Source organism: Magnolia sinica, chromosome 2, assembly GCF_029962835.1.
Source record: "Magnolia sinica isolate HGM2019 chromosome 2, MsV1, whole genome shotgun sequence".
NCBI classification, from domain to species: domain Eukaryota; kingdom Viridiplantae; phylum Streptophyta; class Magnoliopsida; order Magnoliales; family Magnoliaceae; genus Magnolia; species Magnolia sinica.
In genome coordinates, this window is record NC_080574.1 from 36,623,552 (window position 1) to 36,694,609 (window position 71,058).

Below are 71,058 nucleotides of genomic sequence, written 5' to 3' on the forward strand. Positions count from 1 at the left end.
TGACCCACGTGATGTTTGGGGTAAGTCCAATCCATGGAGGGAATGATCCAGAATCTCCAGACCTTGTACATTTTCACAGTGGATCTTAAAAGTTATCCAGGTTGGCTACACCATAGGAAATGGTGTAAAAGCATGCCTAAATCTATAAATTCACTTGGTGTGTGTTACTTTTAGCTTGGAATGTCATTCTTTTTTAGGAATCCATTCATCCTTGTGCAGAATGTCAGATCAGTGGATTGGATGGAATATACACATGACGGTAGGCCTCACACTCAATTTGGATAATTTTAATCGTGTGGACCCACTTGAGATTTTATTTGAATTAAGTTACCGGAATAACAACCCGCTGGGTGTATAATTTCCTAATGCCCATCTCCACTGTCACAGTCCCACCCCGAGCCACAACCCAAAGTAGGTTAACTTCACCCACAATAGGCTGCTAACAAGCTGGGCAATGCCATGCAATCTGGGCCGTTCGTTTGCCCCATTAAGGAGGATGCACGGCAAAAATGCCCTTGAAATCCAAAACAGGCCCCGCAAATCCAGGTTTAGGCTGGGCTGATGGACTTAGAAAAAAACCCAAGTCCAATTGTTTATTAATCAAGCTTAAATGTTTGGCCCATGCCCATCCAAAAGTGGGCCAAGCCCAAAAGCCCAACAATCCAACCCGACCATTAACAGCCCTAATAACAACTCTCACAAGTGAAAATCAAGTTACTCTCATCTGGAGAACTACACATTCCAAATTAATTTACAACTGATGGGATGACCCAATGTAAGGGTGTGGCCCACCTTTTGAATGGTTCTATTGTTGTCCAAAAGCAATATGTCAGCTGGAAAAAGAAACAAGCCATTTGAAACTTTACATATGAGATTGTATATGAGCATAGTTCAAAATTAGAAAACATAAGTACATCCTGTAATAAAGAAATAGTTTTTGGCACTTGCAACCCTCAGTTTTTTTCGCCATACAATTAGAAGAAAAAAAGCCTGAATAATATTAAATAAATTCTTTTCTTTTCTTTTTTTCATACACAGTTATAGTAGGACATCTGATTAACTTCCATCAGATTTAACTATTATATAAGAAAATTGTTTATTAAATTTGAGTATAAACCATATGAAATAATATTTTCTTCTTAAATTTATAATTAAAGATACGGAAAATTCTAATTTTATACAAGATATAAACTTCAATCTAATAAGACAATGTGATATAGATGGTTAATGTTAGATCATCCCTAACATTGATCTAACCTGTCCAAATAGTGGATTAAAGCTATTCAAATGTGGTCAATAACTCTCTGAGGTGTTCACATGGGGCAAAATGAAAATCTCTTATTTCTATGAAATCAAAGGTAAAAGTGTTATTTCATATATTCAATAACAGTCTCTTTTAATAAGCACCTCTAACATAAGTTAAGCATACCATGCTTTATGACTGCATACAAAAAGAGATCAGAGTTAACTGGTGATAATTTATAAAATAAAAAATTTAAAAAAAGAAAGAAATTATTTTATTGCAAAAAGATGTCTTAAATCTTGTTTTTCATCACACTGTTCGGCCAATCGAAAGGCCTGCTCGCAGGACAAATCCCCAGCATATTTTATTTTGAAACAAAAGATGTAAAACGGATGCAATGAATTTAAGAAAAATCTTTAATACTATAGATAAGACATAGTATGGATCAAGCTGATATTTGTTTTTCCCTTCATCCAGGCTTATGTGCCCTTACTAACAAATTGGATGGCGAATAAACACTATGGAAACATTAAGGTGCGCTCTAAGAAGCTTTTAATGATAGGACATTCAATCACCCCCGTATCCTACTGTATGGTCCACCTGATAATTGGATCTGCTTCATTTTTGGGATAATGCCCTAAAATGATCTGAAAAACAGATGGACGGCATGGATACAAAATACATACATCAAGGTGGGCCACACAGTAAGGGCCGCACCGTTTGTGTGAGTTGGGGGTCTCACCTAATCCACACCCATCCGTCTGATGCAAGCCGCGTGCGTAAGATCCAAGCGATTCATCACTTAGGCCCACTAGGAACATGCTTTGGTTCAAAAGTCTGGCCGGTGAACTCATCAGTTAAGTGCACATGTGTGGGTTAAATACATCCCACTCAAAATTTCTCTTAGTATGATCATTTCGTTCTCATATATGTCTGGCCCACTTAATTAGTGGACAGCCCTAATTATGGGCCAAGGCATGTCTATTAAGGGCACAGCCCGTCATAAGGACCCAATCTTGCACACGTTTGGCATTTTCGCATGTGTGGCATACTGTCAATTAGTATGTTTATGCAATTAGTTGTAGAGCCTGAAACAAGAGAATGGGCCCAACTCATGGGCCTCAACCCACTTGATCGAAATCTGGGCCAGCCAAGCCCAGTTACAAATTTCCTTCAAGGGTAATGATACATTAGAGCTGGTGGACCACAGAAATGTGGTAGAACCCTCTCTCCACTGTACACGTGGCAAACCAACTTCTCAATCACCACCATCCATCTAGTGGATCCTACCGGATATGGGTCAATCTTTAAAAATCACACACATCAAACAATCCTATCCACGATATTATAGACTTAAACGCAGTGAATATCAACCGTTAAAAACTTTTCCATTTAGTTTCCTTTTGATTCGTACTGATCCGATGGATAGTATCATCCTACAGATATCTTTTTCAAACCATTTTCCATCCACAGTTATATTGATTAGATGGACGGTTACGATTGAGCGGAAGCAGGGGCTCCACTGAATTCCGGCTCTGCCATCTCATTTTCCATCCAGTCAAACCTTGCGGCGACTTTAGATCGGGTCAGCCAGCAACTCTTGGAATTACAAAACTGCCCCTACTATGAACTGTTGCTGAAACGAACGGTCGAGATGAAACCATGCTAACGTAGGATCTTAACGTCATTACAAGTCATTAAGGCCTCTATCCTTTTCTAAAGAAAAGGGAATTCAATGCTTTGCAGTCCCAACTCCCAAGATGATTAGAATAAATCATGCAACGGAAAAGTAAAATCTTACAAGAGCTTTGCTAGCCACACACGTGTCCAGTACAGCTCATTTACATCCACACATGTACCGGCATGGCAAGTAGGTCCCATTTCCTATCCATCCATCAGAATCAATGGACAACCAATGGTCTTACTCACTGATTACTGCACTCAAGAAAGTGAAACTTTGTAGGCGAATTCTCTCAATACGAAGACTGATATAAGTATCAAGTGGGCCACGTGTATGCAAAAGAAATGGACGGTCAGAAGAGGTCCACCAATGATCCCCATGAATGTATGGTTGTGCGTCGGACCTTGCCTGGACTTGGATCTGACGCACGTGTGTTTATTACCACGTGTGAGGCAGCATGCTGCGGGCCCTGCATGAAAATTCTATATGGTATCCTCTTACCGGACGCGGTTTGGCTGGTGACCCGGACAAAAGTTCTGTGGGCCCCACCATGATGTGTGTGTTTTATCCACGTTCTCCATTGCTTTTTCTATATAATTTCAGGGCATGATCCAAAAAATGAGCCAGATCCAATGCTAAATTAGACCACACCACAGGAAACAGTGGGGATTGAATGCTTACAGTTGAAAACTTCTTGGGGCCACAAAAGTTTTGGATCAAGCCTATATTTGTATTTTCCTTTCATCCAGGTCTTTGTGACCTCATGAACAGGTTGGATGACAAATAAACATCAATGTAAGCCCTAAGAAGGTATCAACGTTGGACATCATTCTCCCACTGTTTCCTGTAGTGTGGTCCGCTTGAGCTTTGGATCTGTCTCATTTTTGGGGTCATACCTTAAAATTATCTGAAAAAATGGATGGCCGGCATAGATAAAATACATACATCATAGCGGTGGCCACGGAACTTTGACACCAGCTAGCTGGCTGGTGATCAGGTCATCAGCTAAACCGACATGTTGGAGATCTGAACCACTGCGCTGTTGGGCCTTGACATTGATGGGTGATGGAGATCCAAGATTAATAAACAGACAGAACCAGGAAATTCAAACTAATACAGCAAGGGAATGATGAGGGAAAGGAATTGAGAAAAATCCCTTAATTCAAAACCCACCCAAGAAGGACAAGAGGCATGGAGACAAGCTCTATCAATTGTCTCTCTTCTGCACTTTGATTAAAAAATTAAAATAATAAATTATTATTATTATTATTTTATATATATATATATATATATATATATATAATTTTCTAATCAATATGTTAATCCTCAAATAAATTCAATTATCCTAACAAATTATCTAATTTCTTAATTAATTTCACAAAAAATAAAAATAAAAATAAAAAACACCCTTTTTTAAAAAAATATTTTTTTATAGATTTTTTTTATTACACACGCACACACACCACCACACACTCACACCCTAGTGGGATTTCACCACCTATGGATACTCGAACCCTTGACCGGGTGTTGAAACTCCTGAGAGTCTAACACCCAAGCAAGAGTAAGGATCCCATTCCTAAATATGACCAGGTGACTTCACAAAAAACACCCTTAATCTTAAAATCTAAATATGACACTAATCACATTCCATGTCCCAAAAATCAAAGGACTATGTTAGCTATGTCATTGCAAATGGAAATATGAGAGTTGTGGAGAGCTGTGGTCCAAATTCTATCATCGCTCATTGTCCTTCTACAGGGTAGCCCACCAATGGTCTATTTGAACACGTGTCACCCAAAAGAGTGTTGGGGATTTGTACTGCGGAATCATACAGATCTAGATTTAGGATAGCAATCCAATAACATCAAGCAATCATAAGAGAACACAAAGTTTTAACGTGGAAAACTCTTACAGGAAAAAAACTACGACACAAAGCGACAAAAATCTACTATGAAAAGAAATTACAAGAGAGAGGACTTACCCGATTCAAACAATCTCGAATTTCACCCTTACTACACCCTTTGATAACCCTGGAACCCTTTAGGAACCCTTGAAAAACTTTTAGAAAGCTTTAGAATACTTTAGAATAGCTCTAGGGACCCCTATTTATAGTTTAGGAAACTACACTTATGCACTTAGTCCGGAAAAGTCCGAAAATTACTTCAAATTTACGCAGTCCGCGCAGGATCTGCGTAACCTCGACTAGTCGAGCGAACCCCTCGACTGGTTGAGCCATCCCTTCGACTGGTCGAGCCACCGGACACCAAAAATAATAGCACGCTAGACTTTGAGTCGAGCCCAGATTAAAGGCATCTAACAACAATCTCCACCATGCCTTCAATCTTCAACTATGTAGCTTATTGACCTCTTCTCTTATCTGTGTATCACATCATAGCTTCAATCAACGCTTCTCGTGCACACTCCGTCCTTCTTTTACGCCATCGCCAAGCCCAGAGAAGTTACACAGAACTTGAACTTCTCTGTAGGAATGACCTTGGTGAGCATGTCTGCTGGATTCATGTTGGTGTGAATCTTTTCTAGTGTGACGCCTCCTTCCTCAAGCACCTGTCGAATAAAGTAGTGACGAACATCAATGTGTTTAGTACGTGAGTGACAAACAAATTTTTTAGCCAAATTGATAGCGCTCTCGCTATCACAATTAACCGGCACGACCTCCTACTGAAGTCCCAATTGATTTATCATGCCTCTTAAACGCTTCCGTCACTACCATATATTCTGCTTCGGTCATGGAAAGAGCCACCACGGACTGAAGTTTTGACATCTAACTAATTGCTTCACCTGCTAGTACAAACGAGTATCCTGAAGTAGACTTTTTAGAATCTATACTGCCTGCGTAGTCAGAATCCACATACCTTACCAACTTTGTCCCTGTCTTTTCAAAAGTTAAGACGTAGTTTTTCGTACCTCGAATGTATCGAAGTAGCCATTTCATCACTTCCCAATGTTGCTTACTGGGGTTTGACATGTATCTGCTCACAACACCGATAGCCTGTGAAATATCTGGTCTCATATAGACCATGATACACATTAAACTGCCAACTGCATTCGAATAGGGCACATAAGACAACTTATTTTTCCTCATTGGATTTAGGACATTGTTCTGAGAAAAGCTTAAAGTGAGCCACGTGGGGAACACTCACCGGCTTTATCTGATCCATCTCATACTTGATCAATACTTTTTCAAGGTATTCTGTCTGTGATAACCAAAGCCTGCTCCTCTTCCTGTCTCTATAAATATCTATATTGAGAACCCTCTTTATAGCCCCCGAATCTTTCATCTCAAATGTCTCTGATAACTGAGTCTTCAGTACGTTGATTTCAGACATATCATGATAGGCGATCAACATATCATCAATATATAGTACTAAGATGATGAATTTTTCATCACTCAGTGTCTTGTAATAGACACAGTGATCGTATTCACTCCGAGTAAATTTCTGACTTACCATGAAAGAATCAAATTTTTTATACCACTGCCTAGGCGACTGTTTCAGGCCACACAACGACCTCATTAACTTGCAAACTTTTTTGCCTGCCCATTTAACTTCGTAGCCCTCTGATTGCTTCATGTAGATCTGCTCTTCTAATTTCCTGTGTAGGAATGCAATCTTCACATTCATCTGTTCCAGCTTAAAATCGTATTGGGCAACTAGCGCCAACACGAATCTGATAGATACTTGCTTAACCACTGGCGCGAATATCTCTGTAAAGTCGATTCCTTCTCTCTGAGTATAACCCTTCGCTACCAACCTTGCTTTGTATTTATCCTGTTTCCTTTTGAATAACCACTTGCATCTGATCGCTTTTCGGCCTACAGGAAGCTCCACCAGCTCCCATATGTGATTTTTGTGCAATGAGTTCATCTCATCGTCCATAGCCATCTTCCACTTTTCTGCATCAGGGTCATCAAGAGCCTCCTGAATAGTAGACGGGTCTCCCTCATCTGTAATGAGGGAATATGCAATATTAAAGTCGTCCCTGTATCTTGCCGGTAACATGCGATCACGCGGTGGATTCCTTCTCACATGTGGCTGCTCCACCTGATCATGCACCTCTGTTTTCGCATCTGTCTCTGCCTTAGTATTATCTATGTCAATCTGGACGTCTACGATCACCCTTTCTGGTTCTTCTTGATCCTTTTGATCATTTTTGCAAAATAGGGAGCTTTCATCGAATCTGACGTTATGGCTAGTGATGACCTTGTGTGTGACCTTGTCGAATAACCTGTAACCTTTCATACCAATGTCGTAGCCAACAAAGATATACTTTTTAGCCCTATGGTCTAGCTTTTCTCTCTCAACTGACAGTACATACGAGTAAGCCTCACAACCAAATATGCGTAGATATGAGTAGTCGATTTTCTAACCACTTCATACTTCCTCTAGGATTTTACATTCAATTGCTATTGAAGAAGACCGGTTCACCAAATAACAAGTCATGTTAACGGCCCCAGTCCATAAGTCCTTGCCCAACGCAGAATTGCTTAACATGCATCTGGCCCTCTCCAGGAGAGTCCGATTCATTCGCTCAACCACACCATTTTGCTCGGGCTTGCAGCGCACTGTGTTGTGCCTGATGATCCCTTCATTCTTGCAATAATAATTAAATTCAGTGGAAGTAAATTCTCCACCATTGTCAGTCCTTAAAACCTTTATTTTTTACCCTAACTGTTTTTCCACCATTACCTTTCATTGCTGGATACGGTGAAAACTTCAGATTTACGTTTCATGAAGTAAACCCAAACTTTCCTGGAGTAATCGTCAATGAATAAAATAAACCATGATAACCCCCCAATGGAAACTTCTGGCGATGACCCCCATACGTCAGAGTGCACATAATCAAGCATTCCCTTACAAACATATTTTTCAGATTTAAAAGACAGTCTAGATTGTTTACCATATATACAATGCTCGCATATATCTAAATCTGAATTTTTAAAAGCTCGAATCAAACATTGATCAGAAAGTACCTTCATGCCTTGCTCGCTTATGTGGTCCAGACGAGCATGCCACATACGTAGAGACGTGGAGTCTACAATAGCTGTTGCCGCTCCACCTGCCAAAGTGCTCATAATTAACCTGTAAAGGTTCCCGTGCCTCTGCGCTCTCATAACCATGAATGCCCCTTTTGAAACTTCAAGGACACCATCAATACCAGTGAACTTGCATCCTATTGCCTCGAGTGCACCGAGAGAAATCAGACTTTTCTTCATATCAGGAACGTGCCTGACGTCAGTCAATGTACGCTCCATCCTATCAAACATCTTGATGCTCACCGTGCCAATAGCCACAACATTACAGGCATTGTTATTGCCCATAAAAACCTTTCCCCCATCGCATTCCTTGTAACTGGCGAACCAACTTCGATGAGGAGTCATGTGATATGATGCTCTTGTGTCTAATATCTACTCATCTGCATAATTGTCGTGAACATGTTCGATCATGGACACAGACAGAACTTCACCACTACTTGTCTCTTCATAAGATGTAACAACATTGGCCTCCTTAGAAGAATCCGCTGAATTTTCTTTCTTCGCTTTAGGATTTCTACAATCCTTCTTCATGTGTCCAGACAACTCACAATTCCAACACTTTAATTTTTCTTTGCCCTTGTCTTTGGATTTGGATCTAGGCCTTAAGGATCTTGTACCTTGTTCAGAATCTCTGCCCCTCGTAATCTTATCAGGGAGCCTGTAACGACCTTGGAATTTTGTGCTAATCTTTCCTTAAGTAGTTGTTTTTGGGGTAATTAGCGCTCTACTTGATTGCTTGTGAAATTCGCATCAATCACTTTAAATTGTATCTGCATGGCTCTAATCGTGTAGATTAGTGAGCGCTACGTTACTCCGAAATCTGGGATCCATCGCTAAATCCAGTTGTTCTGGGGAATTTTTGAAAGATCTGGATCGGATCTGGACCGCGCGTCGAAAGTCCGATGGCGATGATCTTAGGCTGTTGCGGTCACCGAGTTGGGCTTGGTCTTCACCTCGAAAATCAAGTCGATCTGATGTTCTAGGTCGATTTGGTTGAGTTCGGAGTGAAGAGTGTGAGAACGGTTGGAATTTAATAAGCTTTTTATGAAATGAGTCGTGTCGCTGCGACGATTTTAAGCATTCGACCGTTGGATTCTGGACCCAATTTCACCCTCCGATCAGGATGGTTGGCCCAGACATATCCTAGTGCTTGTGGACTTGATCGAGTTTGGTGACAGTTGAATTGAGTGTGGTCCGCCACGGTTGATCTGAAGAGCCGGTCGTACGAAAACTCGGCTGACCTAGATCCATGGTCGAGTGAGCTTAAGTCCGACCTTTCATGGTTATAGGCCCACCAAGTGCTTCGTTGGATCGAGAAAGGCGTACTTTGGTTATAACCTAAGTATACCTTGACCATAGGGTTATTTCCATCATTTTAAGGCCTATATATAGTCCTTAAACCCTAGCTCTCATTTCCATACGAATTTTCTCTAACCCTAGCTTGGAAAGAGAGTGGAAAAGAGAGAGGAAGTGGGAGAGATTGGTTGGTGAATCACCTTGATTCTTCCTTGTTCTTCTTCACCTTTGAACCTTCACTTTGAATCGTTACTTTGACGGTTCTGAGTTCCTTTGGGGTAAGTTAACCTAACCCTAACCTGTGTTAGAGCTTAGACTAGACTTGGTGTTGTTGTATCTCATTTCTATCCTTATTTTAGGGTATTATTGAGATGTTGACGAAGACAACTCTTCTAAATCATTTCGGCGATTCTTTCTTTGCTTAAGGTGAGGACTTTAAGTGTATAGGTTATTGTTTTCAAGGCTTTCAATACAAGTTAGTGATTTATTCTTGTTATTGATTAGATTTAACATGTCAAATTTTATTTTTACATTGCTTTCCGATATGCATGTGCTATAATGAGATTTGTGTGTTCTAAGTGTATTTATAAAGTACCGTATACGTATAAAATACGCACTTATGTTTGCCATGATTTTTGGTCATGTATGTATGCTAGATGCATGTATGACAACTCTTTGGGAAAAGGAATTGTCTAAGTGCACGTATTTCAACATGCGTCATGTATGTTGTTCCATGAATGCTAAGTGTTTGTAGAAATGCATGAATGATCTACGTGTAACTGATTACACTAAATGCAGGCGTTGAGAAGTGGTTCTCAATACTCCTATCGATGCGCATGATTTCCTTTATGCAATTTACATTCCAAGTTATTTAAATTCAAGCATTCCTATGCTTACATTTATGTTAAGTTGATATTCTTCAGATGTGTATGCACCATGATTTGAGTGGTTGTTCCATTACTGTTTTACATTCCATATGAATATCTGTCGTAGTGTACGATGTTTGGGACTATGCCTTAGTCCAGGAAATCGGTAATTGACCCTATGGTCATGGTTGAGATTGCTTTCGCCACGTGAGACGCATTAGACGAACCCGAGTCGTATTAGAGTTGGCGGCAGTGGTTTGGCCACGCGGAGTGTTTGCGCACTCTATGTCGTTCAATTCAACGTGCGCTTGTGCTAGTCGAGTTCGTCAAGTAACCCGATTGTCCGATGTATGTTAACCATGTATGGACGCTACTGCTTGAATCTAGGGTACCGAACTTACCAGTGAAATCCTAATAACCATGGTACCTGATCCGCTAAGACTCATGAGCTGGACATGGTGGTATGGGACACCGTGGTCGAGCTGTCGGCCTACGCTGGGGTGACGAGCCTCCCCGTAGTGACCAGTGAGCAACTAAACTCGTGAGCCGATTATGGTGGTATGGGACACTATATTCGTGCTGTCGGCCTACATTGATTGGTGACGAGCCCTTTGTAGTGACCTCGAGCATACCTGGATACCGCAAGGAGGTGACGAGCCGATCTGTGGTAGTAAGGGCATGAAATGAGTGCATTGATAGGTGACGAGCCCTTTGCAACGACCTAAACTATATGATCATATGCAATGTCTAGGATAGACGACCCTAGTATGGATCACTGTTTGGATGGTGATATGAGGAAGGTATCTTTTCTTCCCTATCCTTGTGTATTTATTGGACTAATAACAACTTTTTAATCATATCCATTCTACGATTTTGCTTGTGCTTTGTAGATGTGGCTCTCTTTGAGGCGATGTCATGCGTAACGTAAGATGAAGACGCCGAGGGTGTACGTGTGAGGGCACGCATCATATTGCATTCATACGCACTAATAAGAGTACTTAGGATTTATTTAATTGTCTGCTTTATCATTACTGTTTGATTGAATCGATAACATGTTAACTTTTGCGGTATTATTCCACGAGTTGATCACTCACTCCCACGTTTACGGCGGTGTTACACACCCACCGACTCTGTCTTAGGCCCCGATGTTGCAGATGTGGATGCGACGTCGAGGCAGAGCGGGAGCTGGATACGACGAGGCTGCCTTCTCCTATATGCGGTTTTAGGCGGGTTCTAGCGAGCCTCGGTCAGTGGGATCTATGGGATGATTATTTTGGGAACTGAAATGATGTAACTTGTACTTATAATTTTGATAAATAACACTTTTACACGATCTGGTTGTATATGTAATTCAGAGGACTTACACTTGTACACATATTTTACTATAAGTCTTCCGCTTGCTTTATTCACTTACCCTTGAATCATATCTGCGTTTTGGCTTAATCTATCCCATGTTTATGCACTAATACAGTCAACATACATCTCTCATTAATTATGTTGCATAAGTGATGTTTTGGAACTCGGGAGCCGAGTTATGCTCGACCCCCGAATTTCAGGGCGTTACAAGTTGGTATCAAGCATGATCTGGATTAAACCGGACCCGGGTTATGGTCACACACCGCACGTTGTCGCCACTATAGTGTAATTGGGTGCGGGTCTATCATCGCTTTGTGTTTGTGCTCAGTAGTTTCTATCGGCGAAAGTTTCCTGAAAACCTTCGTCGAGATCGAGTCTGTACTCTTACCTGATCACACACAGCGACCCGAAACCTTTCCTAGACCCTTTAATAATGAGTGTAGATGGTCTATCTTCCCAGTATTCATTTTTAAACCTTCCAGAAATCGCCGGTTGAACCAGATTTCTGTCAGAATGACCCGATAGGCTACTACACAAGGGGCCAATCGGGGCATTTTCTGTGGGACCCAGGGGGGACCACATCATTTGGACCAAGGAGGACCAGGAGGACCTCGCCAAATCGGCGAGGCATCGCCGATATGTCCAGAGACCGGCGATGCCATCGCCGGGCAGGCCAGGCGGGCCGGGCCGACGCGGGCCGATCGTCCCTAGGCTCAATGTGGCCCACCCCTCCACGGTTTTCATTTTAAAACCCTTCCTTCCATCTATTTCCTTCACAACACCCACCTCCAAGCTTTCCTTTTCTTCCAAAACCTCTCCAAACTCTCTCAAATCTCTCCCAAATCTTCATCTTCCTTCCATTTTCGTGCAAACCCATCACCCCATTCTCAAATCTTCTATTCCATTGCTGATTTCTCCATCTTTCCCTCTCATTTGAGCCCTTTCATTCCCTTTTTGGCTCATAGTTGTGTGGAAGCTTCACCATCTTCCTATTTCTCTCTTTCTCTCATTTCTCATGGCCCTCTTTGAGATTGTGACGGCCATCTTTTCCATTTCTTCCCTTCTTTCCTTGATGGGGAAGAAGAGAGCGCCCGTGGATGAAGCCGGGCCGAGCCGCCCAACCCGTGCACGGAGGCCGAGAGGTGCCGCCGCTAGCACGTCCGCCACGCGCGAGTTCCAGACGAAGCGGGACCTCGATCCTCGAGCTCCTGTCAGTAGGACCTTGTTGGCGGAATTGTCGCATGGAGTCTATGAGGGGCGTAGAGTCCTTTTTGAGGCTCATGTTGATCCGCGGCTCTTTGGTGAGTTCTTCTTGTTGGAGCGCCTAGAAGGGGCTGGTTGGGGTCCCTTGTTCGAAGGCGAGTATCGCGCGAATGCTAGCACTGTTCGGGCCTTCTATGCCAACATTCTGGAGCCTTCGCTGGATCCTCTGCAGTTCAAGATTTCCTGTGGTAGCGGTCGAGTTGGAATTGTCAATGTTGCTTTGATATCCCGCCTCCTGAGAGTGCCACTTGGGGAAGTGCATGCCAGCGAGAAGAATGTGGACAGTGTGCGCGAGAGGGATCGTCGCACCCGATCCTTATGTGGTCGTCTGGTTGAATGGCAACCAAATAGGAGTCTTCTGGCTTCTTTCATGACGGACGACTTCCGTTTGCTTCACCATATTTTTACGTTCAATGTATATCCAAGGTGGAGCAACCGCAGCGAGTGTATGTGCCTGATGGTGGATTTTCTGTGTCAGGTGGGGCAGGAAGCGAAGTTGTGTGTGCCGACGTACGTCCTACACCAGATTATTCACATCGCTCGTTCGAGTAGAAGGACCGAGTCGCTTCCCTTTGGCCGCCTCATTTGCAAGATTGCACATGAGTTTGGCTATAGGCTTGGAGCTGAGAAGCCGGTTCTTGTTCGTTATATCAATCTAAGGACACTTAAGCTGATGGAGGTTGGTTCTGGTCGGCTTGCCTCTGAGGGTGAGGCCGGGTCTGAGAGTGGTGATGATGAGAGTTATGCTGAAGGCGGTGCGGAGTCTGGGGAAGAAGCAGAGCAAGACGAGGAAGAGATTGAGGCACAGGATTCGAGTGATCGCTCTCCTCCTGTGGTGCCAGAGCAGGGCGCAGAGCAGGTTGCCAGAGATGCCCGTCTTACACGGCTTGAAGAGGGGCAAGCTGCTTTACGCCAGGAGATGGTTGATCTTCGAGGCTTGGTTAAGCACAAGTTCAAGAAGATGTCCCGGACTTTGAAATCTATCCTGTGTTGCTTGCAGGATAAGGGTGCTCCGCCTCCATCTCCTAATTCCGACGAGTAGCATCGTCGTGGCCGTCTTTGCTTTGTTTGGTGTTTCTTTCTATGTGTAGCCGTTGTTAGCTTGTAGTTGGAGTTGTTGTAGTGTTGTAGCTGTTAGTGGTTGTAGTTGTAGTTGTTGTGGTTGTTTGAAGTGTTAGATGTTGTTGTTTTCATGCTTTCCTAGTCGTGATTCATGTATTGCTGCACTACTTGTATTGCGACGATTTTGGTTAATGGAATGCATGTTGTTTGTTTTTGGAGTTGTGCTGTGTTGTTGTTGTGTGGATGGATTATGTGACTTAGAATCTGACAGGTTGCATCCTTTGATTTAATGTAGGGATGCCTCTTAAGGGTTCGAAGACTTCGGCCGTCTCTCTTTTGCTTGTTGGGGTTCCTCCCTTGAGCGATAGCGAGTCAGATCCACAGGCGGTCCATCTCGTGTTGGTGTTGGGTCGACACCTATGGCTCCTCCGGTCACACCCTCGGTTCTGAGCCGAGCCATGCACCTTCTTATGCTTCACCGTCTGATATGTTTGAAGAGATGATGTTGTTGATGCAGCGGCAGCAGATTCAGCAACAGCAGCAGCAGGAGGAGTTCCTCTCCTCCATGGCCGGCATCTTTGCTCAGTCGGTAGGCGACTCCAACTGTTTCACCTATGCCTCCATCCGGGAGTGCCGGTGCCAGTGTTAGTGCCGGCACATTCGAGCGATTCCGGCGCTTGCGACCTCCTACTTTTGCGGGTTCTCATGGGACCCGAGGAGGCCGAGTATTGGATTGATCGCATCTCTAAGATGCCGAGGCCGTTGCACTGCTCTGAGGTCGAGCAAGTTGAGCTTGCCACCTTCATGTTTGAGAAGGAGGCCGGTTTGTGGTGGGACGGTGTGCTTCGCACTGTTGGAGGACTTCGTGTGGTCGTGGCGGGCGTTTGAGGCGCGCTTCCACGAGAAGTATTTCCGGTTATGTCGACATGAGAAGGAGAGTGAGTTCCTTCGCCTCAGTAGAGAGGGTTGTCGGTTACGGAGTATGAGAACCGGTTTCGAGTTGGGCGGTATGTTCCTTTGATCTGGGCGATCAACCGATGAGGATGCGGCATTTTTCCGAGGGCCTGCGACCCGATATCCATACGAAGATTTCTTTGTGCGCATTTCTTCATATGCGGAGCTAGTGAGCATGTCCTTGCGAGCGAAGCGGACGGAGATAAAGCGTCCCGCATGCGAGCACCGATGCCTCCTAGGCCGAGACCGAATTTCCCGGGTGCACCTTTCCTTGGCAAGAGGCCGCGTGTTGATTCTCCTCCTAGGCGTTCAGCGCCGCCGCTCAGCAGATGAGAGCTGATCTGAGATGTTCTTATTGTGGGAAGGTTGGGCACTTGGACCGTTTATGCTTTTCCTATGCGAGCCGGTGGTTTTACTCCACCGCAGAGGGTTAGCCGTCCGATGCCTCGGTTATTTCTCCTCCTCCTCTTCGATCGGCGCCCAGCTCATCCATCCTTGAGACTGCAGTCCTGGTTTCAGGCCACCTCGGCGGCCCATGGTTCCTCCACCGAATCGTCAGCGCAAGCTCGTGTTCATGCGCTTTCGGCTGAAGCGCTATGTCTGACTTGGTGCCGAGGTCCTTTAAGGTGACAGCGCATATAGAAGGTATTCCCGTTTCTGTGCTAGTGGATACAGGGTCCACTACTTCTCTTATTTCTTATGCGGCGGTTAGGCGTTTGGGTTTGAGATCTGTTCCTATGCAAGGAGTGACGCTTACTACCGCTACGGGGATGTCCTCTGCCTCGGGCAAGCGTTGTATGGATTGTTTGGTCGATCTGGGAAGTGGATCGATCCGTGTTGATTTGCTAGTCGCACCGCTTTATCACTACGATGTTCTTATGCGTATGGATTGGCTCACGAGGATGCGAGCCGAGATTGATTGTGAAGCGAGATCGGTGACGATCCATGGACCGAGGGCGAGATTGTTACTTTCCCGGTTCAGTCAATTACCCTATTCGTATTGATTTTTATTCTTCTCTGTTGGAGAGTTCCGAGTCGGCGTTGGTTAGTACGCCGTTAATCAGAGTTTGAAGATGTGTTTGAGTCGATTCTGGATTACCTCCTCGGCGTGAGATTGATTTGCTATCGATCTTATGCAGTGCGGCGCCCATTTCTTTACCCACCTATCGGATGCCTCCGAGTGAAATGGAGGAGTTGAGGAAGCAGATAGATGGTTTGCTAGAATTGGGTTTTATTCGGCCCAGTGTGTCTCCTTGGGGAGCACTGTTTTGTTTGTGAAGAAGAAGGATGGTTCCTTGCGATTGTGTATTGATTATCGCAGTTTGAATTTGGTAACTGTGAAGAATAAGTACCCCTTGCCCAGGATTGATGATCTGTTTGATCAGTTGAAGGGGGAGGTACTTCTCGAAGGTTGATCTGCGATCGAGGTATCATCAGTTGCGCGTCAAGGATGGGGACGTGCAGAAGACCGCTTTTAGGACCGGCTTCGGTCATTATGAGTTCCTTGTGATGTCGTTCGATCTGCGGACGCACCGGCCGTGTTCATGGATCGAATGAACAGGGATTTCGACCATTTCTGTTTCGATTCGTCATTGTATTTATTGATGACATCTTGATTTATTCGGCGAGCGGCGAGCACGAGGAGCACTTAAGAGCGGTTTTGGGTACTCTTAGGGAGCATCGAGCTTTTCGCACAATTCAAGAAGTGTGATTTGGAAAGAGGAAGTCAAGTTCTTGGGACATGTGGTGTCCAAGGAAGGTATAGCCGTCGACCTTGCCAAGGTAGGTGCAGTGCAGGACTCGACAAACATTCTTGAGGTGAGGAGTTTTCTTGGCCTTGCAGGATATTATCGACGCTTTATTCGGACTTCTCGAAGATTGCCGGACCGTTGTCGCAGGTGACACGGAAAGATTTGAAGTTTGCTTGGAGTGAGCGGGCGGAGTTAGCTTTTCATGAAGGACAAGTTGACGTCCGTCCCTGTGCTAGTATTGCCAGAGCAAGGGGTTAAGTATATTATATATACGGACGCCTCTCGTGTTGGCTTGGGTTGTGTCCTTATGCAGAAGGACAGGGTGATTGCTTATACTTCACGTCAGTTAAGGAAACACGAAGCGAATTACCCTACGCACGACCTGGAATTGGCAGCTGTCATATTCGCATTAAAGCTTTGGAGACATTACCTCTATGGTGAGGAGTTTGAGCTCTTTTGCGACCACAAGAGCCTTAAGTATATCTTCACGCAGCGTGATTTGAATATGAGGCGGAGCAGATGGATGGAAACATTGAAGGACTTCAAGTTCGATGTTTCTTACCATCCCTGGTAAGGCGAACCTTGTGGCGAGATGCGTTGAGTCGCAAGAAGGCTTTGGAGTTTGCGGCTCCGCTAATGATAGCAGTGGGAGATGTTGGAGTTCGTGCGCGATTTTGAGCGAAGCTTACGGTGGTTGAGCCGTATGAGGTTATCGCACACATTCGTGTACGGCCCGTTATCGACGAGAGGATCGTTGCGGCTCAGGGGGAGATGATGAGCTTTTGGTGAAGATGAGGCGGCGGGTTGGTACGGATGAGAGCTCCGACCGGAGTGTTAGTTCTGATGGGAGCCTACGTTTTCGTGGCCGGTTATGTGTTCTTGACACCCTGACTTGAGGCGTGAGGTTCTCGAGTTAGCCCATAGTTCTAAGCTTGCGATGCATCTAGGTAGCACGAAGATGTATCGGGATATGAAGAGGTCTTATTGGTGGGACAATATGAAGGTCCAGATTGCTGAATTTGTTTCTCGTTGTCTCACGTGCCAGGTCAAGGCAGAGCATCGCCGACCTCCTGGGCTATTGCAGCCCATGCCCATAGCTGAATGGAAGTGGGATTTCATCTCTATGGATTTTATTTATGGGTTGCGAGGACGAGAAAGGGATTTGACTCTATTTGGGTGATCGTCGATCGATTAACGAAGTCGGCGCATTTCTTACCGATCGAGTCACTTACTCTGCAGACGAGTTGGCTAGGTTGTATATCAAGGAGATAGTGCGTCTACATGGAGTTCCCCTGGAGATTGTGTCTGATAGAGACACGCGTTTTACATCTATCTTCTGGACTCGTATCCAGGAAGCGATTGGGTGTGAAACTGAAGTTCAGCACCGCGTTTCATCCGCAAACAGATGGGCCGACGGAGCGCGTGAATCAAGTCCTGGAGGATATGTTGCGAGCTTGTGTTTTGGATTTCAAAGACAGTTGGGATGATTGTCTTCGAGTATGCCGAGTTCGCGTATAATAATAGTTTCCAGGCGAGTATCGGCATGGCTCCCTTCGAGGCGTTGTATGGTCGCCGTGCAGAGCACCCATTGTTGGGCGGAAATTGGTGAGCGTAGTTTGCTTGGCCCGAAGTTGGTGCAGGTGACTTCCGAGAAGGTTGACATCATTCGGCGTCGACTTCTGACAGCGCAGAGCAGAAGAGTTATGTTGATACGAGGCGTCGACCGCTTGAGTTCGTAGTGGGAGATCATGTTTTTCAAGGTCTCTCCTATGAAGGGAGTTTTGCGGTTCGGTAAGAAGGAAAACTGACGCGAGATTTATTGGTCCATTTCAAGTTCGGATCGAGTGGGAGCGGTAGCTTACCGCCTTGCTTTGCCCACACCTCTTGCGGGCGTGCATAACGTATTTCACGTTTCTATGCTGAAGAAGTACGTTCCGATCCTTCGCATATTATCAGTTGGGAGCAAGTGCAGTTAAGTGAGGATGCCACTTATGTACTGCGACCGACGCGTATTCTCTGGATAGAAAGGAGCAGGTACTGCGTAGTAAGGTTATCCCTCTCGTGAAGGTGTTATGGTCGCATCATGGCGTAGAAGAGGCTACTTGGGAATCTGAAGCTGAGGTAAGACCTACCCTCTGATCCTCGAGGATTATATGAAGGTATGAATTTCGAGGATGAAATTTTCTTTAAGGGGGTAGATTGTAACGACCTTGGAATTTTGTGCTAATCTTTCCTTAAGTAGTTGTTTTTGGGGTAATTAGCGCTTTACTTGATTGCTTGTGAAATTCGCATCAATCACTTTAAATTGTATCTGCATGGCTCTAAACGTGTAGATTAGTGAGCGCTACATTACTCCGAAACCTAGGATCCATCGCTAAATCCAGTTGTTCTGGGGAATTTTTGGAAGATCTGGATCGGATCTGGACCGCGCGTCGAAAGTCCGATGGCGATGATCTTAGGCTGTTGCGGTCATCGAGTTGGGCTTGGTTTCACCTCGAAAATCAAGTCGATCTGATGTTCTAGGTCGATTTGGTTGAGTTCGGAGTGAAGAGTGTGAGAACGGTTGGAATTTAATAAGCTTTTTATGAAATGCGAGTCGTGTCGCTTGCGCGACGATTTTAAGCATTCTGACCGTTGGATTCGACCCAATTTCACCCTCGAATAGGATGGTTGGCCCGGGCATATCCTAGTGCTTGTGGACTGATCGAGTTTCCGTGACCGTTGAATTGAGTGTGGTCGCCACGGCTGATTCGAAGAGCCAGTCGGTAGAAAACTCAGGCTGACCTAGATCCATGGTCGGTGAGCTTAAGTCCGACCTTTCGTGGTTATAGGCCCACCGAAGTGCTTCGTTGGATCGAGAAAGGCGTACTTTGGTTATAACCTAAGTATACCTTGACCACTGGGTTATTTCCATCATTTTAAGGCCTATATATATTCCTTAAACCCTAGCTCTCATTTCCATACTAATTTTCTCTAACCATAGCTTTGAAAGAGAGTGGAAAGAGAGAGGAAGTGAGAGAGATTGGTTGGTGAATCACCTTGATTCTTCCTTGTTCTTCTTCACCTTTGAACCTTCACTTTGAATCGTTCCTCTGACGAGTTCCTTTGGGGTAAGTTAACCTAACCCTAACCTGTGTTAGAGCTTAGATTAGACTTGGTGTTGTTGTATCTCATTTATATCCTTATTTTAGGGTATTCTTGCGCCGTTGACGAAGACAACTCGTCTAAATCAGTTCGGCGGTTCTTTCTTTGCTTAAGGTGCGGACTTTAAGTGTATAGGTTATGGTTTTCAAGGCTTTCAATCCCAGTTAGTGATTTATTCTTATTATGGATGAGATTTCACATGTCAAATGTTATGTTTACATTGCTTTCTGATATGCATGTGCTATATTGAGATTTGTGTATTCTAAGTGTATTTATAAAGTACCGTATACGTATAAAATACGCACTTATGTTTGCCATGATTTTTGGTCATGTATGTATGCTAGATGCATGTATGACAACTCCTTGGGAAAAGGAATTGTCTAAGTGCACGTATTTCAACATGCGTCATGTATGTTGTTCCATGAATGCTAAGTGTTTGTAGAAATGCATGAATGATCTACGTGTAACTGATTACACTAAATGCAGGCGTTGAGAAGTGATTCTCAATACTCCTATGGATGCGCATGATTTCCTTATGCATTTACATTCCAAGTTATTTAAATTCAAGCATTCTATGCTTACATTTATGTTAAGTTGATATTCTTCGATGTGTATGCACCATGATTTGAGTGGTTGTTCTATTCTTGTTTTACATTCCATATGAATATCTCTGTCGTAGTGTAGGATGTTTGGGACTATGCCTTAGTCCAGAAATCGGTAATTGACCCTATGGTCGTGGTTGAGATTGCTTTCGCCACGTGAGACGATTAGACGAACCCGAGTCGTATTAGAGTTGGCGGCGGTGGTTTGGCCACGCGGAGTGTTTGCGCACTCTATGTCGTTCAATTCAACGTGCGCTCGTCTAGTCGAGTTCGTCAACTAACCCGATTGTCCAGTGTATGTTAACCATGTATGGGCGCTATTGTTGAATCTATGGTACCGAACTTACCAGTGAAATCCTAATAACCATGGTACACGATCCGCTAAGACTCATGAGCCGGACATGGTGGTATGGGACACCGTGGTCGAGTGTCGGCCTATGCTGGGGTGACGAGCCTCCCCGTAGTGACCAGTGAGCAACTAAACTCGTGAGCCGATTATGGTGGTATGGGACACTATATTCGTGCTGTCGGCCTACATTGATTGGTGACGAGCCCTTTGTAGTGACCTCGAGCATACCTGGATACCGCAAGGAGGTGACGAGCCGATCTGTGGTAGTAAGGGCATGAAAGGCGTGCATTGATTGGTGACGAGCCCTTTGCTACGACCTCAACTATATGATCGTATGCAATGTCTAGGATTGACGACCCTAGTATGGATCACTGTTTGGATGGTGATATGAGGAAGGTATCTTAGCTTCCCAATCCTGCTGTATGAATTGGACTAATAACAACTTGGTAATCATATCCATGCACCGCATTTGCATGTGCTTTGTAGATGTGGCGCACTTTGAGGCGATGTCATGCGTAACGTAAGATGAAGACGCGAGGGTGTACGTGTGAGGGCACGCATCATATTGCATTCATACCGCACTAATAAGAGTACTTAGGATTTATTTAATTGTCTGCTTTATCATTCTTGTTTGATTGACGATAGCATGTTAACCAAAGTGCCTTATTGTTCCAGAGTTGATCACTCACTCCCACGTTTCAGGCGGTGTTACACACCCACCGGACTCTGTCTTAGGCCCCGATGTTGCAAGATGTGGATGCGACGTCGAGGCAGCGGGAGCCGGATGACGACGAGGCTGCCTTCTCCTATATGCGGTTTTGAGACGGGTTCTAGCGAGCCTCGATCTGTTGCGCGGGATCTATGGGATGACTATTTTGGGAACTGAAATGATGTAACTTGTACTTATAATTTTGATAAATAACACTTTTACACGATCTGGTTGTATATGTAATTCTGGGATTTACACTTTTACACATATTTTACTATAATTATTTCGCTTGCTTTATTCAGTTACACTTTAATCATATCTTCTTTTTGGCTTAACTTATCCCATTTTTATGTGCTAATACAGTCAACATACATCATTCATTAATTTGGATCTAGGCCTTAAAGACCCTGTACTTCGCTCAGAATCTCTATCCCTCGTAATCAGTGCATCGGAAGATGCCCCCATGTCGCCATTTAACTTTCTCATAGCCTTCCCTTGAAGGGCTGAGATAACGGTGTCAACACTTAAGGTTTTATTTGTGGTGCACATCATGTCCCTGAAAGACCCATATGATGCAGGAAGAGAATTCAACAATATACATGCTTGTTCCTCATCTTTAACCACTTCTTCCATATTTAGCAATTTGCACATCAATTTATTAAAGTTACTGATATGGGCTTCTAGATCTCCACCCTCTGCCATCTTGAAGGTATAACACTGTAACTTTAAGTGTATGCGATTTTCAGAGGACTTATTTACATAGATGTTCTCTAACTTTGCCCACAAACTAGCCGCAATTTTCTTCCTCAAAATATTATAGAGAACCTCATCCGTGAGATATAAACGAATAGAGGCTAAAGCATTACTATCAAGGTTTTCTCATTCATTATCTTTTATGGTAAATTTCTGCTCCTCAAGAGCCTTAATCTCCTCCTGCTTGGTTAACAGGCTAATCATCTTAACCTTTCATAACTCAAAGCTATTTTGGCCTGAGTACTTCTCAATATCAAACTTGTTGTTTCCCATTACTACTAATCCTTCAGATTCAGATCTGTGCTCCAATGATTGCTTTGAAACCACTTGTTGGGGATTTGTATTGCGGAATCACACAGATCTAGATCTAGGATAGCAATCCAAAACGTCAAACAATCACAAGATACACACAAAGTTTTAACGTGGAAAACCCTTATGGGAAAAAAACCACGGCACAAAGCGACAAAAATCCACTATGAAAAGAAATTACAAGAGAGAGGACTTACCTGATTCAAACAATCTTAAATCTCACCCTTGCTACACCCTTTGATAACCTTAGAACCCTTTAGGAACCCTTGAAAAACTTTTAGAAATCTTTAGAATACTTTAGAATTGCCCTAAGGACCTTTATTTATAGTTTAGGAAACTCCACTTACACACATAGTCCGGAAAAGTCCGGAAACTGCCTCAAATATATGCAGTCCGCGCAGGATCTGTGTAACTTCGACTAGTCGAGCCGAGGCCTCAACTGGTCGAGCCATCTCCTCAACTGATTGAGCCGCCTGGACACCAAAAATAATAACACGCTGAATTTTGAGTCAAGCAATGCTCGACTGGATGAGCGGCTCACTCAACCGATCGAGCCATACTCTTGACCGGTCGAGCCCAAGTTAAAGGCACCTGACAACAAACAGAGAATGTAAGTATTGTCTTACTTAGAAAAAGACATATACCAACGTCCCTCTAGCTGGCTTCTTTAAGAGTCTGGCCCATTTCAATTGAACATAGGGGCCCACTAGATGGACAGTCCGAATCATTTGACCACGCCGCCAGGTATGCCCCATCATGATAGGCTAAGGAACATGGATCTCAATCAAGTCAGGCATAACCTTCCTCTTTAATTTTTTTTAAAAAAAAATTAAGATAAGAAGGCCCACAGGAAAAAATAAAAGAAAAAATTACCATTTTTGGATTTCTTTAGACGATTTTTGCCGCGTAATTATTACGTAAAAAGGTGAGGATGATATCCCAAAAGAAAAAGGAGAAGGAAGGCATGCAAAAAACAAAATAAAGGGTTCACGTCCAAATCTCCCCGGTTTTCCCTTCCTCATCACGACTTGGTCTTTACCAACCTGCTAAAGCTAATCGAATCCTTTCCTCTTATTGTCCACCTCTTTCGGTTCTGGCCCATTTATAATCATCCGTCTATCAACCGTGTGATCGTTATTTAAATAGTGTCTGTTTGGACCCACCAGTGATAGGATGAGCCCACCAAGTGGACGGTTGTGATCTTCTGATCGGTTCTGTTTTTTCACTATGGCCCATCCATGGTGGGGCCCACTTGTTGAACAGTCTCGATTAGCTGTGGTGGCGCGTGTGACGTGGAGAATGGGGCAGGAAATAATCTCGTAGAAGGGGAGAATCTTATTATCATCCTTTCCCATTAAAATCAGATAGTGATGGGAAGTGGGGACTCTGTGATACCCCCACGTCATAAAATAACAAAGCAACTGCGGGTTATGTTTAGAGAATTGATGAGTGTTGCAAGTGGGAACTAAGAACATGTGTGGAAGATCGGAGCCGTTGATCTTCACGAGTGTACATTAAATTTTGTAGCGTTTCTTTATATCTTAACCGTTCATTTGTTTTCGGACAAATGTGGTCCACTATATGATCATATAAACCGTATTTCTGATATATGGTATCTAGTCATGTGGACATGATGAGAGGCTCCGATCTTGAACACGTGTTAACGCGAGTGCACTTTTAAAATTGCAATCGCATGAGATCTTCCTTTTAAAAGCGAATTTTCTCATGAAGAGCTTTGCGAAGCCTACACACGTGTAAAAATCAGATATATATGCTAGCGCAGCACACAGGTGCAATTTCCATGCCGTCCAACGGAAGTGTGCCACTATGTAGATTCTCAGATGGACTACAATTAATTGAACAGATGTACGATTTTAAATATATTAAAAAAAAACCGTCAGGTTTTCTAACCCATGCAATTATTTCTTATATCATGAAACACCTATTGAGTGTACCATTTTATCTTTGGATAGTAGCATCTACATGGGGAGTTTCACATGATGGATGGCTTGGATATTGCACGTGTCTTCCACGTTGGCATCTGTGCTGGCGTGTGCATTAGCTGACTTGTACACGTGCGTTAGTTTAGCAAAGTTCTCGTTAGAAATTGACCGGAGGATGATGAGATTCCCTATAGATTGCTCATAATAACTCCCGCTATGTCGCGAATTAGCGTATATCGCAGCCCAATGGACCCACATGCTGAGTTGTAAGATGATCGGAACCGTCCATCTTGTGAAAACTGTTCATTAGAAAAATATAAGAATTGTGTTCTGAATGAGTTGTTTTGACCATCACTATCGGTAGAGAATATGGACGGCTCAAATCATGGAAACCATCTCGTCATGTGGGTCCTGGGAGGTGGTGACGCAGCGTCGCGACGGAGCCAAAACGTACTCCAAGGTTTTCTATTCTTCGCAGAGTAATTAGTCACTTGACATTGAGCTCCAACAAAAATATAACACGTGGCATGAAAGTAACCATCCGACCTTTTAATCTTGTTGGATCGGCTCTGGCTGAGAAATTCACTGATTTGATGATCTCAAACGTCCATATGTGAATTACAAATTGATAATATCAACAACCAGCATTGACTGGAAATGCTCCAGCAACTGAACTGGGAAGATGATCTGGTCCAATAAATTTCCAAAAAAAATAAAATAGTGGTCTATCCATGATGGGCCACACCTGATGAACCGTTCAGATATCATGGACAGTTATGCCACATGTCCCATTTGAGTGCAGCGCGTCAGATTTTTAAAAAACTGTTGTGCAAAGGCCTCTCTCTCTTCCCCTCACATCTCACATGAGCGAAGGCCAAAAACAAGAAAAGAAAAAGGTAATTTTAGAAGGGTGGAAGAGGCGATGAATGGAAAAGAGCAGCCAATGGTAAATTTGGAGAAGATGGGAACTTGGAAGAGAAGGCTTTGGAGTATATATATATATATATATATATAGAGAGAGAGAGAGAGAGAGAGAGAGAGAGAGAGAGAGAGAGAGAGAGAGCCTATGGGCTTGCAGAAAACGTTTGTCTGAGAATCTGTAAAAGAGAAAGTGAAAATAACTCAAAGACAAGGGACTTTGAATCCTTTTATATATGATCATCATAATGTTGCTTCTGATAACAAAGGAAGAGCTCTTCTTTGGAGGGAAGAAGAAGAAGAAGAAGAAGAGAGAGAGAGAGAGTTACCAGAGACAGAGAGTTGGAAGAGATGGCGCCGGTCGGATTACCACCAGGTTTCAGGTTCCATCCCACCGATGAAGAGCTCGTAAATTACTATCTAAAGAGGAAAATCCATGGCCTCAAGATAGAGCTTGACATCATTCCTGAAGTTGATCTTTACAAATGTGAACCTTGGGAATTAGCAGGTCCTCTCTCTCTCTCTCTCTCTCTCTCTCTCTCTCTCTCTCTCTCTCTCTCTCTCTCTCTCTCTCTCTCTCTCTCTCTGTTTTGGAATCTTTGGTTCTGTGATTTTCTCATAAGATGCTAAGGTTGCTAAGAAATTCTTCTTGGCAATTGATATTTACATCCACCCTCATTGATTTGCATGCAGCCATTTACCATTTTCTTGTATTGGAAGTGTGCAATTTCAATTACAAAAATGTGAAATTGGTGCAAGAACATCAATGAGGGCAGGCCTAAATAGTGCATTCCTTTTTATTTCTCACTTCTAATATATAGGCATTCTTTAATTTTTGAGATTAGGGTTTCTCGAGAACTGAATTGTGTTAAAACTCCCATTTTAATGTCTCCTTTTTATAGTTTGCGATTGTTCGTCGTGGCAGATAAATCGTTCTTACCAAGTAGAGATCCTGAGTGGTATTTTTTCGGGCCACGGGATCGGAAATATCCTAATGGATTTAGAACAAACCGTGCAACTAGAGCTGGATACTGGAAATCTACAGGGAAGGATCGGCGTGTTAGCTATCAGAATCGGGCCATCGGTATGAAGAAGACATTGGTTTACTACAGAGGTAGAGCTCCTCAGGGAATCAGAACAGACTGGGTGATGCATGAATACCGCCTCGACGACAAGGAATGCGAGGACACCATGGGACTTCAGGTTATTCGTCCATCTCTATCCTCATCATCATCATCATCTTAATTTGTAGAGATAAATAGTGTGGACCCCACAGTGATCATTAACATTGTTCATCCATCACTATCCTCATCATCATGTTTGTAGAGATAAATAGAGTGGGCCCCACGGCCATCATTAACATTGATCATGGTGGGCCCCACAGACACCCATTCCTGAAAGGAGCTTGAGATAGAAAACTGCCTGAACATTGTCTCAGATCATTTAAGGAGAATTGACTGTCGGTGAGTGACACAAAACGTGTTAGTGTAGAGTTTTGATTGGTTCCGTGGCACAATTTGAATGATATAAGAACTGCTGATCTGGTGGGCCACAATGTGAATTATGATAGCTTGATAGTCATGGCAGCAGACTATCTTGTCCATCAAATTATAGTTGAGCAATGGTGGTGGAAACTGCACTGATTCAATGGCTAGCATTTTCTTGTCACGTTACTTTCTGTGAGGTTTTCAATTGTCTACTTATGGCCCACTAGTTCAATGGTTCTAGCTGCAGATCATGTGCTACATGTACATTGGATTTGCAAGTGTGCACCTGATTGTTGTCGGTGGTGCTGCTATTACTACCACTACATACATTCTAACTAGCTAGTAGGCCTGAAACAAGCAACAGTATTTTCTCCTTGGCTAGGGAAGGCGTAGGTTAATCCCATGGCACCATATGCACATTCTACAACTCCACAATAGTATTGCATTTCCACAATGGTTTTTTTTTTTTTTTTTAATTATTATTATTGGTGTCGTCAATTACCATTTACAAGTTGTTTGGGTCATAGCTCGTCATAGAGACAAAATGAACGGTTTGGATTCATTTACGGATGTATCATTCAAGGGAGTGTGAGTTTGACACCATCTAGCAAATCAAAGCGGTACATCCGGACGTACACTTGATCCAAAGGCTTACAGGAGGATAGGGGAGTTATTTGATACTCTGGTTGCACATGACGCTTGATACACAGGCATGTAGAAATGATACACTTTGCATATATTAATTCAAATTAAACTGACTAAATTGTGGAACTCACGGTGATAAGTTACAGTCTAAAAAGTAAATTGGTTGAACAATACTAATTAACCTCTGTTTTGTGGACACTTGTTGTTTGAAATAAGACTAATTGATATTTTCATTTTCAACCCTCCTATAAATGTCCATCAAAATTTTCATTTTCAACCCTCCAATAAATGTCCATCTCGACGTACACTTGATCCTAAGGCTTACAGGAGGATAGGGGAGTTATTTGAAACTCGCGTTGCACATGACGCTTAATACACAGGCATATAGAAATGATACACTTTGCATATATTACTTCAAATTAAACTAACTAAATTGTGGAACTCACTGTGATAAGTAAGTCTAAAAATTAAATTCGTTGAACAATACTAACCTCTGTTTTGTGGACACTTGTTGTTTGAAATAAGACCATTTGATATTTTCATTTTCAACCCTCCATTAAATGTCCATCAATCTAATAGGTTTTATTATTATTATTATTTGTCAGTGACACGTCCAAACTGGTTGCCATAATTTAGGCTGTTAGTTTGAATTATTTGTATGCTAAGTATATGCAATTTCTCGCTAATTAATTTCTAACTGCCTTTGTATCATCCATCATACTCTGCCAGAGTATCATAGTATTGCTTGGATGAAAACCCAACTGTCAGCTATTAACTCACTCCACCGGTTAAGTACGCACCCCCCATGGCCTAGACTGAGATTAGTAAAACAAAGAGATCATAAGAGCAATTAATCCCTGGAAGGTGTATGTTACGCACCATCCGTATGATAGAAGGGGGTTTTTGGTAGTAATACGAGGGTTGGGAACGTGGGTTATGCATGACGTGCATGGAAAGTCAGGGCTTTTACCCTTTTTCTCAACTACAAATATTCGTTGCTTGTCCTGGTGTTAGATGATCCACCTCTTATTCAGGTGCTTTATTTTACTTTCAGCTATTCTAATGAGACAAAAGTACAATTCCATATGGCTCTCATACATAGTAACATTCGTATCACTTCTTTTGCATAGAATATTATGGCGTGTGTCACGTATACACACCCACATTCGTATCATTCCTTTTTATATTATTACAAAAATCGGTTTGTTACTGGCATTGAACGTTTTTTTAGCATTCGTGATCATCATCAAACCATGTAACACAAAAGCATAGATAGATATACTTTCTATCATCTATGATTGTGTCTCTTGCTTTCACTTTATTCCTCAAATCCCACATCCACCGTCATGAGAAGAAGCTAGGCTCTCTCTCTCTCTCTCTCTCTCTCTCTCTCTCTCTCTCATATTCTCACATGTGGGGCCCATGGTTCTCCAATCGGTGCAGTTAATCTAACGGAAGCCAAGGGATGCTAAGAAAAATCTCCAATATTGAAGAATCTAACCATTCAATCATGGCCTAGAAAAAGACCATCCATGTTCAATGGAAGGAAGGCCAATCCAATATGGTAATTAAATTTTTAGAGCTTTCCCCATCCAAAGAGTGAGGTCCATCAGATCAATGGTGTGGATTGCCGAACACATCCCGACATTTTACTAAATTAGGGCATCACCAAGTGATGCGTTTGCTTAACTTAAGAAGTCAATAATTCATTTCTCCTTTAACATATATACATCCACCTCACCCAAGTACTTACACTATCCCTCATACCATTGATTGATCATGGTCCAAAATTGCAATGACTGGACAATCTGAACCATTAAAAGATGGTCGTTTGGTACAACACTTTTTATATGATTAAGATTATTTGATCATTGTGATCTTTAGTGGATGGTTCTTTTACCAAGCCTTATGATGAGTGGACGTCTTGGATCATTTAAAAAAATGAGACATATATGGATGGAGTGGATCCCTCTCTCTCTTTTTGTTCCCCTTAGTAAGGCTTACGAAGGTAACAAACCAGGGATTCGTAACCCTGGATCACTAACACTCTCTGCCAGCTCTACTAGCTAGCCGCCGGATACATTCCCTCCCATTAATACATATATATGTGTTTATGTAGTGAGTAATGCTCCAGTGCTCCCAGAGCACTACGAAAATCCCGTCCATTGATCTACACTGTTCATTAGGTCCAACCCAAATTTCATGGGGTTCCATGGAATATCACACCAATCTGCAAACATTAATCGTTTGATTAGTGGACGGTCAAGATCATTCACACAAATAGGTTGAAGCAACTAATTGATCAATCTACTTATTAGCAAGCATCATGGATTGCTTATGATTCTAAAGAACCAACGTGGTTAGGCAATCGTTACCATCCATGGAAAAGGATGGGTATGGAAAATAAGGCCAATTCAGGGATAAATGGATCTTCAGATCAGTGTGATTTTTGCATGGTAGCCAATGAATGTGTTCTAAACTTAAAAGGACAGTGCAGATCCATTGATTGGACTGTCCAAGTGAACTAATTCAATTAGGAGCACTGTCGCTTATAGTACTCTGAGAGAACTGGAGCATCTCTCTTATTTCTTTCTTAGATAATTAGACTAACCACCTTGTTTTCCTTGCAGGATTCATATGCATTATGTCGTGTTTTCAAGAAGAATGGGCCATGTACAGAAATAGAAGAGCAAGGTCAATGTAGCATATCATTACTAGAGTCCTCCCAAGGGATTATCAATGACTATGAAACCATGTCGCCTGATGTGCCTGTTGGGTCATCATCATGCATGGATGAAGATGACAAAGATGATGCATGGATGCAATTCATCACAGAGGATGCATGGTGTTCTGCTAGTGCATCGACTGGTGGCGATGACTCAGGATGCATGGCTTTCGCTAATTAAAGAGAAAGCATGTCATGATTTGGATATAAACTTGCTGTAATAAGGGACAATTTTTAAGATGTTGGTTCAAAAAAATTTAAAATTTTCATATTTAGGTCACATCTAATTGTACGTGGCACTGTATCCGACGGTCGTGATGTGTCGCGTTCGGGCGGTTCCAGTTCTTACATGGGTCTGCAGGGTTTGGTTTGGCCTTTCCTTTAAGGCTGTTTGGATGTATTTTGTGGAATAATAACTTTAAGTGATTTTGTACAAAGTGTATGGCAAATTGCTCACATTCATGTATTGGGGCATTTGGGAATAATGTAAAACTACAATGGGTATTTGTGGGAACATAAGTAATGCTTTGTATTTTGGTTACGTTTGGATTCCTCCTATTGTCTACAACTCAACTAGGCCATCATGAGGCTGAAATTTCCCAATTTTCCACTTGGGGTTGTTTGAGAATTGGGCAAGGATTTGTTAAATCCCTGGATTTCAAATCTCCTATGTTTATGGATTTGGGGTAAATCCAATTCCCCAAAAAATCTAATTAAATCCATACATATCCATGAATTTGTAGTTTGATTCTCAAATAATGGACTTTGGTATTTGTGATGTAAAGTGGGTCGCAGACAGTTTCATGTCGAAGATGGACCAAAGAAGGCCTGATTGGAGGCGAATGTGATCAAGACTGTCAGAAACCTAAAGCAAGCGTATCTTGTAAACCGGAATGAGTTATTCGGCGTACCTTATATGATTTTGGGGTAAGAGATGCTACTTTAGCCAGCCAGCCCTGCTATGTCGGGTTGCCCACGCCAGATTTACAAGATTCCATCAGATCGACGATCGAAAGTCCTTTTTTATTTTGTTTTTATAAGTTTTAATTCGATCATAACTCTTGATCCTTTGAACTTTAGGAGTCGTGCCCAACACGAAAAGGGCTTAGAAAAATTAGGAGAATAACATGGTTAGGCCAAATTGGACCCTTATTATTTTTGGCTGAAAATCATGAAGCCTAGTAGAAATCATGATCATCTATAAATAGCAAGTTTAGTATTTACAGTAAGTCATATTTTTAGTGAGTTTGAATTAGAGTTTCATTATGAAACTTCTTCCTAAGTTTTATATCACTATTTAAAGAATTTTAAATTTGTTTTTATCATCAATCAATTTATTTTTGAATTTAGTAGAATTTTTTTTTCTATTTTTCTATTTTTCCTCATGGATTCGAGAAATCTCTGTGAGGAGTCCGGAGAAGCTCCATAGATTCGGAGTAATTATCCCATGAGGAAGACGGTAATTGACTTCATCTTGTTCATCCCTACAGCAATTTGCCAAATCTAAATTTAATGCAAATCCATGAATTTGATAAGTCTGCCAATTTACAATATTCACATTCTCGTTTCGTTGATCCGAAACAAGGCCCTGCGGAAAAAACCAATGTGTGTTTTGCATAACCTACTAAGTTGGGGGCAATTCATCTACTGTACACATAGGACACATGCATGCTAATCCAGACCATCCCATCTATGGCCAAGGATGGTTTATATCCCGAATATCATATCGACCAGGTGGCCTTAACCATCTGCTTTCACCTATTGAATTTGGACCGCTGGCCATTTTCTTCTTAACCATCCGATTGCTAGCTGGTCATGTTCTAACCAAGGAAAAGATTAGCCAAATTAAGCACATGTGTGTATGCAATGTATCATGTACATGTACAGGTTTGTAAATACAAATCAAGTTTGTGTCTGATGATTTTATGTGCATACTCAGATCACACATATGATACTGCCTTAATGTGTGAAAAGCATAGATTGTGACAAACCAATTTTCAAATTCCTTCTATAAACATATAAATCCCTGAAACCCTAATCAGTTAAGCATGAAATGACCACCCCACTTCCTTACAACAATGCTACTGACATTTTCACAACCACCCAAAGGTAGGCCAAATCCTTGTTTAATCAATACAACTATTACAAGTTTAAGAACATACAACTTAATCAATTCTTTCCCATATACTACAATAGAATAAATCTGAAAAAAAAAAAATACAAAATAATAATAATAATAATAATGAAATTGATCTTTGATCATGTAAGGAGCAATAGATAATGGTGAATCCCAAAGGCATAGACAGCTAAGACAACAGTGAAGAAAGGCCATTTCCTATTCAAATGTATATTAGAAATGCTTCTCCCACTAAACCTGGTGAAACAAGCACTGCTCTTCTTATCACTCCATTCAGTCCTCTCCAATTTCTTCACTATCTTTTCCTCATCAAGGCAATTACCCTCCCTTCTCTCATCCATTGATTCTTCACTTACATCACTTGAAGAAAGATCTGCCCTTGAACAATCATGCACTGAAATCCCCCCAAGATAAATGCAAGATGTGAGTAGAAGCACAATTACACTAACGATGGTGCGGAATGTCACATTCACCACACATGATTCCTTCCATGGTCCTATAGAGTTCTTGATCCCCATGAATTTATTTTTAGAAAATGCCTTGAATTTGCTAAAAAAGAAACTGCCATCTCGACCTTTTCTCTCTTCTTCCGATTTTGGCAACCCTCCAATGTTATGTGTCACAGATGGGTTCAAATGGATCCTAACTGTCTTCGACGGCTCAACAGGATGAAAGAATGTCTCGGCTACATTGAGGCTCGACACAAACAATCCATGGTTGAATTCAACATTCGAGTAAGTATCAAAAGCCGACATGGCTGCGAAACTGTCCAGGTCACTGTGTTCCTGGAAGATACCATTTGGGTTTTCATTGATGAATTCAAGTGGGAATTCATCTGATTCATATTTTAAGCAATTGGGTTTGTCTTCAATGTCAATGAAGTTCTTGAAATCATCATATTTGAGTCCTGTGATTATGACTCTTGAGTCAATGGTATGATATAAAGGGATAGTCAAAGCAAACAGGAAAGAGAGAAAGGAAAAGGAGGAGGAGAGATTGGTTGAATGATATATATAGATACCTTTGATGGTGTTTGATTCCTCTATTCTTTGAAAATCTGAGATGCTTTCAATAGGCAGTGTCTTCAGTTCTTCAGATGTAGTCTGTAATAGTCCCACCAGTCAAAGGAGTGTTCCCTCTTTCTATATAAAATCAGAATAGAAGCCAACTCACAAACACCTTTTTGAATGAATCACCCTCATTTTATTATTTTTGGCAATGCAACGGTGCAAGTCTATAATATTCTATTGCCAAAAGTAGAAAAGAGGGTGTATCAATCAATCAGAGTGGTTTTGGGATCATTATGCTCACTTGAGAAAGCAGTTCTGGGCATTCCATTGTGAAGAGAGAGAGAGAGAGAGAGAGAGAGAGAGAGAGAGACCACTTACATCCTCCGTTGGAATTTTAGGGACGTGGATTGCACTTTCTGCGATGGGAAGCTTGGTGGGGCCCACCGTGATGTTTGTGAGAAATCGACCCTGTCCATCTGTTTTTTCAGATCATGTTATGCACAGGCCAAAAAAATGTGGCAGATCCGAAACTCAAGTGGGCCGCATGACAAGAAATAGTGGGTTGGGAAATGCCTTCCATTCAAACCCCCCTGGGTCCACCGTGATGTTTAGATCCCATCCATACCCTTCATAAGGTCATTCCTACTGTAGCCTGATCCAAAACTTCTGTGGCCCCACGAATGTTTCAACAGTGGACGTTCAATCCTCACCGTTTTCTGTCGTGTGGCCCACTTGAGTGTTGGATCTGCCTCATTTTTGGACCCGTCTCCTAAAATGATCTGGAAAATCGGATGGACGGGGTGGATTTCAAACCTAACTGTAGGCCCCACATAGCTTCCCATCCCAGGAAATTCCTTGGAAAGGCTTTGTCAGGCAATTTTGGGACCACGGGGCCCACTGGCCTGATGCGGGCCTCATTGAAGGTAAAATTCAATCACAAGGTGTCTGGGGTCCAGTGCCACACCGTGATAAAAAATTCGGTGGGCTTGAACTGACCAAAATCTCAAAGCAGCTCGATGGAAATCTTAGCCCCCCGATGAGGGTTGCGTCATACTAGGTGATCCTAACCTCTATGTTGAGACAGACTGTCCAATCTCTATTGATTCCAATGGTGTGGTTCAACTGATAACTGGAACGGCCTGATTTTTTTTCCAAGTGATCTTGAATGCGGGACCTACCGATTTCACGGTACTGATGACTTACACAAATGGCTAGTTGGTGGAAAAGATGTTATATGGTACCACAAAATGTGATTCCTTGTAATAGGCAATCAGTTCTCGATAGAAATCGCGATAGCAATCATAATTGCACGCCATGACAGCCAAATACAAGATCAGCACCATTCATCAGGAAGCCCTCATCATATAAGTATGATGGCCGAAAAAATAAGCCAATCGGACAATCTTAACCACTCCATAATTGGGAATGGCCCAAGAAATAAGCCCATCAGAAAATCTTAACCATTAGATTAAAAAAGAATTTAAAAAATAAATAAATAAATAAATACACGGTGCTATTATTGTCCTCAAATCAAGCAGATAAGATTGTCCGACTAGCTTGAATTTTTGGGCCACCATCCATCCATGGTGTGGGCCACTGGAAGAACAGTCCAGATCCTGTGACGTGTATAGCAAATGTTCCGTTGGAACTCTTGTGGAATAAGGTTTGAAATGAGCTACGTGAAATTGGCATGCTTTCAGAAATACAATGCAGGGGCATTTCGGTACAATTTCAGAAAAACTTCTATTCCCGATTTACCATTACCGTGACTCGGCGGAATCGAGTCAGACCCAGGGTCTAGTTTCCAAGCAACTCGGCTAGAAATCCCACCGAGTTGAGTTGACTCGGCCGAGTTGCGAGTCGACCAAGCAAGTTTTTGAATTATACTGTGTAAAAACTAAACGATGTCTATGTATAAAAGAAAGAAAGAGCTTTTTGAACTCACCGTCTCCAGATTTTTATCTGACATTTTTGCCCCTCTCAGGTTCTCCACCATCTTTTCCTCCTTAAACTCCTCTTCCAAATCGCTGATATCGACGAACCTCCCCTGCTCTTCTTCAACTCCACATAATTTCTCTATGAATCTCGACGAACCCATGTCACCAATCTGACAATGCTGAGTTTCTTCAGTCCTTCCACCGATTCCTAGAGGGGCAAATTCGTCCAAACAAGGATAACTTCCGGTCCACATGTCCTGATAATTGGGTTGGTTCATAAGCTCTTGAGAGGCACAAGCAACCGATAGAAATTCCGATAAAGTGTCGGTTTCATTCATGTTGGTGTGTCCGGAATGTAGAAATTTCGAATCTGCAATATTGAATTGAGAGAAATCCTCCATCGATTCCAATGCCGGCGAGAGTCGTTGCTGCAACCTGGCGCACTCTAGTCCTACGTTCACCTGCAACCAAAATTTAAATGATGACATTTTGAGAATGTTTAGGGGTATTTTGGTCACTTTAAAAATGAGGAAAACTTTGATACTCTGGCAGAGTGTGATGGATGACACGCGGGAACTTTTAAATTACGTAGAAATTGCATAAATGGCATACAAGTCAGTCAAATTAGACTGTCCAGGTCATGGGTACCCGTATGAGTAGGTTTTATTTGATTTTATGCATGCCACGTGAGAATTTCTCAGTGCTGAGTATTGAGCATTATACTCTGGCAGAGTATCAAATAACTCTACCCTTAAATACTTAAAGGGTAACTTGGTCTTTTTCTTCTTTGGAAAATTCAAATTGTAGAGCTGTTTTGTTACGTGTCCAGTGGGGTTAGGGTATGCAGTTTTGTTGGAATGGTATGTATAGTATTCTCGGGCCATCGGTCGGTCTGTACAAGTTGAGCCTATGATTCTTAATCCAGACCATTGATCTGATGGGCCTTACCATGGATGGACCATACCCCAAGAATCTCGGTGTGAAAATCCTAGCCCTTCAAACTATGGTGAAATGGAAAATGTGCAGAATTCATGGTCTGGATGGTTTTTTGAAGTAGCCAACATGTTTATTATGGCTTTGAACGAAAAGAACGTAATGACCTTGCTATATTTACGAAAATCCCCTTGGAGGACATGGTGCAATTCTTCTAACATCTCATAAAACCGATATGACCCTGTTCCGACTTTCATTCAAACGTGTAGGATACATCAGGGCCGTGCAAAAGGTTAGTTACATGATGAAGATCACCTGGAGAAAAAATCAGGCCATTCCATTCATCAGGTCGACCAACATGATAGAGGACCATCTATGCATTGATCCGATGGTGTAATCTACCAGATGAATGGATTTTCCTGATTTTCGTGGTAGTTGATCTTCATAGTGGGCCCCACCTTTTTCACGGCGCTGATTTTCCGTGGACATGACACGTCAGCAGTGAAGCATGCCTGACATGGGTTGTATGGAATTACTACTCCATATGATCTCCTTTAATATCTTGAAATTTCGCTTAACATTCTCTAAACTGAAGACTTCAATCCTAAACTTATAAATCAGTAATTAGAGAAAGTTAAGCTTTGAATCCAATGATAAAAGAGTCCATTAGATCACAGCATACATTATCAAGTGATGACATGAAATGTTACCTTAGATGGTAGAAATCCATGGCTTCCATGGTCCTGAAATGGTGATTCTGTGGGGCCCTGCATCTCTTCAGCTAGAAATTGCATCCATTGCCCATCACTTTGAGCATTGACATCAAACGGTGCTCCTTGAAATATGTCTGATGGGCGCGTATCTAATTGGAAAGGATAGCCACTGCTGTCCATATCTTCTCCTCTTCCATCATAAGAGAGATCAACGGTGGATGAATGGTCATATGGCACCCAATGAGAAGGGTGATCAGATGTAGCATTGAACGTGTTCGAAATCTTAAGGCCGGTCAAGCTCTTCTTAAACACACGACATAGTGCATAAGCATCCTACAAATAACCTGTCTTTGATTAAACATGGGTTTTTTCTCAATGATAATGAAGATTATGACATCCCAGCCATGCAAAAGATAGTTCAGACCATTTACCTGCTGTAAAAAAATCAAGCCCATCCTACTCATTAGGTGGACCATACACGTATATTAACTCAGACCATCCATTGACTTTGACAGTGTGATCTCCCCAGTGGGTAGAGCAGCATGATTTTCACTTCAGGTGAACATTATGGTTTGGCCCACCATTTTCACAGATAGGATGTATTAGATTAGTGACACATGTCGATAAAGACATACAATGTCCATATATGAACATTTCTCATTAGAGAAGAACAAGGATTATTAGAACAAAGAATCCATTCATTAGAACTTACAAGTAACTAAAATCAAAGGGAGAAAAGAGAAGGAGAGAGTTGCACCTGCAAGCCTGAGTTAGTTTCACATTCATTTTCGTCTAGTCGGTACTCATGCATGACCCAGTCGGTTCGAGTCCCATGAGGGGCCCTTCCTCTATAGTAAACCAAGGTCTTCTTCATGCCCACTGCACGCGTCTGTGACCTCACATTCCGGTCCTTTCCGGTTGCCTTCCAGTAGCCAGATCGAGTTGCACGGTTAGTCCTAGAGCCGTTTGGGTATTTTCGATCTCTAGGGCTGAAGAAATACCACTCAAGATCTTTGCTTGGTAAGAAAGATTTCTCTGTGATAAAACCCAGTTCACCATATTCGTTAAGAAGATTACCATGGTCATGGACATGGTGCAATGATGATCATGAAATAAATGGTTGTGATCATGACCAAATGACAAAAAATGATGACCATATTCATCAAAATGATCACCATGTCATGGACTTGGTGGAATGATGATCATGAAATTGATGGTTGTGATCATGACACAACGACAACAATGATAACGATAAACGGTGGTGATGATAATGATGGAAAAACAAAAGAAACTCAAAGTAGATTGGAATGTTTAAAAATGATAGATAACATTCTTGGGTTTGTTCAAGGCTCTTTTTTAAAACAATCCATCAAGCCCTAGGTATGATATTCGGGACATGGTAAGAACGATTTATCTGTGACAAAACCCAGTTCACCATATTCATTAAGATGATCACCATGGTTATGGACCTGGTGCAATGATGATCATGAAAAAAATTGTTGTGATCATGACCAAATGACAAAAAAAATAAAAATGATGACCATATTCATCAAAATGATCTCCATATCATGGACGTGGTGGAATGATGATCATGAAATCAATGGTTGTGATCGTGACCCAAGGACAACAATGGTAACAATTAACGGTGGCGATGATGATGATGGAAAAACGAAAGAAACTCATAGTAAATGTTTGAAAATGATAGATGACTTTCTTGGGTTTGTTAAAGGCTGTTATTTAAAATAATCCATCAAGCCCTATATGTTATTCGGTACCAGCAAAGTACCATGTTTTGTGGCGCTCTTACATATCTTGGAGACCATGCAACTTCTCTTTTGACTCTGGTCTCTCCTGCCATTTCGTGTTCTTTCTTTTGTTTTTTATTCTTTTTTAACCCTGTTGAACTCCATTTATAATACTATTTGAATAAGATCGCAAAAAATAAAACCATGTTCATGCGTTGCTGCATGGGGTAATATCTTGATCATTTTAAAAAATCGTAGCTTTCTTTTGAAACCAAGAAAATTCATTAAGTAGATTTTCAAAAAGAGCAACAACAAGTTCAAGAACAACAAGAGGCAAGAAGTTCAAATGAAAAATTGTTGGGAAATTTTCTGAAAACTATGAAACCAAATTTAGGTTAAAATATAACGTTCATAGAAATACCAGCGAAATTAGGGTTATTCTATCACTTTTTTTAATATAACAAGGTTGCCTTTCACATGTTTGTTTGTTTTTTTTTTTTTTTCTCATTTTCCTTGAATCCAAGATGTTTCTTTTGCTATTCTTCATAGATCATGATCTAGTGAAAACATTTTCACTATGATTACAATACAGAGGAGTTCACCAGCATGATGAGTTCATGATATCCATGCTAACCATCATGCACACCCTCCCTCATTTGGCCATGAACCCAAAAATCAGGCCAACCCATGAGTCATGTGTACACAAACAGGAACAATTAGAAGGGGAAGGGCATGCCTTCTGAAGTTTTCCCTATGTGGGTGGCCCACCTGAATCATGGATTGGCATATTTTTTTCACCCAGGCCAAACATGGGAGTGCCTGCATGATCCTTAAAGTGCATGTCATCAACACATTATGGTGGGGCCCATAGAGGTAGTTTGCACCGCAATTGTGATGAAAACGTTTGCATTTGATCATTTTCCTTTCTTCATTGAAGGAGGAGATTAGTCAAGGCTATACAGTTTCTATTCATCTTAATTAGTACTATATCAATAGGTATTAACCCCAAATTTACAAACCAAATTGCTTGTGCGACAATGATGATGATCTTTTGACTATTGGAGTGTTGTTTTATTTGGGTCCATTACAAACATGTGTGACCTAAATATCATGTCCTTTGCTACTACAAATTCTCTTATAATTAGTTCTAATTATAAAGATAATACAACGGGCGATGGTGCAATAACAATGACCATGATGATGATGATAATGATACCTGGTAAATCCCAAGGCTCGCATTTGTAGAGATCGACTTCGGGGATGATCTCCAACTCAATCTTTCGGCCGTTGATCTTTCTCTTGAGGTAGTAGATCACAAGTTCTTCATCGGTTGGATGGAAGCGGAAGCCGGGAGGCAATGTCACTGGTGCCATTTCCTTTAGACCTTCTTTCAATTCTTCAAACTCAGACCAAAAACGAAATTTGAGAGAGCCCTTGTATACTAAAAAATAATGGAGAAGACGGGCCTCGAAGATCACTACTGTGCTCTCTCTACAACTTAATGTACAAAAGCCTGAAAAATCCACCATGAGAATTCCACTTAGAGAAACAAAAACGAAAAATAAAAATCAAAGAAAAAGAGATCCATGGTGCATATATAGACATGCATGCAAGGAAAGAGAGTAATGAACACCTACAACTGGTTGTAGTTTTAGCTAAAAATACGACCTGTCCAACATGCCAACACTTCATACGTGCCGAACCGTGTAGGCCAGGCAAGCCAGGAAGACATGGGCCCCTACATGAAGATTGCTTGGAGCAAAAATCAGGCCAGTCCACTCATCCAGAAGGGCAACCCTGTATGAAACCACCAACGGTTTAGATCAGATTGCTGATGGTCTGATCAAATGTTTTGTGTGGCTTACTTGACGAGTTGACTGGACTAAATTTGCATCATGGTGTGGCCCACCTTTTGCACGGCTTGGTGTCTTACACATATGAAACGATGCTATGTGGCACAGGTGATATATAAAGATTACATAAGTAGATATATAGCTAGGTAGGCAGATGTATTGATAGATGTATAGATAATAGATAGGAGAGAGAGAAAGAGAGAGAGTAGAAAACACCATGAGAGTGAGAGAGAAGAAGAGAGAAAGAGGCTAACTAGAAAACATCAAAGAATAGAAATTTTGAGAGAAAGAGAGGGACCCACTAGAGAACATCCAAAGATAGAAATTGACAGAGATGCACCCAAATAGAAAGAATCAGAGAGAGAGAGAGAGAGAGAGAGAGAGAGAGAGACCTTGTGAGGAGAAGATGAAGGGATGAGGAGAGAGAGAAAGAGAGAAAGCGAGAGAGGCTTGGATTGGGGTTTTATTCGATGATTTGAAGAGGAGCTGAGAAAGATGGTACATCGCTAACTCTCCTCGCCTTTATTTATCTTTCTATAGGCTTTCTCTTTTTTTATTTTATTTTTTCTTCTTTCTTTCGTTGGGTTATCTGATTCCCGATATCGTTCACATCAATCAAACCCCTTTCCGTCCTTCCTACCTCAATGATCCTTGCCTTCTCCTTCCTTCCAACCACGTGGACACTTTCCATTGGCCACCGTCCTGGCACGATTCCATCTAGCGAATATATGTTAGACGGTTTTGGCGGCTTTCTAACCTAGTGCTCCTTTCACACACGACCCTCCCCTCCCAGTATTAGTTTTGTCCCTCTGAGAAAGTAGAGTTAGACTTCCAAGCTTCTTTTACGAGGTTCGCTAATCCCACACGCGTTGAGCAGTACACATCCAACCACGGTCACATGTGCAAATTTGAAACATGTGTGTGATCTGAGCTTTCCATAAGTTTGGAAATCATCCTTAGATCCTCTCTGCCTAAAAACAGACAAAATATGGGGTGCAATATACTAAGTAAATTGACATTGAGACATCCTTTTGTTTTCCTGCCATTCATTTGTTTTGGTATGTTGTGGTCCACCTGAGGTGTGAAATGACCTGAGATTTAGGCCAGAAGATCTAAATAATGTAGCTTACCTGATGGAAAACTCAAATCTCTCGTACGTGTCTCGTTTCGACAGATGCTGCTGCGCGTGGATGTGAAGAGCTCTCACACGCGTGTGGAATCAGCAAACAACTACTTTTGCACGTGATTTAAGGAGTAAGGCAATGGGCTCCTCCTCTTCCTACCACATTTACCAAGAGGCGCATTGGCTACTGATGCTGTAAGTAGCCAGTACTCGACGCTGCTATGTAGGCCCCACTATGATGTATGTGTTTTATCTCCACCGTCCATTCATTTTTTCAGATCATTTTAGTTCATGAAACGAAAAATAAGAGGTATCTGAGTCTCATGTGGACCACACCACAGGAAAGAGTGATGATTGAACGTCCACCGTTAAAAAATTCTTGGGGCCACAAAAATTTTGGATGAAGCTTGTATTTGTGTTTTACCTTTCATCCAGGTCTTTGTGACCTACTCAACAGGTTATATGGGAAATAAACATTACAGTAGGCCCTGAGAAGTTCTTAACAGTGGACGTTCAATCAACATTGTTATCTTGTGGTGTGGTCCACTTGAGATTTTGATCTATCTCATTTTTGGGTTCATGCCTAAAATAATCTGAAAAAATAGATGGACGGCGTAGATAAACAAATACATCATGGTGGGCCCACAGAACACTGTCCAGTAGCCGCTTGCTACTGGCAGCGTCAGTAGGCAATCGTGTCTGAACTGGGGACTGTTGATTATGACAAGTGGACCACATGATTCAGCAATCTGGACCATTGGTATGTTGCATCCTTCTATCTATCAGCCCAATCTTGTGGCATTTTTCTTTGAAAGTAACAGCTGTTCTTATCAACCGTCTATATGTGGGTCCCAAACTAGAAGATTTTACATCTCTCATCGATGAAATATTTTGGGCATATTCCATCCACGATTGGATTCAACAGACCAATGGTCTCGTTACCAAACCATGGGCCCCACTTCTCATAATTAAGAACGGTGTGTACTTTACAAAGCTTCCGGTAGTGGATCCTATAATTGCTCTAGAGAAATGAATGGCCCGAAATTTCAAATGGGGCCCATAAAAAAAGCTAACCTAGCGGCCGATATCATAGGGTGGTCCCACTGCACACATGGGTAGGGGTTCATATGAACGGGCCCTAGTCACTGAAAAGATGGGCCTGGGCCAGCTCAGCCCATTGGCTACTCCCCCTCCACCAGCCCATGGCTGATGGTCGGTGTTCTGTGGGCCCACCATAATGTATGTGTTTCATCCATGCCGTCCATCTATTTTTATATATCATTTTAGGGAATGAGAGAAAATATGAGATATATCTCAATATCAAGTGGACCACATTACAGGAAATAGTGTTGAATGAACGTGGATCATTAAAAAACTTTTTGGGGATGGTAAAATTTTTGGATCAAACTGATATTTTTTGACCTGATAAACAGATTGGATGTCTAATAAACAGTACAGTCAGCCTTAGGAGGATTTTAACGGTGGTTATCCAATCACTATTGTTTTCCTTTGGTATGGTCCAACTGAGATTTATATCCCTTTCATTTTTGGTACCAATTCATAAAATGATGATAAATAAAAATGGATGAACAGCATGGATGAAACACATACATCATAGTGGGGCCCACAAAGCACCGACCACCAGCCACCGTGCTAGTGGCAGGAGGAGTAGCCAATCCGTTTCCATTTGCACTTCTGCTTAAAGACCGTACGCGGGAAAGCGGGTCCACCAGTTATCCGAATACAGGCACTCAATCAAATGGTTGGGATTATTGGCTTAGAAGTTTTTTTTTTTTTTTTTTTTTTTTTTTTAATTAAATGTGCAATAAGAGCAATTCAACGGAGGGAGAACCCACCAGACGGTCTGGATTCGTTAAAGGGGGTCCACTATTCCGACTGGCTGTCTGAACCTTGATCTGACGTGGACCCGCTGCCACTGTTCATTCCACATTTTACAATGTAATTTATAAGCGTGTATATGCCCTTCTACACGCCAGGGCATGTGCCGAAATGGCAAACATGTGGAAGATCTAAGCAGTTCAACAGGTGGGACACAGTCCAGATATTCTGTAGGAAAAAAAAAATCTGTTCTATTCACTTATCAGACTGGGCAACAGTGTATGAAACAAATGGAGGGATAAAAACAAGTTTTTATTTCTAACCGTCCATTTATTTTTGCACATTGTGGTCTACCTGATAGGTAAACCTGCCAAAATTTTCTCATAATAAATCTAAAGAGTGTAGGCCACCCGATGGATGGCTCGGATCCTGCGTACGTGTGCCATATTTGTATGTGCAAGGCCTGTTGATGGACAGAGCTGTACACGCGTGTGGGCCCAGCGAGACTCGAATCCAATTGATCCATTTTGCATGCGGAATAGTACAGCTACGGTCCACCACATTTCCTAAGGGACCCACCTGTGTCACGTTCTAACAATCTACCACGTGGCAGAACAGGATCACTTGCTCTGGACCCAGATCCTTTTTGAAGTGCCCCCACCCTTTTCCTCTTCATCAAACAATCTTGGGTGCTTTTCCCTTTTACGAGTTTATTCTTCATTGAAAACTAATAAAATTAATAATAATAATAATAAATTGCTGACGTGGCTGGTCCTTGGCCTTTAGATTACTGTTACGTGAATCTCTAGGCTACTTCTGTTCGAGCTAGACCGTGGGCTGCGTTTACCACCATTTTCTATACGTGGCATGCATGCATCACAATCCAGACCGTCAAAACGCTCGGTCCATCATGAATGATGCACAGCCAAAGAAGTGCACTGGTAAGACGATCTTGACCATCCAACTTCGACCACTGCTGATCAGCTTATGTTTAGCCATCCATTAGTGTCCACCAAGATCATCCAATCCGAATTGGATGGTCTACATTGGTCTCCACAGATGCGACAGCGGATGAGTGGCCACCATTTAATCAATGGCCGGGTACGAAATGTGGTCGTGGTTGTTGGGATAGATGCTTGAGTGTTCCCATGAAATTCTCATTGCCTTCCAAAAGCAGCATCCGAAGTTCTTTCTCTAAAATAATATTTGTTATAATTATTTAATACAAGAAAAGCACTTGGGTGGCATCAGACAAGTGAGGGCAGTATTCCCATAGTCCAAACCGTTGATGTGATGGACCACACCCTGGATGGCCAATCCCCCAAACAAGGCCCTTTATTCGGATGAATGTGAACAATAGCTGCATTTCCTTACAAACAATCTACTTGTTGGGCCAACCATATTGAAGGGTTCCGATTTTTACATCAGGAAAGTGGGCCCATCATATGAATGTTTTGGATCAATGAAACGTGGAACCCACTTGTACTAACTCAAAGCCCAAGCATTGTATATGTTTCTTCTTTTGTATTAATCAATCAAAGAATCCGTAGACCGAAAGGACCACCACCTCCTAATACTATATGATTTTGTATCTAAGCATGGTATGTACATGTCTAAAACCGCTGCAGATCTGAATCATCCAAAGTCCAGAGGAAAAAGAGAGATTAGCCCAAATCATTGTGGATAAAGGACTATATGCATGTGGGTTCGTTTTGATACGCCTATTTCTTTGTATTGTAAATACCAGATAATCTATTTTATGTTTGAAATTATGGGTGCAGAGTGGAAGTTTAAGTGGGTGCATTTGTATGGGAGAAATGTTGGCATGCAACTGTTTATTTCCCTCCAATGGGTTGCTTGTATATAGAATCAGATCCGTGCAAATGGTGGGACTCGTCATAAAGATCTCGTATGATGAAAACCTGGTTGTTCCGTTCATCAGGACGGGTACCTACCATTTTCAAAAACCGGATGCTCTTTTTTTTTTCTTTTTTTCTTTTTTTTTTTTTTTACACACACGCACACACCCCACACACGCACGCCGTAGTGGAATTTCACCACCTGTGAGTACGCCCTTGACCCGGTGTTGAAACCCCTGAGAGTCTACCACCCGAGTAAGAGTAAGGACCCGACCGGATGCTCTACCAAAGTAACACATTAGCAAAACAATTTAAGATAAAAAAAAAGGTTGTTTACATGCAAGTATCCAAACAAACGACACTGTATGTGAAAGGTTGTTGTTAGACAAGGGTTTGTTTTCCGTAAAACCTACTGAAGTGGTGATCACCGTTCATTCTCATGTTTTTTTTTCAATTATTAATTGAAAATTTGATGGAGGGAGGCATGTGTTGAGGTAGATCGCGGTCTTCCTGAAGGAATAACTACTCCAAATATTACACCAGCTCACTCCTCATAGAGCTTCCTCATATCTAGAAGGTATAGGAACCTTAGGTTAGGCAAGGGTTAAGTACCAACCCAACCCAACCTACCCGACTTTCAAACCTAATAGGTGAGACGCATTAAATTCTTGACTCCCACTAGAATGATGTGCAATGTGAACCTAACCAATACGCCAAAAGCCTCAAATGGATGGAACACGACAAGCTAGGCTCTTTAAATTATTGGGATCAGAACATTCCACTATTATCTGCAACCAATGTCTAAGGCGGCCTATTCTGTGGTCGCACTCACTTTAGCCTCTTTTCAAGTAGCCCTTTTGAGTGCATGGTCGTTGCACTCTAACTATCCCAGTAGCTCTTTCTACTTGGTGGTTACATGTTGATTGTCTAAGTAGCCCTTCCCACACCATGGTAGATCCTACTTTGATCCAAATCGTCTTTTCCATGAGTCACCCCTTCCATGACTCAACCACAAGATATAATGTTAATTCTGATACCAATTGTTAAGAACCTAGCTAATATATCAAAAGCCCATAACTAAGAGAACGTGTCAAGTTAGGCTACTTAAACCATTGGAATCGTAACAAAAAACATTATTGTTATTGCAACAAAGAACATAACATCCTGTGAATGTAAATGGGTTGCATTCCTAGCTTAGATTCTATCCAAACAGGCTTTTAGCTTACTTGAGGTTTATAGTATTTTTTAAACAGACAGTTAATTTGTTTTTTTATTTTTCGATAAAAGTATGTTTCCTCTCTTCATCCCATCTTCCAAATGTTCCCTTTAAGTGGTTATTTTTAAAGTATTTTACATTATCTTTGGCTTTTTTAATATTTTAAGTTCCACTTAGTTAAAAAAATTAAAAAAGTTCCAACTAGTTTGACTAACAGACGAGTTAGAGGGCATAAATCAAACCCTCAACTTCTCTACTCTGATGATAGGCTCCATTTTTATAACAATACCAATTTCGCTTTTGACACATGATTGCCACTTGATTTGCATGCTTTCTTAATTAGGATTATGATACCAGATCACATATTTAATATCCTTTGCTTTGTGAAGGTATAAACATGTGCACATATATGCATGGACCGTGGTTGAAAGACTTGTTGACCCGGTCTCAAGTCTAGCTATACGACTCGCATTAGGGGCTTGTCAAGGTGACTTGGATTCAAGTTAATTACCTTAACTTGTCCACTTAGAGATTAAACTAAGTACTTCAACTGCTTTGATGAAAAAAAAAAAAAAAAATCAATCCCAATTGTATTTTCTCTTACATAAAATAATAATCAATTTCAAAAATTTTTCAAAGATACAAGTGTCCCTGTTTCTTTTGAGGCAAGATTATTTCCTGCCATACATACAAACATTCACAACTATGTACATCGGGTAATGTTAAGGAAGAGAATCGAACCCACACCTATAGGGAGCAAACCCATGATGATCATTGATGCTGGATCAAACCTCGTTCAATAATCAATTTCAATATCCTTTATTCTTTTATGAAAAATAATAATAATAATAATAATTAGGCAATATCAGCTTATTATTAAACCAATTGATAAAAGTTTCTGGGTAATTCTAAAAATCTAATGCTAAAATCACAAATAGGGTTTTTAAACCATGTTAGCTTATATGCACTTAGAGGCCATGCCATGATATCTCTGACAACTGAAGATCAAAATACCTTAGTTTTCTTTTTAGCTTTTTAAAGATACACGATAATCCACGAGATCATATACCTTAAAATGATATGAGAGAAGGGATGGATGGCGTGGATAAACAGACACATCATGCGGGGCTCGCCCACATAACTGCCAGTCCGTGGCTAGAGAGTAGCGGTGGGACGGCGTCCCTTCTTCGTATGCCTGTGCTTGGAGAATCAACCCAATCTCCATCAATATATCCTATCAATGACAACAGGTCCAACAGATTTTTTTTCCACCATGAAGAACACCTAATGTAAAAACAAGCCAGCCCACTCATCATGTGGGCTACACTAAGAAAAATAGTACGATTAGTAATCTTATCCAAATTACAAGGGTGGCCCACCTGGAGAATGGATTAGCCAGGTTTTTACACTAGCTGATTTTCATGGTGGACCCAAAAATTTGGACGGGTTGGATGTCGTTAGCACATGATACATTGGTAATAACGTACATTATAGAAATTAACTTTATGGTCCAACTAGTTGGAGATCCTGTCATCTTTTGTAGCAGTAAAGTGCAAACAAGAAACAGTGTCAGCTGGGACCACACAATATGATTCCGTGGCACATGACGTGTCTGAGAAAGCATGACCCATCAATTCAAAGCAAGATGGTAATGTCAGGAAATAAAAGCTGTGTGCAAAGAGATTAAAAGGGTAATTATTTCGTTTTTTATAAAAGTAAAGCTATCTCGAGGTAAGGCCTAACTAAAAAAAGGAAGGTCTTAGTAAACTTAAGTAATCATGAGAATTAAAGCTTTTTTTTAAAGTGTGATTACAAGTATGGATGTTGGATCTGCCACTACAAATCCTTGTAGAATAAGCCTGTTCTCCGAGTACTGCATGTGGGGCTCACAATCCTTTTATATAGCATCTAACCCATCCATCAAAGTTACTCCACCATAAAAGTTAGATGTCCTTAGACTCAGGCCAATCTGACGATCACGGGGATGGCCTACTACCGCATGAATTGGAAGTTATTGCAAAGTAACCTATAGTTTCATTATAGTTTCATACGGTGTAGCTCACCTAATGATTATATAAGCCTGTGTTTGTAGAATCACATTGTTATGTTAATGTCAGGTAACGCACGGGTTGGATGACATGCATAAAATATGGTTGGTCATACCACTAAAGTGTTGTCGATGTCTTAGATATGTAAATAACAGGGTCTATTGATACCATCGACAGACCACTCAATGCCATCGAAAAATTTTGAAAATTTAATGTTTTGTTGCTAGAACATTTTGGTATTTTACTCGATGTCATTGAAGGTATTTTTCAATGCCATCGAAGTCTCATCGAATGTGCCATTGAGCGCATGCGCAGAATTGCGCAAGTATGGGATTTGTTTCCTATTTCGATTGTGATACTGTATGATACTATATATATATATATATATATATATATATATATATATATATATAGGGAAAAGGTACTATGCGCTCTACCTCACGAGTCCATCCCATGAGGTTGAGCTGTGTGGGCCCCACCATGATGCGTTTCAAACATCTACCCCATCAGTCAGATGCACCATTCCATCGTGGGCCTAGGTCTCAAAAATCAAGTCAATCCGTGACTTGTGTGGGCCACACCACATACCGAAGTGGGGAGGGGCCGTGCACCATTAAAACATTCATAATCATTTTTTGGGCCCACCAAGATGTGGTTTGCAAATCCAGCCCATTCATTATGTGTGTCCCACTTGGATGAGGGTTCAGACCAAGTTTCAGCAGCATTCAAAACTCAGGTGGGCCCCACCAAGTGCTTTTATATGTTTTAACGGTGTCTTCACATGATTTTAGATGTTATGGCCCACCTGAGTTCCGTATACGGCTGATTTTTGGTATATCCCATAATTTAGAGGGTACCCATCAATTGCACAGTATTGATGGTCGACACGCATCACGGTGGGGCCCACACAGCTCGACCTCACAGCAGCTTATCGTGAGGTTGAGCGCATAGTACCTTTTCCTATATATATATATATATATATATATATATATATATATATCGGGTGTGATCAGAATTTGAATAAAAGTAGAAGACTTCTTAGGCTTTTTAATTTGTTCCTAAGGGTTTCAAGGGCATAGCTTAGGCTTATGAAGTGGATTTGAGGCTCGTTTGAATTGGTAACACTTTATCTCTTGTATTTCTAGTTTCATAGTGCATTACTCACCGTTTTGTGCCGTAGTTTTTTCCTGAAAGGGTTTTTCCATGTAAAATCCGGATTGTTTGTGTTTGGACTTGATTGTGCGATTGATAGTACTTTGCTTAATTCGTCTCTATGTGCTTCCACAGTTCCCCGACAAGTGATATCAAAGATAACATTGGGAAGCAGATCGAATCTAAAAGCAAGGTATCAATGGCATCTAACCCGAAGTTCGATGTAGAAAAATATTTCGGTAAAAACCATTTAAACTATAGAAAGTTAAGATGACTGATGTTGTAACACCCCGAACTTTTCAATACCTGAGTATTGAAAGTCCTCAAGTGTTACCATGAATTTAACCTATTATGTACACATGTTCAATACCAATCTAGCTGACCTAACCCTACATCCATCCTCCAACATGAATTTGACAGATAAATCAAGCCATCCGACCGTTGATCATGTAGTTTGATATACATACATTTCCTTGACTAAACGGTGAATAACTCTTTATGCATAGTGATTCAAATATAAGTCCTTTTGTAAGAATTACTTGGAAATGTACCTACAACCATGTAGAACACTTAGATTTCACAAAATTCTTAGACCAGCAATAATTACAAAAATGTCATTAACCTAGACCCCTAATTCCAAATCACATAGTTCCTATGATGTGGTTCTTATGAAACCTTACACTAGGCCTAATTATCTTAGATTAACCATGCATGTCGATTTGCAGCCATTGGATCATCATGGTAATGAACCCTCAACCGTTGATTTTGATCTCCATCAAGTGAGAAAATGAAAAGGCCAAGCTATATTTCCTAGAGGGGGGGTGAATAGGACAATGCCAAATAAAAACTTATAACAGCGGAATTAAAATGAATATGATAGCCAAAGTAAATCACAATGCAGTAAATTAAAATGACCTCAAAATTCAGATCTTGAGAGGTTGATACAAACGTTGTTCTAAGGACAACCTTACACCAAAAACAGAGTTTATGGTAGGACAACCTTATTTCTAGAAAGGTCTTTGTATCAAGTCTCAAATCGAAGAGGAATACAAAAATAAATATAAACTGAATTGAAATGACTTGTAATTAAAAATGTATTGTTCTAGGGGCAGCCATACACCATAAAAATGGCAGGGCAACCTTGCTGGAACAACTTTCAAATGAAATTGAAAATCAAGCTTATAAAGGAATAGCAGAAAATAAATTCTAAGCTATTACAACATTCTCACAAAGCTTGAATTAAATAATTACAACATTCACCACCATACATACATCCCACAAAAGAATAATTAAAAATTAGAAGTATAAACCATTCAACCACAACACAAGGGTTTATAGTGGTTCGCCTGTGTGTTCACCAACTGTTAAACAACAGCCACACAAAAAGCTACTCCACTCCTAATATGCTCACACAGGGGATATTAGCGTTCACTAAAAATAGGTTTTCCCAGGTTCACTCAAAACCCTTACAATTGTGTCTTTGTATGTGGGCTTACACAATTAAAAAAAACCCCACTTCTGAGTTTTCCTGGCTTTCCTCAGATAACCAATATAACAAGATTTTTCTGGCAAATCTTGAAAGAAACCAAAATAATAGAAAGGAATTTACAATATGTAAAATACCTGAATATCTCCTTCGTTGTAGCCAGTAGAACCAAATCAAAGTAGATGATTGAATGTCCAAGTTCAATGTCCAAGACTGATTACAATGGTTCTAATTCTAATAGATTTTAAATTAAACCAAATAGGGCTTGCCTTAATTGATTTTGATTCCAAAGAAAGGGAATAATAATTCCTCTTATCAAATCAGATTGGAATAGCAGAAATAAAATCAATTAAATAAAGCTAAGGAAAGAAAATATTAAATAAGCACACTTAGCTTAGATGGAGCACAGAATTATCTCTCAGAAGTTCGACGAAGATTGGCTTGAATACTTTAATTAAATCGATGATTTCTTCTGAGATTCGTGCACTATTTATAGGTGAGAAGATCGGGTCTTCGACTAGTCTAGAGTGCTCTTCGACTAGTCGAAGCACTAATTTGAAAAATCCGGCGAGATATGTTTTGACCGTTCTACGACTGGTCGAAGCTTTCCTACAACTAGTTGTAGGTCACCTACGACTGGTCGTAGGTTTCCTTCGACTGGTCGTAGGTCCTGAAAATCTTCGCTTCGAGTCGAAGATTGTACGACTGGTCGAAGAGCAGTCGACACTGTTCCTACGACTGGTCGAACAGATTCCTGGACTAGTCGAAGGCTAACAGATTTTATCCGGAATTTGTAACAAACTCACGACTGGTCGAGGAATTTCTTAGACTGGTCGAAGCAAGTCTAGGACTAGTCGAAGAAGGCCTAGGACTAGTCGAAGAACAGACAAATCACATGTAAAATAAACATTCGGTTTATGTATCCGAAATGACCTACTTCTAAGGTCAACCTATGGTCAATCAAACCTCAATCATGAAGTATGGACATTGAAACATTAGGAACAGGAGACCTTGAAGTATGAGCCTTGAAGACTTGATGTAGATTAAACCTTGATGTAGCTCAATCATGAAAGTGTACAAACTGCCTTGAACTCTTCTTGAAGTGTTGCAGCTTGAGTCTTGTCTTGTGAGCAGTTCTTTCATTCAAGATTGATCCTTGTACTTGTAAGCTTTGCTTGTTGTGAGCTTAACTTGTTCATGAATGTTGATCCTTGAGAGAGCTTCACTTAAGCAAGTTATATATAACATAACAGTGATTTTGTCACCACAAATTTGACAACAGACAGGGATATAAACTATAGCACTTACAGAAAAGCTAGTAGATGGATGATTGCTTACCTCCAAGTGCAGAGGTTCGTAAGTAATATCTCGTGAATACATGATCGATCCCATAGGGAGATGAATTATGAGAATGAGAGAAAATCAAAAGCAAAACAAACTAAGTAATAAAAACTAAACTGATGATTTAATTTTGAGAGTTTTGAATGGATGTAATTCAACTAATTAAAACAACACTCAAGCTTTAAAGTTCCACACATAGGTTAATGTTCCAAAATCATGATGACTTGGATAACACAACTAAGATTCGAGCACTATGGTCGGCCTAATCAAAAAATAAAACAGCTTAAACATCTTAAATAAATGATATAAAATATTAGAAAATTATGGATTTGCACCATTGATATATATTCTAAAGCGCCAGTGATTTTAAGAATTCATATCCATAAGATAATGAATATCAAAGAAATGTAGCAGGTTGAGAACCTCTCCTATCTAGGAAATCTAATTGATCCAGGGTAAGCTTATCCATCAATGTGGATCTCATATGATGGAAACAGATGGATCTCATATGAAGATCAAAAACTAAACATAAACAATTGATAACATGCATACACTATTCTTCTCATCATTAAAATAATCAATCATCATAACTATAAAAAATTAAACCAATGTGCTTCCCTTCTAGCTTGGGCTAGAGGGAATTAGAACGACATAACTAAATTGCAGAAATAAAAAACAACATGAAAAGAAAGAAATACAAACAGAAAAGAAAGAATAAATAAATAAACAAAAACTTGTAAAGAAAATAGGAACTATGAAACTTGAAAGCTCTCTAAAAGAAACTAGAAAAACTTAGAAAAACCCTAGAATACTCTTCTATGCTTTGGATAATTGCTTAGGAATGCATTATTTATAGGTGGGGAACTCCCTCCTTCAAACAGATTTTTAAAAAAAATAAAAATCGAAGACTACTTCAAAACTGCTCACTCTGCATAGGCTCCTCGTAAACCCTTCGATGTCATCGAACAGCCTTTGATGTCATCTAAGACTGGCTTCGATTCATTGAACTGGTTTCGATGTCATCGAAGACTACATCGAATTTGTCCAGCAACAAAACTTGATTTTTCTGTAATTCTTCGATGTCATCTAAGCTCCTTCGATTCATCAAAGACTGGCTTCAATTCATCTAAACTAGTTCGTTGAATCTAAGCTCAGATCCTGCAAAGTTCTACGCTAATTTCTACACTTCCTTCCTTTTTCACTTAGTTTTCTTGAATCTTGGGGTCTTAAAATCTTCAATCTTGGTCTCCAAATGTTCATTCTTTTACTTGGTGATTCTTAAGCATCAAATACATGCTTTTAACATTCTTTTCAATCTAAGCTCTTAAACTCACCTTGTAACACAAACATGTATAAAATATACCATTAAGCAGTATCATATTCATAAAACCAAGATATAAATGGGAGAAAATATGCAATATTTACCACTCAACACACCTCCAACCAGCATTTCGCTGGTCCCGAGAAAAATAAGCAAAGAAAAATAAAAATAAGAATAAAAACTAATTCTAAAAAAATTAAAACAAAAATAAAAATTTTAACTACACCACTTTCGCGGGTAATCTCGATTGCATTTAGCATATGCAACAAGCCTTTAAACCCCTAGGTTTCCCCTACTGGACGAGTTATAGTCTCGTGAGGATTTCCAGAAATGTTACCCATAAACATTAAAAAACATGAAAAATAGTTCAACACTCAGAAATTTATACAATTATGACTCCATTCATCATATAAATTCCAAAACAAAGCAACACTTATCCTAAGTCTAAAATTAGTTAGAATCTCAATTTCTTAATTCATTACATCCTTGAGTGCAAATATCTAATCAAATTTTAAAATAATTATAATCCAATATACTTAAGTGCTCAGTGACACTAGTCTAACTTTTAGAAATATGCATGTTCCATATTCTAATTCTTTTCAATCATCTCAAGAATATGAAATCTCTAGTTATCTCATTTTCATTATGTTTTTTCTTCTTTTATCATCGTATCATCATTATTATAAACCACCCTTAGATGAAGATTCTCACCGGGTTTGCTTCATAACCTAAGGTATCGTACTTGTAATGGTAACAGTAATGGATACTTAAGCATCCTTACTCTGGATTACTGACATGATTGTTATGGTCATTACAAAAAAAAAAAAATCTTTTATGTTTTTTTCATTTTTTTATTTTGTTTTAAGCATATGTCAATGATACTAGTTCATTCAACATTGTTTGAATCAAAATTTGTTATTTTAGTTCACATATCATATTCCTCACTTAGTTAGCTAGGGTGTATTGTGAATTCAGTACATCAAATTATAACTCACTCTAAAATAGTGATTAGATAATTGAACTCAAGTTTATACGTTTCAGTTATCAAAATTCTAACTACTATCAACCTAGACCAAGTATTAACTTTGCTTTTGGAATTCGCATAATATCATGTTCATATTCTTGTACATAAACATATTATTTTGAAAATATTGAAAAAAAAATTTCATAAACTTAAACTTTAAAAAAAAAAATTTAAAAATCACATGGATGACTATCTACACCCCCAACCTAAAGTCTATATTGTCCCCAATGTAATGAGAATGTAATGCAGAGAACAATAAAAATAAAAGAAATGGTGGATAATACCTACCATGAAGAACTCACCTACTAGGTGACACTAAAAAAATTGAATATGATACAAATCCTTCACAAATGCTCCGTCAGACTAGGAGCATCAATCTAAATATTCTGCCTCATGAAGAGGGACGGACTCCTCTCCCAAATGAAAGTTTTTCACATAAAGCTTCAATCTTTGACCATTAACCTTGTACACATTATTATTACGTGGATTCTCAATTTCAACAGCTCCATGATTATAAACATTCTTCACAATGAAGGGGCTTGTCCATCTTGATCTTAACTTTCCCGAAAAGAACTAGAGACGAGAATTATACAATAGGACCTTTTGCTAAGGTTCAAAATTTTTTCTCAAAATATTTTTGTCATGGAAAGCTTTGGTCTTTTTTATGTAGATTTTAGAATTTTTGTAAGAGTCTCTCCTCGGCTCCTCTAATTCATTCAACTCTAATTTCCTTTGTCCACTTGTTTGGTCTATGTCAAAGTTTAACTTCTTTATTGCCCAGTATGCTCTATGTTCCAATTCCACAGGCAAATGGCAAGCCTTCTCATACACCACTCTATATGATGACATTTCAATCGAGGTATTATAAGCAGTCCTATAAGCCCATAAAGTGTCGGGTAGTCTGAGGGACCAATCCTTCTTATCTGGCCTTATAGTTTTCTCCAAAATGTGTTTGATTTCCCGATTATAAATCTCAGCTTGCCCACTCATTTGTGGGTAGTATGGGGTGCTCACTTTATGCTTAATGTCATATTTCTTCATCAAAGCTTCAAATATCCTATTGCAAAAGTGAGACCCACCATCACTAATGATGGTTGTTGGAGTTCCAAATCTAGAAAAAATATTTTTCTTGAGAAATTGTATGACTACTTTATTGTCATTGGTCCTACTTGAAACTGCCTCAATCCACTTGAAAACATAGTCCACACTAACTAATATATAAAGAAATCTAAACGAAGATAGAAATGGGTCCATAAAATTAATAACCCAACAATAAAAAATTTTCAATGGTAAAATAGGGGATAAAGGCATCATATTATGTCAGGACACTCTTCCCAATCTTTAACATCTATCACAAGCAACACAAAAAGTGTGGGTGTCTTTAAACATAGTTGGCCAGTAAAAACCACACTGAAGGATTTTTGCAATGATTTTCTTAGCAGAAAAATGGCCACCACATGCTTCCATGTGGCAAAAGGAAATAACACTCTGAACTTTATCCTTTGGGACACAACGTCTAAAAATCTGATCAGTCCCATATTTATATAAATATGGGTCATCTCAAAAGAAGTTCCTAACCTCGGTTTCAAAATGCTTCCTATCTTGTGACTTCCAATGATATGGTATTTTTCCCATTACAAGATAATTCACTATATCCGTATACTAAGGCAATTTGGAGATCACAAATAATTATTCATCAGGAAAAGTGTCCTTGTAACACCCTGAATTTTAGGGGTCGTGCACACACTCGACTCCCAAGTTCCTGGGTATCACTTTTATCCAATCTTTTTACTAATTCATGTTTAATCAGGGTAATGCGCAATATGGAATTACTTGAACATGAAGCACGATCACAACTAGTCTACTGAAATGAAAAGAGATCAATATGTACAGGTCCAAAAGAATATAGATGGGTCGCACAAGGCGTTGCCCAACAAAATCACCAAAAAGAATCACATCTCTAAAAAGAATAATATGCTAAGACCAACACCCAGCAATCCAAAAATCTGTTTGCTAGGCCGATGGAGAACCACCCATCAACTAGAAGTAGGAAAACTCGTCCTCATCCATGAAGTCTTACTCCGTCGCATAGACTTCATCATCACCTGCATCTATGGAAAAGTCTGGTTGGTATTTTAAAACACCATCCCAGAGTGGGAGTAAGTGACCAACTTAGTGGGTGCTATTAGTCTTAAGTTGTAACAAGCATCAATTATATTATGCGTTTAATGAAAGATAATCATTCATAAACACCTAACTAATCTTATTAATGCGTATGCATAATAGATGATTTGATGCATGCCCTCGCTATAACGCTCCCTCAAGCGACTCCATCTAATGATCGCGTATAAACAACACTCCTTCATCGCGACCTCGACTGCCGAGTTGCTAACCTAACTAGTGCGATGCGATGGTAGTATTAGCCGAGTTCTTAATTAGTTTCATTCATCCATCAGCTTAGGAAAACTGATACACCCCATGTATCAATGCCCTTAACTAATTGCGATGCCAAGGCCCCTCAACGTGCGAGGTCAGGGCACCACGATTCTTGATCTCGTCGAGTTCTCCATCCCCGACTTCAAGTACATGGGGAGTGCTGAGAATTGGGATCGCTAGCGATCACTACGGGGAGGCTCGTCACCCCAGCGTAGGCCGACAGCTCGGATACAGTGTCCCATTCCACCATGACCGGCTCACGAGTCTGTGGATCGGCTCCCCAAATAGTTAGCAATGGGCTACAATGGTTGAAGTGTATTCTAGGTTCCATGCATATGTGAGCAAACAGGGTTAACAAACAAGGTTGGTCAGTAAGTAGGCTAGACCGCACGAGTTTAGGTGAGTACGGGATAGACGACATCGGGTAGGAGCAACCTATGTAGCCTAACTACTATCGCCCACACACACCCGCCCAAATCCATGGGTTTAACCTCAGGACAGTCCTACCAACGGGACCACCTTCACTCTCCTCATATTCCTGACCAACCCAAGGATTTGATGGTAATCTATAGCATGCCAACTAGCAGGGTTATCATCTAGCATAAAATAATATCATGTTTCATATTTTCTCAACATACAATTTAGATTTTCCTATCAAGTAAAGCTACCAATATCATGAAACAAGAGTGCATGTGTTTTGTGTGGGTTAGTGAGGAAGCTAAGCACTTCCTATACCTAATAGAACCAAATTACACAAGAGTTAATGGATCATACATGCTATGAGGCAACATCATATGAGAACCAAACAAGACAAGTACATGCAATCATCCATTTAAACCAAATCATACGAAAGGCAACAACATTCCATAACCATTCCATGTGAATCGATAGGATCAAGGGTAGGGTCTTCCCTAGGTTTGTCTAGATTCTCCAAATGCATCATCCAAGCAAGCAAAATCATTAAACTCATACTAAAATTGGTGCTATGCCACCTAAGAACAATAGTCCGCACCTATGGATCGTTGGAGGCTTGGAAAACGACCTAGGAGCGCCGAACTCGGAGTCGATCGGCCAGAATCCTAAGACAATGTACTTGCATGTTAGAATCTCATGCAAATCCACCCTCAACACAAAGGATTACAAAAAGATGGGCGCTTACCTCCCCAATCGGTTGGGAATCGAGCTTGGAGTGTGGATGTGGGAGAAAGGAAGGAGATTGCCAAAGTTTCAAGTTTCCTTGGGCTCCTCCACCAACAACACCCTCCTTCACTCTCTTCTTTCTCACTTCTTTCTCTTCTCCCTTTTCCCTTTTCCTCCTAGGGTAAATTCGTATGGGGAGAGGGGTGCCCCAAAGAAGCCCCTTTTATAATGCCAGATTTGGTGCAAATGGCCCCAAGTGTTGGGTTTTTACTATACTAGCCCTATGGGAGAGTTTTTCTAGCCTCTAGGGCCCACTATGGGGTATACATATTGATATACACCGTAGGATAGTTAGCCCTAATGATGATCTACATATGGACATGTTCGGCCCGCCATTTGGATGCGTCGATCGACAGATATGATGAGAAGTCTGTTTAACGGTCACCGATGGTCGATTGGGGCCGCGGCTATACAGATATGAGCAGGAAAATATCCTTACTCCACGTGTGAAGTTTGGTCATAAACCGACGGTCCGAAATCCTCAACTTTGCTTAAGAGTGGACGACCCAATTCACTTAAGTTTCAGCTTCTACCTTTAGGGTATTTGCACTTCTCATGCACTCATCCTTTAGCTCAAGATGAGTGGTTCTGGACAGTACCCATGTCCGACTCCTGCGATGGATGTCAAGCCCAGTAAGACGAACATTATTCTATAGTTTTGGAACTAGTGGCCTACCAACGAGCGGTCTAGAGCTTGTTCGGAAAATCGGGGCATTTCTGGAATGAATTAGGTATTGAGATTTCTCAGGGGCAATGATTAGGGTTTGGATTAACTATGTTCATAGTGTGACCTATTTATAACTAGTAAAAGTGGAGATTTAGTTAAGATTACTCAAGACCGTCGGTTTTAGGCTAAAAGAGTAGCGAAGTTGATTTGGTCTATTAGTCAAGATCCGGGTCTTATATGACTTGGCTTCGATTAGATCTTTACTTTAGTTATGATTGTCTTGATTAATTAGCGATGAGTCAGTTAGATTTAGGCCCTATGTGAGTAAATCATGAGGCTAAATTTGGTGTTCAAGTGATCGAGCGGATTCGTTGGCTTCCTACAATTGATTAATCGGACTTGTGCGGTTCTTTACTGGTTCCACTCGTGCGTAAACTAACATTGAGTACTAATAGTCAGTAAGTGACAATATAAGTTAATTATAAAAAAAAAATTCAAGGATTTTTAAAATTTTAAAACAATGAAAATCCAGGATGTTACAATCCTAGATATGCGTCTCTTCAGTAGAATCATCTAACACCAATCTGGAAAGGTGATCGGCCACTACGTTCTCTACTCCTTTCTTATCTTTTATCTCTAAGTCAAATTTCTGAAGTAGGAGGATCCATCTCAAAAGTCTCGACTTTGCATCCTTCTTAAATAATAAATATTTTAAAGCCAAGTGGTCCATGAAAATGTCCACTTTGGATCCCAGCAAGTAGGACCTAAACTTATACAAAATAAAAACTACTGCAAGTAACTCCTTTTTAGTTGTTAAGTAGTTCACTTGGGGTGAGTTTAGAGTTCTACTCACATAGTGAATAATGTGGGGCCATTTATCTTTCCTTTGGCCCAAAACAACCCATATGCCATAATCACTTACATCGCACATTAGTTCAAAAGGAAGTGTCCAATCTGGTAGACGCATGATAAGTGCAGTGGTAAGGGATGATTTAATTTTATTAAAGACACTTGCACACGCATCTGTCCACTTAAATGGAACATCCTTTTGAAGAAAATTTGTCAAGGGTCTAGTAATGGCACTAAAGTCCTCGATGAATCTTCTATAGAAACCGACATGCCCTAGAAGTGATCTAATATCTCTAACAGTTCGGGGGATAAGTAGATTAGCTATAATGTCTAATTTTGAGCAATCTACCTTGATTCCATTTTTGGAGATAACATAGCCCAAAATAATTCCTTTTTTAACCATGAAATGACATTTCTCCCAATTTAAGATAATGTGCTTCTCTTCACACCTAGACAAGACAAGAGATAAATTGTTGAGGCATTCATCAAAACTACTCCCAAATATAGAAAAGTCGTCCATGAAAACCTCAAGAAACTTCTCAACCATATTTGAAAAAATACTTAACATGCATTGTTGAAAAGTTGTTGGGGCGTTGCACAATCTAAATGACATCCGTTTGAAAGAAAACATGTCAAATGGACAAGTGACTGTGGTTTTTTCTTGGTCTTCCAGGGCTATCTGTAAGACTCGTATCCTAGTCCGTACCATTCTATAACCTACCACGGTCTTACCGGTCGAATTCCGGCAGCCTTCGCACCATATCTGACGTTTGCACGCGATCCTAAGCCGGGTCTCGCATACCGAAGTTGGCTCAAACCGAAACTTGTATCATAGCAACCGCGCCGTCACCGCGGTTCCAACGCCATGACTCACACACCGACCCGATACCCATGCTAGAAGATGTCGATCTGCGTTTATTCCGAAGAAACGCCACGCGTTGCAAATCTCGAGAGAATCTCTATAATAAGTCCCATCAATCAACCATAAATGTATCCCTTATCCAAGTACAACCACCCCACTCCTCCTTTTCCTATAAGTCAAAGCTCTCTCTCCCTCACCATCTCTCTTTTACCCATTTTTCAAACCAACCCATACTTCATTAATTACACCCACCACTTCATCCATTACTCTTAATATTCTCTTTCCCTCATTTACTCAAACACTCTCCCAAGCAACAATTCCATACGTCCAAGCTTCTCTCTCCCAAGTCAAGTGTAGCCCACTTTCCCCACCCCTCTCATCTCTCATCTCCACCATCCAAACCCCATCATCCACCGTCCAAGGCGAAGGCAAGGAGCTTAGGAGGCTAAGGGAGCAAGGAGGAGGCCTAAAGGTGGGTGATCCACCGTTAATTTTAAATTTTAGGGTCCACTTGTTGTGGGACCTACTTGATGTATGTGTTATATCAATGGAGGGCCCATAGTGGCGGGGTCCCTCCTCTCCATCACCGTCTCTCTTGTCTCTTCCTCTCTCCTTCTCTCTCTCTTTCCATTGTGATGGTGTGGATCCCACCAAAATGTGTTATATCTACTCCATCCATCAACATCAGACGGTGTGGCCCACCCTATTATAGGTGAAGATCCACACCATCCACTGTTGAAATGGATCCAATGCCCTTCTTGTTATATGTTATATTTTATATAATATATATATGATATATAATATAATATATTATATATATAATATAAGATATATAAATATTATATATGTATATAGGTGTAGGCGGGCCACATGCATGTAGAGCCCCACCATGACCCCTGTGTTGCTGCTGTCAGCGTCCCTGGACGCTGGACATGGGTTGGCTAACATGGAGTGTATGTACTGACATGGGTGGGTACTAATAAAGCTTTAAAAAAAAGAGTTGCTTTTGGGATAGGCTACCTATGTAGGCTCCACCTTGAGGTATGGGGTCGATCCACGCCGTCCATTCCATTCTTCAGCTCATTTTAGGCGTGAAGTCGATCCCATTTTCTTCGGGCCATACCATGGGAAATAGCGGTATTACCATTGAAACGCACCTTGATCCTTCTATTCGCCAAAAAGCCGCATATTGGAATCATTTGGTCGGTCTTAGACCGTGGAATCCAATGGCCGGAGTGGATTCTCTGATGTGGGCCCTGCAGGGGAAAAACCACAGAATTTCATTTTTTCAAAAAAAAAAAAAAAAAAAAGCAAGAATGAAATTGAAAGAAACACCTGCGCTGGAATGCCTGACGGACGGACGGGCCGGGGGGGTCGTGGGCCCCACGTGATGCGTTTGAACATCAACACCTTGCATTTGATGGGTCCCCTTTGTCAATGATCCCCAAAATCAGCCGTAAACGGAACTCGGGTGGGCCATACCATCTAAAATCATGTGAAGACATGCCTAAAACATATAAAATCATTTGGTGGGGCCTACCCGAGTTTTGGATGTTTGAGTTTTAGACTGCCTCGTCCACGTGGGACACACATAATGGGTGGGCTGGATTTGTGAACCACATTTTGGTGGGCCCCATGCCCACCCCTAGGTCCAAGTGACCTTATAAACAGGTTGGACGGCAGATAAATATCACGGTGGGCTCCTTGCCCACGTGACCCAGTCAACAGATTGGGTGGAAAATAAATGTTACGGTGGGCCCCTCCCTGACCGTGTGACCTTATGAGCCGTATGGATGGCAATAAACATTCCAGTGGGCCCCGGTCCATGTGACCTTATCAACTGGTTGAATGGAAATAAACATTACAGTGGCCCCAGGGTCTGTATGACCTTATCCACATATTGGATGGAAAATAAACATTTATGGTGGACCCACACGGGACCCACTAATGTATGTTTTGTATCCACACTGTTCATTTATTTTGTGGGGTCCACTCTATTTATGTGCCCCAAATATGGGCCACCCTAGGCATGCCCACTGTAATGAGTGCGTCGGACCCTCTGTCCTTCTAATTTTACCAATCATGGGCTGCCATATGAGGCCCATGTGACTAGGCCTATTTTGATGTATTTGTGGCCCGATGTTAAGACCCACACTGATATATACGAGGCCCATGTGACTAGGCCTATTTTGGTGTATTTGTGGGCCGTCCATTAAGGCCCACTTTGATTTGTATAAGGCCATTTGTTGAGGCCCATCTTAATGTATTTGTGACCGCCCACTAAGGCCCACTTGAGATATATGAGTCCATGGTTTGAGGCTGTCACGCCTCGAACTCGAAACCGGCTCACAAAATTCCCGATCGCCGAATCGGCGCCGACAGCCTCCGTAGAACCCCATTCTCGAGATCCCGACACCCATTCACCAGGTTCAGATCCTGGGATACTACAAAGAGGATTTATAATCATCACTCAGTTCATAACGAGCATAACCAAAAGCATAACCCACGAACAATAACCACAAGAACACCACCACAAAATCCACTATGATCAAAAACTTTTAAGTACAATGCACCTGAAAGGGGAAAATACACGATAATGCAAAAGATAAAAACTCTAAAGCTCGTCGGCACGCTCCCGCTGCTACTATGCTATGGCTGCGTCCTGGCATCACCTGCACGCATCAATCGTGCATAAGCTTATAGAAAGCTTAGAGGGTGGTGTAAGTGTATGTGCAATGTAAGCGTGCTCAAAATGCAAGGTAAGAGTAATGCGGAATCATGGTGATGAGCACATAAATGCAATCAGTCATACCAAGGCTATGCAGTGCAAGATATGAATGCTATCGGCCATAACACAGCCATGCGATGTGAGATGCAACTCAAGCATGCCAATCCTCATCATGTATCAGTACAGTTCTCATTTTGGATAATCACCGGGGTTCAATACACTCCAAATGGCACTATCGCTCTCCTAGCCGCACAGTCCAAGTGAGCGTAAGAAACCTCACTATCCGCCTGGCCAATAGTCTGCCAATACCTATCCGGCACGTGGATAGCGGACCCATTCGCGAGCTGGTCAAACTCAGCCTAGAATTGCCCCCTACCCTCGGGCGAGTAAGGTCACATTCCTTTCCAACCGACCACGACACAATGGGAGACGCAGCCTCCTGGTATTCGGCCCTCGTGCGCTCATATATCCACTCGGTCTCGACGTTGGAGTTATCCTCTGGTACCATCGGGTTTAGGGACTTTCACCCAGGGACATCTACAGCGCCCGTATGCTAGAACCAAACATTTTCGGTATCCAACCCAGCCATCCACGATGTGTCTGTGGAGGCTATGGCCCTGATATCGCTAGGGCATATAGTAACTACAATCACACAAATGCAAGTGCATGAGTCACATTATCAGTCATTCAACAATCCTGTATGTACCACGCACTTATATGGGGCAACTCCGCCTATCAGGGAGCCTATAAACAGTCTGCCCAAAGGCATATGCTATGATCGGTCACTCCTCACATCAGGCATACATATGATACGAATGATCATGAATCATGGATCTATACTAAACATGTTATGTGGTAATGGGCTCTGATCAAAATGAAGATGGGCCTGGACGGCCTATATACTACAGATGTGGGCCTATTAATGGACCTTAGGGAGAATCGTAATGTGGACATTTAACCAACATTATCCTCACAATGTGGACATCAAACCAACATTGCTCCCAAGGGATGGCCTTTCAAGAATCACACATGTCAATGGGCCTTTGTACATCTTATTGGGCCTCGACCCATGGGCCTCTATTACATCAAATGGCCTCATACATGGGTCTTACATATATCAAGGTAGGCCTCAATGACGTGCCACAAATGCATCCACATGGGCCTAGTCACATGGGCCTTGCATACATCACAATGGGCCTCATAAAATGGACCTAATACAAATCAAGGTGGGCCTCAACAAGGACCACCAATACATGAAGACGGGCCTCCACAATGGGCCTTAAATTATCTCCAAAACGGTTGGACAGTTGAATGAAACACATGCATCCTGATGGAGCCCACACTAATAGAGGGTGTGGTTTACAATACTTACATAAGTGGGGCCCACCATAATGCTTATTTTTCACCCAGCCTAGGGCCCAATATAATGTTTATTTTTCACCCAACTTAAGGCCCAACATAATGTTTATTTTCCACCCAACTGTTCATAAAGCCACCTGAACCAAGGTAGGGCCCACTGGACTGGGGCCCATTGGAATGTTTATTTGCCACCCAAACTATTCATAAGGTCACACGGACCGTGGGACCCACCCCCACGTGTGGGACTGCTCTGTGTGTGTGTGTGTGTGTGTATATATATATTATATTGTATATTATATATATATATATATATATATATATATATATATATATATTTATTTATTTATTTTTATACACGTGGATAGGGAGCCCACCGTGATGTGGTCCACAAATCCAGCCCGCTCATTATGTGTGTCCCACTTGGCTGAGGGTACAGACCAAGTTTCAGCCGCATCCAAATTTCAGGTAGGCCCCACCAAGTGTTTTTATATGTTTAGACATGTCTTCACATGATTTTAGATGGTGTGGCCCACCTAAGTTCCGTATAAAGCTGATTTTTGAGGTGGACGTCCGGTCTGTGGGGACCCATCAAATGCACGGTGTTGATCGTCGAAACGCATCAAGGTGGGGCCCACAGCTGGGGCCGTGAGCCCCAGCCCGTCCGTCCGTCAGCGGCCAGCGCAGCCTGCGCCTGCTGTCAGTGGCAGCAGCAGTTGCTGCTATTGTTTTTTTGAAAATATCATTTTTCTGTGGTTTTCCACAGGCGGGGCCCACATCAGCAAGATCCATACCATTCATTGGCCCCAGTGGCTCGATACAAGTCTATCGAGACCAATATTGAGTAGTTTTCTGATGTACAGTAGCATCGGGATGTATTTCAATGGTAGAAAACTTATTCACTAAGCTATGGCCCACCATCAGCTCATATTGAAATCATTTTTCAGCTCAACACCTAAAATGATCTGAAAAAGAGGATGGACAGCTGGGATTACATAAAAGCATCAAGGTGGGGCCTACATGAGTGGCCCACCTCTCCCTTCTCTCTTTTTCTTTTTTTTAAAGTGCACACCTATGCCAGTTAACACTTCACCGTTGCCAATGTCCAGCGTCCAGGGACACTGGACGACTTATATAATCACATACATTGTGGTGGGTCCCACATGGACGTGGCCCACCAAATATATACCTATAATACATATATTATCTTATATATATTATACATATTATATTATATATATTATATATATATGATATAAAATATAACACACACACATATATATATATAAAGCATTGGGCCCATCCAAACAGTGGATGGTGTGGATCATCACTTGTAATAGAGTGGGCCACACCGTCTGATATAGATGGACGGGGTAGATGTAACACATACTGGTGGGATCCACACCATCACAATGAAAGAGAGAGAGAAACATACGGTGAGATAGAGAGGAGGGACCCCACCACTATGGGCCCTCCATTGATACAACACATACATCAAAATGGGTCCCACAACAAGTGGGCCCTAAAGATCAAGATTTCAAAGGTGGATCACCCACCTTTAAGCCTCCTCCTTGCTCCCTTGGCCTCAAATGCTCCTTAGCTTCAACTTTGATGGAGGTTGATGGGGTTTAGATGGTTGAGATGGAAGATGAGAAGGTGGACCACACTTGGGAGGGAGAGGAAAGCTTGGACGTTTGAGAGGCTTGAGTTGCTTGGAGATTTGAGAAATGAGAGAGAGAGAGAGGTGATATGGATGGGTGAGGTGTGATGGGTGATGGGTTGGGTTGAAATTTTATAAAGGTGGTATGGTTGTGGTTGAAATTTGGAAAAAGAGGAGTGGTGAGGTGGAAAGAGGGTAGACTTTTGAAAAAGGAGGAAATGGGTTGTTGTACTTGAGGTAAGGCTTGCATTAATGGTTGATTGATGGGACTAATTGTAGAGATTCCCTCGAAATCCGCAACGCGTGGTGTTTCTTCGGAATAAACGCAGATCGGCATCTTCTTGCCTGGGTATCGGTTCGGTGAGCAAGTCACGGCGTTGGGACCGCGGCGACGACGCGTCGCTATGATTGATTGTATAAGGCCCATATTATGAGGCCCATTGTGAAGTATGTAAGGCTCGTGTGATTAGGCCCAGCTTGATGTATTCGTGGCCTGCCCATTAAGGCCCACTTGAGATACGTGAGACCATGGTTTGAGGCCCATTTGATGTATTGAAGGCCCATGGGTCGAGGCCCAATGGGATGTACATGAGGCCCATTACAACGTGATTCTACCATGGTTCATGTGTTGACTATTGTAGTGGGCTACGCCTTGGGAGCAATGATGGTTTGACGTCCACATTGAATGGATAATGTTGGTTAAATGTCCGCATTATAACTCTCCCTAAGGCCCACTGATAGGCCCATACTTGTAGTAAGTAGGCCGTCTAGGCCCATCTCCATTATACACAAAGCCCATCTCTTTATACATGTTTAGTATAGATCCATGATTCATGATCATTCGCATCATATGTATGCCTGATGTGAGGAGTGACCGATCATAGCATATGCCTTCGGGCGGACTGTTTATGGGCTCCCTGATAGGCGGAGTTGCCCCATATAAGTGCATGGTACACGCAGGACTGTTGCATGACTGATAGTGTGACTCATGCACTTGCATTTGTGTGATTGTAGTTACTGTATGCCCTAGCGACATCAGGGCCATAGCTTCCACAAATACATCGTGGATGGCAGGATTGGATACCGAAAATATATGGTTCTAGCATACTGGCGCCATAGATGTCCCTGGGTGAAAATCTCTAAACCCGATGGTACTAGAGGATGACTCCAATATCAAGACCGAGTGGATACACGAGCGCACGAGGGCCGTATACCAGTAGGTCACGTCTCTCACTATGTCGTGGTCGGTTAGAAAGGGGTGTGACCTTACCCGCCTAAGTGAGGGAGCAATTTCTAGGTTGAGTTTGACTAGCTTGAGGAATCGGTCCGCTATCGACGAGTCGAGCCCGATATTGGCAGGCGGATAGTGAGGTCTCTTCCACCCTCCCAGTTGTACGTCCGGATAGGGGCGGCAAGCTGGCATAGAGTGTACTTGACCCCGGTGATTATCCAGACTGAGAACTGCACTGATTTGATGCTCTAGTGAGGAGCTGCATTGATATGTGGATGAGGATTGACATGCTTAACTTGCATTCTACATCGCATGGCCTTGGTACGGCTGATTGCATTCATGTACTCATCACCATGATTCTGCATTACTCTGACCTTGCATTCTGAGCACGCTTATATTGCGCACACACTTACACCACCCTCTAAGCTTTTTATAAGCTTATGCACGATTGATGCATGCAGGTGATCCCAGGATGCAGTCGTAGCCTCGTCAGAGTTGGAGCGTGCAGTCGAGCTTTTGGAGTTCCTGTTATTATCATTACATTGTATTTTCCTTTTACACGCATTGTACTTAAAAGTTTTTTTTATCATAGTGGATCTTGTGATGGTGTTCTTGTGGTTATTGTTCGTGGGTTATGCTTGGTTATGCTCATTACAAATCAAATTAATGATTAGAAATCCTCCTTATAGCATCCCGCGATCAGAACCTGGCGTTTGGGTGCCGGGAGCAGAGAATGGGGTAAGCTGTCAGCGCTGAATTTGGCAATCGAAAATTTTATGAGCTCAGTTTTCGAGTTCGGAGCGTGACACTCTCTCTATTTGGTTATATTCGGAATATTTATCAAGAAAACTATAGAAGGAGTGACCTGCTACCCTCTCTAAAACTTGATCAATGAATGGTAGCGAGAAATGGTCCTTCTTTGTGACCATATTCAATCTTCTATAATCAATGCATACACGCCAACCTGTGGTAACTCGTGTTGGTATGAGTTCATTATTAGAATTTTGCATGATAGTTATTCCAAATTTATTTGGGACTACTTGAGTTAGAATTACCCAAACACTATCGGATATTGGGTAGATGATTCTCACATCCAATATTTTGATCACTTCATTTTTTACAACTTCCATCATGTTTGGATTGAGGTGCCTTTGCAGTTGTCTAATTGGTTTGGCGTCCTAATTAAGGTGGATCTGATGGGTAAATATGGAAGGGCTTATACCCTTAATATCAGAAATGGTCCAGCCCGAGGCTCCTTTGTGGTCCATTAGAACATCCAACAATTTAATCTCTTGATCCTTGTCTAAAAATGAAAAGATCACCACGGGATAAGTTTTATTTTCACCCAACTATACATACCTAAGTTCATTTGGTAGTGGTTTTAGATTAAGCTTTTGAACATTAGTTGGTGATGATAAAGGTCACGAGTCCTTAATAGATAGGATTTGAGTGCGCGGTCTCCATTGGTACATACCAATGTCCTGGGTGGTAGTGCTCTCATTACCATCACAAATTTCAACAAGCGCTTTTTCTAAATCAAAATTTTTCAAGTCTCCAAAGACTTGAATCAATTCCTTAGTCAGACTAGATTTCAATTCCTCTTCTTCTATCAAGCGGTCCATGAAATTCAGCTTATGGATCTCATTATTGTCAATGGGCTGCTTACATAGATTGAAAATATTTAGCTCTAGAGTTATGTCACCAAAAGACAAGTTTATCATTCCATTCCTACAATTTATTATTGCATTTGAAGTTGCTAAGAATGGGCGACCTAAAATGATGGGAACTTTAGCACTAGCATTTACATATGGTTCAGTGTCTAGTACAATAAAATCTACGAGGAAGTAGAATTTCTCCACTTGGACTAACACGTCCTCTAAAATTTTTCTTAGTACCTTAATGGAGAGGTCAGCGAATTGGAATGTAATCGTGGTTAGTTTAAGCTCACCTAACCCCATTTGTTGGTAAACCGAATAAGGTACTAAGTTGACACTTGCACCTAAATCTAGCAAAGCATGCCCAATTTAGAAATTTCCAATAATACAAGGAATAGTGGGACTTCCTAGGTCTTTGTATTTGGGTATGACCCTTTGTTGAATAATAGCGCTCACTTTCTCAGTAAGAAACGCCTTTTGTGCACATTTAATTTTCTCTTTACAGTGTACGAGTCCTTGAGATATTTAGCATATGATGGAATTTATCTAATGGCATCAAGCAAAGAAATATTGACAGTAATCTTTTGGAGCACATCCAACACCTCTTGATATTTCATAGTGACAGTTGGGTTCCAAAGTCTAGATGGGAACAAAATTAGAGGTTCATATGACTTAGTCTCTTTGTCCTTTTGTTGTTGCGGCTATTGAACCATAGCCGATTCATCATTCTCTTGAGACGGTGGCTCATCCTCCGATATTTCTACCAGTTGCATTATCTTGTTATCGACCTCTTTTCTACTTTTCAAGGTAATTATGGCCTTAGCTTGTTCATGATGTAGCTCACTTGGATTTAAGTCTCTAATGAAATGTGTATTTCTAGAATTTAGCACAGGTTGAGAAGGAAGTGTGCCTTTTTCCCTAGCATTTAGTTGAGTCTCAATCCTAAGCACGGCCGTCTTTAATTCCTGATTTGATTGGATTAGAGACTGATTCATTTGAGCTTGAAAGTTCATGAATGTGGTCAATGCATCCTCCACAAATGATTGCTTCGGTGGGGGCACATATGGTGCATTGTTAGATGCCCCCAAAGAAGTTGTTTTGTGGAGGGCCTTGAGGTGCATTGGGCGCATTAATTTGTAGTCCATTCCTCCAACTAAGATTAGGGTGGTTACGCCAATTTGGATTGTACGTGTTTTCCATTGGTTGTATAACTGACCTTTAGTAGTTATTTATAGCATTTGCTTGCCCATGCTCATGCGTGATATTTTGTACAACTGGAATTATTAGACAATCTTTTGTGTTATGGTCTGCACCACCACAAATGCTATAAAAATTACTTAAGGAAGTGTTTTCTTTAACCATATCAATTTTTCTAATTTCCAAGGCTTCAACCTTTCTAGCTAATGCAGCAAATTTTGCATTAAGATCGTCTTCCTCTCTTAGGATGTACATCCCCATTTTCTCTCAAGGAATAGGTCTAGTTTGGTCTGGTTTAGCAGAGACATCATATGTCTGTGTATTCTCTGCTAACATGTCTAAAAAATCCCAAGCCTCATTATGATCTTTGT

General features: G+C 41.3%; 2 protein-coding genes across 3 annotated transcripts; one reads left to right on the forward strand and one right to left on the reverse strand.

Annotated features, from left to right (window-relative positions):
* The first annotated feature begins 25,507 nt into the window (after window positions 1-25,507).
* On the forward strand, window positions 25,508-30,619 carry LOC131236959 (NAC domain-containing protein 54-like). The gene is made up of 3 exons (XM_058234540.1): window positions 25,508-25,760; window positions 26,178-26,455; window positions 30,015-30,619. Exons 1-3 carry the CDS (start codon window positions 25,604-25,606, stop codon window positions 30,288-30,290), a joined length of 711 nt encoding a protein of 236 aa, XP_058090523.1. The 5' UTR covers window positions 25,508-25,603; the 3' UTR covers window positions 30,291-30,619.
* Window positions 30,620-32,210: 1,591 nt separating this feature from the next.
* LOC131236958 (NAC domain-containing protein 54-like) lies at window positions 32,211-40,182 on the reverse strand. 2 transcript variants are annotated; one of them, XM_058234539.1, is made up of 6 exons: window positions 39,801-40,182; window positions 37,597-37,874; window positions 36,825-37,172; window positions 35,202-35,636; window positions 33,268-33,349; window positions 32,211-33,153 (listed from the first exon to the last, which is right to left on the reverse strand). In XM_058234539.1, the coding sequence occupies exons 1-6, from the start codon at window positions 40,111-40,113 to the stop codon at window positions 32,369-32,371; spliced, it is 2,241 nt and encodes a 746-aa protein (XP_058090522.1). In that variant the 5' UTR covers window positions 40,114-40,182; the 3' UTR covers window positions 32,211-32,368. The 2 variants fall into 2 exon arrangements, with proteins under 2 accessions (XP_058090522.1, XP_058090521.1); XM_058234538.1 differs by having other exon boundaries at window positions 35,202-35,654; window positions 36,837-37,172; window positions 39,801-40,178.
* Between the last annotated feature and the right edge of the window lie 30,876 nt (window positions 40,183-71,058).

Bases quoted from the DNA above. Each gene is read 5' to 3' on its own strand.
- LOC131236959 (XM_058234540.1), top strand. From the start codon at position 25,604: ATGGCGCCGGTCGGATTACCACCAGGTTTCAGGTTCCATCCCACCGAT. The intron at 25,761-26,177 runs GTCCTCTCTCTC...TCGTCGTGGCAG, and splicing joins TGAACCTTGGGAATTAGCAG to ATAAATCGTTCTTACCAAGT. The intron at 26,456-30,014 runs GTTATTCGTCCA...TTTTCCTTGCAG, and splicing joins AGGACACCATGGGACTTCAG to GATTCATATGCATTATGTCG.
- LOC131236958 (XM_058234538.1), bottom strand. From the start codon at position 40,113: ATGGTGGATTTTTCAGGCTTTTGTACATTAAGTTGTAGAGAGAGCACA. The intron at 37,875-39,800 runs GTATCATTATCA...GTTTTATCACAG, and splicing joins CGAGCCTTGGGATTTACCAG to AGAAATCTTTCTTACCAAGC. The intron at 33,154-33,267 runs GTATCTATATAT...TCATAATCACAG, and splicing joins GGAATCAAACACCATCAAAG to GACTCAAATATGATGATTTC.